Source organism: Mirounga angustirostris, unplaced genomic scaffold (genome assembly GCF_029215605.1).
Source record: "Mirounga angustirostris isolate CCGP_5_RB_7025 unplaced genomic scaffold, mMirAng1.0.hap1 SCAF_17, whole genome shotgun sequence".
Classification (NCBI taxonomy): domain Eukaryota; kingdom Metazoa; phylum Chordata; class Mammalia; order Carnivora; family Phocidae; genus Mirounga; species Mirounga angustirostris.
Genome location: NW_026991725.1, coordinates 10,107,558 through 10,178,296, shown reverse-complemented (window position 1 = coordinate 10,178,296; position 70,739 = coordinate 10,107,558). Strand labels below are relative to the sequence as shown.

Here is a 70,739-nt window from a genome sequence, read left to right as displayed (position 1 = left end):
TTGCAGAGTAGAAGCCTGGGTAAGACAGTGCTCCCCCTGGGCTGGCTCTCTGGGCTTGCCTCAGGATTTCACTGCCTTCCAAAGCAGGTTTAAGGCCTTTCAGGCATGGGCCACAGGGAATGAGACAAGAGACCAAGCATTATTATTCAACCAGTTCCATATCCCATATGACATTCGCCATGAACAGCTTCCCCCTCCCCCTGCCTCTCTCCTCACTCCTGTTCTCCCTCCCTTCTGAACTCCTCTATCTGCTCCACCCAAATGTGCACACTTCTGCCAGATTCTCCCCCCCCACAGTGCCCCTCTCCAGTCTGTCCCTGCCTACCTGCCCCCCTGCCCTCCCCCCAATGTCGCGACTGAGAAAGAGCCTGTTGACAATAAGACCTGGAAATCTGGAGTTATAAATCCTTCTAGCACAGCCGTCCTATCTCCATGCTGAAGCTTGTGGCGCCACAGGAAGGCTCACCTGCTTGTGACCCATCCCCTTCGTCCCCCGAGTTCTCTGCTCCTCCCCTGCAAACAGGGGACAATGGGCACATGGGAGGTACCTGTCTCAACAGGTGTTAGCCTGGCCTCACTTTCCTACAGGGTGATGGGGAGGTCACCCTCCGGCCCGCCCACTCTGGGCATTCCTGTGATTGTGGAAGGCCCCCTTCGACGCCATCCTCCTTTTGGTTCCCCCCTGATTTCAGCTGTGGGAGGCCAAGCCCACTTCAATGGCTTTAGAAGTTTCCACGTCAGCCACCGGGTCCACTGGCCAGAGAGCAGGCGGCGCTTGTACTCTCCGGGAGGGGAGCTTTCCCTGCTAAACCACAAGCCCCTTGAGGGAAGAGACTGTTTCTTGTCACTGAATCCCTATGCCCAACAGACTGCGCAGAACACAATTACTGGGTAAACGACTCATAACTATCTGGTAAATTGCTGTCATGCTCATCACCAGGATATTTATTGAGGGCATCTCAGGTGCAGAGACCCCACTAAGCAGTAAGGGGGCACAAAGGTTAATTAGACATCATTCCCACTTTCGGGGGCTTACACCAGAATCAGGGAGACCCAGAGGAGCTTCACTTGCCAAGCGGTCAGAGGAGGGAGCGAGGGAGCTGGAGCTGGGGGCCCCGGGGAATCTGCTTTGGTAGCCAAAGTTTGACGAAGAGTAAACTAACAGCAGATAACCCCAGACCCAGATCCTGGTCACTGGGGATCTCTGCATATTCAGAGCAGGGCTGTTAACTCACTGGCTATCTGCCTGTCTAGCTTTTTCCTATGTCATGTCAGTGTCCTCGTCTCAAAAATGTGAATAAAAGTAAAAAAGTAGTGTCTCTGTTTGGAACGAATTTCTTAAGCCCTTAGCCTGGGCGCAGAGGAAGTAAAACTTGCCCCCACCGTGCTGTGAGCTGTATCCATGCTGTTTGGTTTGGGCTCCCCGTCAGGAGGAAGGAAGGAGGAGGTGCAGGTGTCTGTCTGGAGTTCAGCTCATCCTAACTCACCTTGATGGAGTGGCTCATTGGAGCTGAGAGCCGTGCTGGCCACCAGAAAGAGAGCAAATGATAATGGGAATGTAACCCCTCTTCTCGGACAGGGGACTTATGTCTCTGAGAACCTGGGAGAAGGACAGCAAGCTGATCTCATGGAATCCGAGGGTCAGCCCAGATGGTGGGAGAGACTATTGCTGTCCCAATGCCACTGTCCCATCAAGGGCACTTTCTCTGCATGGAGTGGGGGTCTAGCATTATGCACGGGTGGTGGGGGTGTTGTCAATGGGTGGCATTTTCTGCACGGCTCTTTTAGGCCAGTGTTGCTACTGAAGTACCATTCATGGCAGAGAAGAGCAAAGTCACGCTTCTGAAGGGACCTGGGGTTTTAGATCACAGCAAACAGGAGCTTTCTTTGAAGCCCCATATTTTAGCTCAAAAATGTGTGCAAATTTGGTATCATGATCATGCATTTGCTCTTGTATAAAAAATGCAGTTAAAATTACTTATTTCTGAATAAAATTGATGCCCTGGGAAGATAAGCTATTTTTCCTGTGGCCTCTTGTACTCCCTATGGCTCACTGCCCTACGCCCGTTTGAGAAGCATCCCTTTTAGGACATCAGACCCATACACAGCACCACATTCAGCGGTACCATCCTGAAGTGGGTCCCTAACATGCTTGCATGGCCATGCCCTTGATACCAAAACATTCCTCTGAGTCTGTCCTATGTTGACCTGGCCACACACTCCTCCGGCTTGACCCACAGGATCATCCCTTCCCCTCTGGGCTTATCCTGGTTCCTCTAGCAGGATTTGGAGGTCAGGTGGCCTGTAACGCTGCTCCCCAAATGTCCAGAGACAGTGGCCCTAAACCTTTTTGCAGTCTCCTTCACAGGGAACGGGCAGGGCAGGCAACAGGCGCGTGAGAGCCTGAGGGGCTTGAAAACAACTCCTAAAGTGGATACTGAAGGAACTAACTACCTAAAGGCCTAGGAATTGTCCTTGTGGCTGCCGGGGCGGGCTTTAGCACCGAACCCCACCTTGCTTTCCCTGACATAATTGTTCCATCTGTACAAGGGAACTAGGAATCAAGGCTGCTGCTTATCTGATGAGGCAGAAGCTAGGTGGCCAGAAGTCCACTGTAGGTTTGCTATGGATTCAGGGTATCAGTGGTTTTCAGATTTAAAAAAAAAAAAAAAAAGCAACCCATTGAATTATTCATTCATGCATTCACACATGTGTTTATTCATTCCTATGAGGTACTGGAGATAGAATGGTGACCAAGAGGGACATGGTCTGGGCCCCTTTAGAACTTGCAAATGGGAAGCCCTCAAGTGCCACCTTCCCCCCTCTTCCCCGGCACCGCCTGCAGAGGGGGCATCCATTTCCCACTTGGCAACATGGCCGCCCTCAGACCTCTGGGGAAGCCCAAGAAGTTCATCCGGCACCAGTCAGACCGATATGTCAAAATTAAGCACAACTGGTAGAAACCCAGAGGCACTGACAACAGGGTGCACAGAAGATTCAAGGGCTAGATCTTGATGCCCAACATTGGTTACGGGAGCAACAGGAAAACAAAGCACATGCTTCCCAGTGTCTTCTGAAGTTCCTAGTCCACAATGTCAAGTGCAACAAATCTTACTGTGCAGAGATTGCTCACAACGTCTCCTCCAAGAACTGCAAAGCCACCATGGAAAGAGCAGCCCAGCTGGCCATCAGAGTCACCAAGCCCAATGCCAGGCTGCACAGCCCAGAAAATGAACAGATAGACAGCTTATGTGCACGTCGTATTTATGTTAATAAAACCATAAAACTACAAAAGAAGAACTTACAAATGGCAGACAGAATTAAACAAATAATCTCCAAGGAAGTGAAAAAACCTCAGACAGGGCCGGCCCAGGGCCTTCTGCCACCCCAGCTGCCCTGGAATGTTCTGCCCAGAAGTGTAAGTACATAAAGAGCAGGTTCTGGACTAAGTCAGAGGTAATGGTGGATTTACCATCTGCAACTTCTTGTTTGAAGGTCAAAAACATAAAACAAGATTCCCCTCCAAGTCTGCCCGCCTGCCCAACTGTGCCAGGACAACGCACCAAACCCTGCATGTGCGAACACGCTTGAGGGTGAGGAAGTTCAGAGTCTCACTGGATCCTCAGTTTGGAGCTGTGACACAAAGTGGCCCCATTTCACAGATACACAACCTGAGGCCTCAGAGAAGTAAAGCAGCCCCTTGACACTCACTTGATGAGACCGAGATGGTCACCAAGGGGGTGGGAAGGAGTAGGGCTGAGGGTGTGACTCTTGGTTCTAATGAGCAGTGCTGGGTTGGAGGCCTCCAGCAACTTGCCAGACAGACCCCCATGGTTCTGGAGACGCTGGCCCCTGCCTCTTATCTTTCTTCCCCATGATGTGTGTAGATCTAATGGCTCTCGTGCAGAAAAACTCTGGACTCCAAACCTCAGCTCTGAGCTGGTGGGACAATGGACACATGGGCTTTGGAATGTATGCAAACAACCCAGAGCCCTGTCCCCCTCCTCCCCAAAGACTGACCAATGACCCCGACGCCCGTGCCTGGATTGTTCCTAAGAAACCTAGTGTGGCTTTGGCCACTGCCTGACAAAAGATCGTCACACTTTTCTACCCTTCACTTTTGGAGTATCTTCATCTGAACCTGCGCTTCAACCACATTTGGACTAAGTTTGGGCGTAGAGCTAATCCTGTTTAGAGTCACCTTCCTATGACATTGAGGCCTCCAGGAGAGTCACTGAAAAGTCTGTGAGGTCTGCTAATTCCACCGAGAGTGAGGAATGTGTTTATTCTTCCATGGGGCAAAGATCCCCCACTCGAACTGACGCTGCCACATTGTGTAACCAGGAACATGGGCTGTTGCTGATGTAAACACATGGCCAGGGGCAGACCTGCCAGGAGCTCTGTCTCCTTTTCCCAGAGGTGTTTCTTATGAATGGTTGTGCCCAGTGAAGCAATTTCCTGCCTTGTAAACTTCTGCCCAGCAAACCACATCTCCTAGCTATCGCTGCCTGGCTCTGGGTCATAAAGCAATTCCCCAGAGACCAATCTGAGCCCGATCAAGAGTCCTTGAGTAACAAGAAAATTACCCTCCACCTGCAGACGTAATGACACTTTGCAAGCTGGTGGCTTTGCAGTTACTGAACGTAAACATCACATGCCTTCCCCCATGCCTTCCCTCTGCTCATCTGAGATGTGGGGCCCACATATTTGATTCTCAGACTCTGGTCCACTCCTTGGAGGCACTGGCTGGCTAGTGACCCATTACCTTGACCTGAGGACCTTGCAGCCTGGAGAACATATTTCACTGTGTCAGATCATGATTTACAGAACCAGGGCAAGAGAAGTTCAGGCAGGGGTCCCAGGCATACAGAAGACAGAAGGTCTGGGCCAGACAACACTGGGAACTCATTGATTTGGACATTCATTTTGCATGTTGTGGTCCCTCGATGTGGAAAGTCTCCCCCACCCTGCTTCTGCCTGGTGAACTGTCACTCATTCTTTATGACGTAGTTCAAGTGTCTTTCAAAGAAACTTCTCTGATTTCTATCTAAACAGAATTGTTTCTATTGTCCTACCACTCTGCCTTCTCACACCTACACACTGCAGTGCAATCACCTGCTAATTTGTCTGTCTCCCCAGCCAGGTTGGGAACTCCCTCAGGGCATCTTGGAACCCCCAGTATCAACCACACTAAACCGGCTCAAAGTCAGTGTGCAAAAGAGGTTTGTTGAATGAATGGGTAAATGGGAATCTATTATGTCCCTCTCCACCATACTTTGATGCTTTGCATAATGAAAACATGCAAAGAACACAGTTAAAGGAACGAAGACCTGGGCTGGGCTGGTGAAGAAAGGCATTGCCTAGGGGTTCTGTCCTTGAGAAGGTTGCAATCTGGTCACCTTCCTGTGGATGATAGGAATATTTGCAGATGGGGTACAGAGAGTGGGCCCATGGGTAGATAGAAGTGGTTTGTTGTTGTTGGTTTTCCTTCTTGAGTGTCAGCTCAGGAGCCACAATGGGTTCCAAGCTGGCCTAACTAGCCCTAGTTAGCTACTACACTAGCCATAAGACATTACCTAGGACCTCCATTTTTATCTATTTCCTCTCTTATCCCCATTTATAAAAGTGATAACAATGAGGGGCGCCTGGGTGGCTCAGTCAGTTGGGTGTCCAACTCTTGATTTTGGCTCAGGTCATGATCTCAGGGTCCTGGGATTGAGCCCCATGTCGGGCTCCTCACCCAGCAAGAAGTCTGCTAGAGATTCTCTCTCTTTCTCAAATAAATAAATAAAATCTTAAAAAAACAGTAATAACGACTTGCTCCTTCCTTTGAAGTTTGAGGAGTTTGAGATGGTGGTGGTAGGTAGACAGTGGATCATTTTTCAGACATTTGACTAGTAAACTCCATGGCATACATACACACATTCATTCATTCAAACAGTATTTACTGAGCACTTAATTTGTGCCAGGTACTGAAGGATGGGGTCCAACCAGTGAACAAAACACCAAGTCCCTGTTCTCATAGAACTTACATCCTAGTCAGGGGAAGACAGACCGTGACAGTGGGGTTGGGGTCCGTCATGTCTTCTCATGTAGTCCTGGAAGGACTGGAGGCTAGTAATGAACACTTATTGAGCACTTTCTATATACCAGGCAAAGGGCTTGATGCACCTTGCATCTCCGTTAATCCTTATGACAACCTTATTTGCAGATATGGAAACAGAGAGGCTAAGTACATTTCCCAAGATCGCACATCTAGTAAGTGGCAGAGCCTGGATTTGAACCTAGATTTTTACTGCCCTCCAGCCTGAGCTCTTCACTACAGCTCTGTACAGCAGCAGCAAATACTTACTAGACGAACAAAGAAGTGGATGAATGGTTAACCCTAACTACAGTGGTAGCCGGTTTTGCTTCCATGATACAAACGTGAGCAACATGTTTAAGTTTTTCATTTACTTATTAATTCAAGCTTCTCCAAAGTATGGCTCCTGTTGAAAATAGGTTTCCTAAAGATTGAGAAACAAGCACCTTTCTCCTTACCACTCATGTTTCCTGGGCAAGGCAATCTGTTTTACGAATAAGATTTTTTTTTCTGCCAGGTTTATTGAAAAATAATTGACATATAAAACTGTATAACCTTAAGGCCTGCAGCATGATAATTTGATTTATATATATTGTGAAGTAATTATGAATTTTTAAAAAAGATTTTATTTATTTGAGAGAGAAAGAGAGAGAGCAGAGAGGGGCAGAGAGAGAAGGAGAGAGAGAATCTTAAACAGGCGCCACACTCAGTGCAGAGCCTGATGTGGGGCTCGATCTCATGACCCTGAGATCATGACTTGAGCCAAAATCAAGAGTTGGACGTCCAACTGACTGAGCCACCCAGATGCCCCAAAAGTGACCTTTTTTTTCAACGGTTTTTCTCCCCGAGCCTAGAAGAGTATGTAGCACATAGTAAGTACTCAATAAACATGGGTTGGATGAATGACTGAATGTCATGTTATTGCCCCTGGAGAGCTCCAACATCACGTCTCTGATAATAGCAGGCACAATCCCACGACCTACTACCAAGTTGCTTCCTTAAGTGTCACTTTAAAAAATATCTGAGGTAGAGTCCATGATCCGACAGCCCTGTTTTTCATTTTCTACAACATCAGTTGCTATTTCCTCCTTTGTTCAGGCCCCCAGACCTCGCAACCACCTTCAGCGCCTCTCTTTCTCAGACTCTGCGTGCAAACCACTGGGAAATCTTGGTGCCTCCAAATCCTCTCCCTTCAAGAGGACATCCACAATCAGACCCCCTCTCTTCACCTCCACCACCAGCCCCAGTCTCAGGCCGATGACAGCAATGGCTTCTGATGGTTTTCCGCTGTCACTCTTGGCCCCTCCCTACAACTCAGCGGCCAGAGTGAAAACAGAAGTTCCGTCCCTGCTCTGTTCATAACTGATGGCTTTCAGCTCCTTCAGAGTAAAAGCTGGGTCCTCGCGGCAGCTTACAGCAGTCCCTTCAGATGGTGACAAGGCCCTCTGTCATTTGTCGTCATGCCTCACACCCTGCTCTCCTCCCTGACCCACCATTCTCCCTGTCACTCAGCTCCAGCTCCTCTAGCCTCCCTGCTGGATCTCTCATAGGTGGGTGTTTTGGTTTTGTTTTTTTTTTTAATATTTTATTTCTTTGTCAGAGAGAGAGAGTACAAGCAGGGGGAGCGGCAGGCGGAGGGAGAATCAGGCTTCCCGCTGAGCAGGGAGCCCCATGCAGGGCTCGATCCCAGGACCCTGGGATCATGACCTGAGCTGAAGGCAGACGCTTAACGACTGAGCCACCCGGGCGCCCCCTCGTAGATGGTTTTGTCATCACATACCATTCACAGTTACTGCTTGTCTCCCCGACCAGAATGAACTTCAGGAGGGGAAGGATTTTTTTTTAAGTAATCTCTACACCCCAAGCAGGGCTCGAACTCATGATGCCGAGCTCAAGAGTCACATGCTCCACCGACTGAGCCAGCCAGGCGCCCCAAGAGGGGGACGGATTTTTATGTATTTGGTTCACTGATGTATCCGCAGTGTCCAGAACAATGGTGCCTGGCACACAATGGGTGTCAGTAAATATTTCTTGGATAAATAAATGAGACATTATTTTGGACTAGATGATGTTTCCAAAGCAAAGGGATACGCAGAAGGCCTTCCAATATCAGGAAATGAGACACATTTTCCTTATACTGGGATTTTTTGGTCTTTTAAAAAAAATTAGCTTTCTCTTTTTATCCCATTTGTAATTGAGAATAATTTAATATAATTGGCTTATTAAGGCTGTCTGGACAATAGGGCACAGAAGAGAAACCTGCCTTTTGGGAACGTAACAGTATGTAGGAAAATTAAGTAGGTGGAGACTGCAAACAAATATCTCGTGTTTGTGTTGCGTGATCTGTTGGCATAAACATACATATGCAGACTGTGTGAAAACTGCTTTGATGATTCCTGCTTTTGATGTTACCCCCTCCCCCCTCGTTTGCTCTGCTCTGCTCTCCCTTAGAACGTGTTTCCTCTCTCTCTGTGCGCAGAGCGCTGTACATACACCCAGGAAAAAATGGTCATTCAGGCGTGTGTGAAGTCCTGCATACCCCAAAGATTCATTTAAAATATACGGTCATGTTATAAATCTTGGCTGACAACCTAGTATTTGCCTAGCCAGAATGACCTCTGCACCATAACTGGGGGCAGAGGGTGGGGGAGAGAGGGAGAGGGAGGAAGATAGAGTGGGAGGGACAGGCTTTATAGGTGTTCGGTTTAGCGGATTGCGGCTTCTCATGAATATTCAGCCTGTTTGATGCAACTGGGGTGTGTCTGAAGCATTAAATCATGAATATGTCATAGTCACTGCACTGGCAATCTTACATTCCGGAGCAGATTTTGATGGCGTGTGTTTGAATTAATTCCTAATTCAAACGGGGCACATCAGCCCTGATTTTCCTTGGGAAAATTTTTTTGCTCCTATTTCTTCCTGACCCACACCATTCCTTGCTCCGGGCAGTCCTCCTCCACGGCCCCCACCCACCTTTAGTCTGGGCCCCCTGGCTCTCACCCTTCCTGCAAAGTCACCGCATTTTACCTCCTTCTTTTCCTTAGGAGACAAATACTCTCCTCAGTCAAGCCTTTCCTCTCTCACCAGACCCTCCCTGATTCATCCTTCGTTCCCTGCTGGATTTGCCATACATCATAGAAATGAACAACATCAGTTTACCGGTAATTGGCAAGTTTTCTTTACCAAGTATCAAATTTGTGATGAGGTGATCTGGAAATAGCAACAAAGCCCAGAAGGCTACATGAGAAGTCACTGTGGGATGACAGGATACTAACACAACGTAGCAGGTACACTTCCCACGTGCTTGACACGTATCAACTCATTTACTCCTCAAACAGTCTTATACAGTAGGTCCTATTATCATCACTCAATTTTATGCAGGAAGACAACGAGGATGGGGTTAAGTGCTGGAGTTGGAGATTCTAATCAAGGCATTCTGGCTCCAAAAGGCATATCAAAGACTTGCCCCCCCACCCCCCAGCTGTGGGCCAAGAGCTGAGATTCCCTGGGTGTCTGCATTGTGTTCTTATCCACCTGAATCTAGCAGCTAACCATCCAGTTATCTCTGCCTTTGGTGGGGAATAGTCCACTGTTTGGCGTGGAAAAAGTTAAGGCAGGTCTTCGTTACCAATTTCATTTCTTACCCATGGGTGTTAAAATGAAATCTGCTTCCCCAGGGCTCACCCTAGAAAATGACAGTAGAAAAAACAAAAACAAAACAGGTCCATCTGTCTGTTAGTCTAGGCTCCAGGTGTAAAGAGAGAGCCTGGAAATGTCAGTCCATGAGGTTCTGGAGGAAGAATGGAGGTTTTTAGTTGCAAGTGAATCTTCAGTGTGGATAATTCCGCCTGAAACCTCCATGGTGACCCCCTTGCCCCCCTTAGAGCCAGTGTAGGAGGTCCCTGCTTGATGCAGAAGGGAGATGCTAAACTTGCCAGCGTTGTTTTCTATGTGTCTTGGTTTCTATAGGGTTTGGTTAGGAAAAGTCCCTAGAGACTAGCCCCACCCATCCATCCTCGCTCCCCTCAGCCTCCAGCTCTGTCCACACGACCTCTTGGATGAATAAGACCTTCTGGGTTCTCAGGGTTATTGCAACAATGCAAGATCTAAATCTGTCAAATGCAGATACTTGCTGTCCCAGAAACAACATGAGTCCGGATATAGGGTTCCAACTGAGACTGGGGCTTGAGGCCTATATTCCCTTCCTCTTCCTAGAACTCACAGGAGCCATCAGCTAGTGACAGTGGATCTTGGCCTCTCTTAGCACGTGGTGCTTGGCTTTGGCCCCCACTCCTCTCAACCCAACCATGAGTTTTCTCTTGACCCCTTCGGCTCCAATTACATCGTCTGGGGGGGGGGCCAGGAACCAGAGGAGGTCGGCATTTCCATATCTAGCCATCCCTGTCCTGGGCACACAGTAGAACATGTTCTCCATAAATCTGCACAGCTCACTATGAAGTGCATCTTCCACTGCACTGGGATTTGGAAAAACCTGTTTCTTGGGGCCTGCTCAGCAGAATTCCCTTGCTCACACCTTCCTGGGAAAGAACCACATGCTGGTAGGGTCTATGCTGTACAAGAGGATACAGCAAAGCGGACAGATACATCCTCCTTCTTCCTGGAGTCAACGCTGGATTTGTGGCAAAGCCCCTGCGGGTGGAGGGTCCAGACCTTTGGCTTTTCACCTTTTGGATGAGTTGTGTTCATTAGCGTCCTTGCCAGAGTGGGAAACCCGGGCAAGAGGCAACACTCACGGGAGCCTGTTCTCCTAGTGACTAATGGCTCTAGGGAAGGAAGGAAAGGCTGGGGTTAATGCTTAAAATGAGGCTGAAAAAGGTACCCACAGGGTTTCTATTCTTCCCACTTTTTATCTGTTCCTATGACCAAGAGTCACCAAGGGCTGGCTCTATCCTTCACTCCTGTGAGCTGTGGGGAAGGCAAAGGTGTTGCCTCCTGCTCTGGCCGGAGCCCCTCGGAGGGGCTTGCGCAGTCTGGCTGGGGGTATCGACTCTTCTGACCTTAGCAGTGCGGCCGACACGGAGACACCGGGCCACGCAGCCACGAGCCCGGTGGAATGTGTGGAACATTCCAAGGGGAGTCGGGCCGGGGCTGAGGGGGTGGGGCGTTCTTGGCGGAACCTTGGCAGACAAATCGTCAGAGACAGAAATAGGAGACTCTGGGCAGTGATAAAATAAACTGTTTTAATGGGAGGCTTTTGGAGAGAGTCATGCTTTCTTGTGCTGTCAAGCAGCCAGTTGTCCTGCCTTGCGGCATCTTGGTGGTGGATTGGCTGAACCCCCAGCCCCGCCGGAAGCTAGGGTATCAGTCTGCCGCCATGTGCGGCCCCTCCAGGATCCAGAGGTGTGTCTTCACAACAGGAGGCCGGCGTTAGCTGGTGGTCAGTCCCACAGACACGGTCCTGATGTGTGGGTGTGTGTCCAGGCCGGAGGGAAAGGGGGAGGAGCTTTCACTCCCGACTCAGGCTATTTCTCCATGGAGGGGGCAAGGGGGCCAATCACTTGGAAGATTCAACTCCGACCTTTACAAAGAGAACTAATAGACACTTTAGTATTATATACAGGGTGGGGGGGGGAGGAAGCGGAGGGGCAATTGCACTTAATTACATTAGGTTATAGTTTACACCCATTGGAGAAATTTACTTCTTCAAAAGAAATCTCAAGATCAGCTGGGATGGGGTAGGGGGCGGGAGGCTGCTCATATTTACAGTGTGTTTGGCTCAGTTCAATAGCACGTGTCCTCCTCATTTCAGTAACAGATTCAAGTTTTTCACATCAGTTTGTTCGACGAGGGAGCGCAACGTAGACACGACAGCTTTCTCTCTTCCTCCTCCGTGGTTTCTCGGCTCCCACCCGTGGGCCGGATGGGAGTCCTGGACATCTTGGGAGAGACATGGCGACAATACTGCGTAGAAGGGGAGGGAAGCCGCACTCTGGGCTGTGCCTCCCAGCGGGCTGTCCTTGTCTGTCCGGGACACCAGCGGGATGTCAGGTAGGCAGGGACCTCTCTCGAAGGTGCCTGTCAGGCCACTGGCCTTTTCCGTGACAGCTGCCTGGAGGCGGACGGTGTGGCAAATAGGGTCCTTGTTGCTGTGCACAAAGTAAGTGATGGGTGGGCATCACCAGGCTTGGAGGGGGCACTGCAGAGAGAGGAGAGAGAGCTCAGCGGCGTGCATTCAGCAGGGATGAGGCCATTCATTTGGCTTCTCCAGGGGAGCCTGGACCCCACTCAGCCAGCCGTGGGCTGAGGACCCCCAGTGCCCGCTCAGTGCCCCCGCGTTGGTGCTATGCTCCCTTTAGGGAAACTCGCGAGCCAGGTTTCCCGGCCACTTCAGAAGACAGCAGTATATTGCTGCAGACCTTGAAATAGTCATAACTCGCTGACCTTTATCCTGAAGTCAAGCTCCTCTTTCTGTGAGCGTGGGGTTTACAGCGTGCTCGGTGTGGTTGCTCAACGGCAGCTGGACGGCAGCTCTTGCCTCTCGTGGAAGTAAGGGTCCTCTTCCTAACACCTCTAAGGGCAGGGGTCCCCTAGACCACTGATCCCCAAATTTTAATGGACCCATGAATACCAGAGAGCCTGTGAAAAGGTGGATTCCGATCGAGCGGGCTTGAGGTGGGGCCTAAGCACCTGCATTTCTAATCAGCTCCCAGATTGGCCAGAACTGATGACCTACTTGAGCAACAGGCCATAAAGCACATAAGAAAATCACCACTTGCTCACGGGAAGGCGTGAGGGGAATTGCAAAGTGCTTTCTACAGGCTTGTTCCTATTAAGACAAGAACTCTGGGCTGAAGGCCTCTGATGCCAGACTTCCAGGTGGGCGGCGGGGGGGGGGGTGGTGGGTGGGCAGGAGACCCCAGAATGGATGGAGAAACCCCCCGAGAGGAGCCACGGCCCACATCCTGGGGTGGCCTCCCCTTCCAGGGCCCTGGGCCTCATTCATTTTGGCGGTCGTGGAACATCATTCCCGTCCTTTTTCTCCAGGGAGGCCCTTTTTGCTTCCCTCTGTCTCTTCCTTCCCTTTCATTTGTTTTGGCATCTAAGGGGAAAATTCTGCCTTTTGGCTTAATGGCTCCTTCTCTAAGGATCTTCCTTCAACACTCAAGAGCTTATATGTGCATACACACACACACACACACACACACACACCTATCATTACTACTAAAGGCCTATTATTGCGTTATTATCTCATCAGTGCTCCCAGCCATAATCCTGTACAAGGTTGCCATTATGCCCATTTTAGAGATTAGGAAGACAAGCTCAAAGAGAGCCAATTACCCGGTTTCAGAACTAGGACAGCATAGAGACAGAGATTCAAACTGGTTCTGGGTGCCCTCGGGCACGTGTTCTTTCTAATATGCTCTGAGGTTAAGAATCTTCTCCTAGCTTTGTGCTCTTAGTCCGGCACTCTCTCTGTGCCTCAGTTTTCTCACTTGTGAAATGGAGGTTGTTGAGGAGTCAGGCAAACTGATACATGGGAAAGGCTCAGAATTAACACTGGGGCTGCACAGGGTGCCTGGGCCTGCGAGCCCTCTTCAGAGTGTGATTGCATTCGAGGGGACAGGTTTTGACCCTTTTAAATTCTTGAGGCCCTGGTCAGGGTCCTCTGATACCCTTTGCCTCCTCTTCCTCTCGCCACCCACCCCCATTTTCGAGTCTCTTTACTTCCCACTATCAGCCTTTTTCCAATTTTCAGATTTCAGGTGAGGAGAGAGAAAATGGCTCGTGACCTTGCAGGTTTCAATAGGAGAGCAAACAAGAAGGGCAGATAAGGAGACGCCAGCGAGATTCTATGACCTGTCATTAGGGATGGGCTTCCCAGCTATCAAATGTTTGCTCACATAATAAAATGGTGGCAGAGCCCTAAATGTTGTCAGAGGTACTAGAGTTATTTGTCCCTTTCAGAGTCTAAACACAAACAGCTGATAAGGGGTGCACTGGGGTCCCTCAGAACCAAGGCCTGGCACACCCAGCCCTGCGGGGGCCCTGCCCAGAGGATCTGGAAGGGGTGGTAGTAGCTGTGGTAACAGTTAAGGACGTCCTCGCTCTAAGGGGGCTGATTACATATGGCAGGAGCTAATGTTTACTGAGGTCCTACTATGTGAGGCACTGCGCTAAGTAAGGGCTTTACATGCATCCTTGTATTGGATTCACACATCAGCCCTTATCATTCATTCATTCAACACGTTTTTGAATGCTTTCTACAGGCTTAGGGCTTTTTTAGGCACTGGGCATATGCAGCCATGAACAAGACCCTGTCCATATCATCACAGAGTTTATATTCTAGAGAGAGTTTTGAATAATAAATAAGTAAATGAATATACATATGTGTGTGTGTGTGTGTGTGTGTGTATAGTACACGTGTATATAAAATAAAATTTCAGGTAGAGATGAATGCTCTGTAGAAAAAAATATGCATGATAACAGGTTAGACTGATTTGAAGGAAAAGGGAATAATTTACAGAGGGCAATCAGGAGGGGCCTCCTTGAAGTGGTCACATTTGAGCTGAATGAGATGAGGGAGCAAGCATGCAAAGATGTGCATTATGGAGCCCACAAATGCAGAAGTCCTTAAGTGGGATCACCTCAATTATGGCTCAGCTGAAGCCGAGGGGAAGAGGGAGGTGGGGAGGGAGGTGAGAAGGGCAGGGTCAGCAGGGGGCTGATCACACTGGGCGCTAGGAAGCCTTCATTTTGGCTTGGTTGCAATGGGAAGCTATTGGAGTTTTGATGGGGCAGGGGTGACATGATTGGTTTCCCCTTTTGAGAGATAATTCTGGCTGCTACGTAGTGAGCAGACCATAACCACCATTGTGGGGCAGGAGTGAGAGTGGGAGTCGGAAGTTGGGGCCACTGTAGGGAATCAGTGAGGGAAGGGGGTAGACTGGTAGGGAGGTGAGAAGCACTCAGATGTGGGATGCATTTTGCAGGATCCCTAGCAGAACTTATCCAGGGACTGGTTGTGGGATGTGCAGAGGAGAATCAAGGAGACTCTCAGGTATCTCCCCTGAACAACTGGTACCATTTTTGGAAATGGAGAAGCCCAAGGAAGAAGCAGTTTGAGTAGGGAGAAACAGGGGCAAAATGAAGAGTTCCTATTTTAGCGAGGCTTGTCATGCCAAAGATGCATTGGATTTATGAATGGGCATTCAAGGGAGAGGTCTGTACTGGAGACAGAACTACTGGATCCATCAGTGTGGACACTTGATCCAAAGCCATGGGAGTGGAGGAGATCATCCAGGAGTGACCACAGCAGAGAATGAACCCCAGGGCCCTCCAACAACTAAATGTTGGGAAGACAAGCTGCCAGCAATGGAAATGAGGCGTGCCACAGTGGAGAGAACCAGGAATGGGTACTGTCCTAAAATCCAAGGGAGAAAAGGAGGGAGTGATCGGCTATGTCAGAGGCAGAGATGGAAAAGTACCCACTGGTTTGACAACATGGTGGTACCAGTGAGCTGGACAGGAGAGGTTTCAGTGCAGTGTGAGGCTGTCAGGAATGGCCTCAAGACAGAACTGGAGCTGAGGAAGTAGAGACAATGAGTACAGATAACTCACCGCTCTTATTACTAAATTAGACTAATTATGGCTCTATTAATTAAAAGTAATGATGGAGCACCTGGGTGGCTCAGTTGGTTAAGCGTCTGACTCTTGATTTTGGCTCAGGTCATGATCTCAGGGTCATGAGATCGAGCCCCTATGTTTCGACCTGTGCTGGGTGTGGACCCTGCTTACACTTCTCTCCCTCTCCCACTGCCCCTCCCCTGCCTTTCTCGCCCTCTCAAATTAATAAATAAATGTCATGATTGTACTTCCAGTTTTACCAATGAGGGAATTGAGGCCTAGAGAGATTGTAGGTAACTTGCCCAGAGTCTCTCAAGAGAAAAGTTTGTGCTCCTCAACACAAGGAAGATGACTTCCTTCTACCTTCTGAGTGTGATGGTCACGGGAGAATAAGTGCCCTTTGCCATTTACAATCTTCCTTCCTAAGTTTGAGAGACACTCAGGGTTGCCAAGTGGGGGGAGCCCAGTTTGCCCCAGCTGCCATGGGCGGGGTGTTTTGAGCCAAGTACCGAGCTACGTATGTTACAAGACTTACTGCGTTTAGTCCTTTTAATGATCCCACGGAAGAGGAATCATCATTTTCACACTATAAGGGAGGAACCTGACGCTCAGAGAGGCTAGGACTTTTCCCTGAGGTCACACAGGTAGAAAGTGGTAAGATCTTAGGCCTGGGTTGGCCTAACTGCCCAGTCGGTGCTCCTAATCATCACACCGTCCTGCCTGACCACCAGTGGAGAAGGCTGGGACATGAGCAGCTGCCGGAGATTTCTGAGAGGCCGTCCACCTCCTTCTTAGCACCCCTGAGCAGTGACTGCTGATGGGTGGGTGGGTGGGAGGGGCCTCTCCTGACCTCTCTGTAAACTAGGAAGCAGAGTAGTGGGTTCAGAGGTTGTGGAAACAGGATTCGGTGTGCAGCCTGCCCACACTTGTTCTAACCCATGTCAGTGCCTTGCTGAGGTCTTGTTCCAGACTGCCGGGCATTGTTTTCAGGAGCTCGGGCACAGACCCACTCAGATGGTAACTCACCAGCACCCACGGTTGAGGAGGAGGGGGAGGGAGGCACACAGAGCTGTAGGAGCTGCAGGTGAGAAAGACCCAGCCCGGAGGTTCCTGAAATGTGATCCACCCGGCCCTGGGGCAGGTCTGTCCTGACAACGAAAACACTGGGATCGGACATAAGTTCAAATCCTGGCTTGAACCTTATGCCTACATAACCTTGGGTCATTTTTTCTGAGTGCTGAAAAAGGGACAGGAGAAGGTGAGCGTGGTAGAATGAATCTGGAGCGAGTCCAGCTCCAGATTTATCATCTGTGTGAATTTGGCCGGATCCCTCCCCACTTCTGAACCTCAGTGTTTTGCTCTGTAAGTTGGGCATTAAAAATATCTACCTTGCAGAATGGGAAGGAGGGTTAGCGGGGAAAAGTAAGAATGGCAAAGCACCTGGAGTGTTGTTATGCAAACGGGAAGCACTCAAAAATGCTAGTCTGAATGCATTCATTCATTCATTCATTCATTCATTCATTCATATTTACTGAACGTCTACTATAGGCCAGGCATTTGGCTAAGCACAAAGGGTCCTGGTGCTCTGAGAGGCCCCTGCATGATTTGCTTTTTTTTCTGGGAGTCCGGGAGTCCTGGGAGTCCAGGGAGGAGAGCACATGTGTGAGTCAGCATAAAAATGGGAAGCAGGTCTCCGGAGCCCAGGCCCAAGAGGGGGGATGTGCTTGAGAGATAGTCCTAATCCTGAGAAATTTTATTGACAGAACCTCCTCTGACCCCATGTGGACCAAGCAATGAGTTAAATTTTGAAGGAGTCAACAGAAGGTATCTCCCAAAGGATCACAGATGGAAAGCAGTGAGAGGCAGGGAGTTAGCACATGGAGTACCTCACCATGTCCCAGCCACTCTCTCAGGCCCTGGGAATAACCTGTGAGATGGGGGTAGGATTTTCCCCAGGAGAAATGCAGAAATGGTCCCGCAGGGTGAATTAACCGCCCAAGGTCACATGGGGCAAGGCTGCTGGGAATAACCTGTGAGATGGGGGTAGGATTTTCCCCAGGAGAAATGCAGAAATGGTCCCTCAGGGTGAATTAACCGCCCAAGGTCACATGGGGCAAGGCTGCCGGCTTTTCCTAGCACTCCGTGCTGCCTCTCAAGGAGTGATGTCCAGGACGCTTGGCTTGGAGCCTCTGTGCACACTAATGGCCCCATTCCATGCACACAACAGCCTACGGAAGAGTCGGAGAAGCCCCCCCTTGGGGTGTTCAGCTGTTGAGCCCAGCCATTCCCCCAACATGTATGACCGAAGAATCCTCCTTTCCTCACACCATGCGCCCCCGGTTCCCAGCAACAGTCTTGCAACTCATTTTGGAAAACAATACTTTAGAACAAAGAGAAAACAGAATTGCCACCAGATCTCTTTCAGAATTCATTTCTGACCCTTTGCCTGGGGAACAAAGTTGGTACAAATTTTCTCCACCTTGGATCTTTCTGTCGGGAGGCAGCACCTTTACCCTGGACTTCATTGTGCTTTCCCATTCCTCTTCTCCTTCAGTCTGGAGGAAGAAAGTTGCCTGATGGGGACACCTACGTGGGCTGAATTTTATGCTTGTTCCTGACCGCTGAGACCTCAAAAGCAGCAAACGCTGTGGGTGTTTTAGAGATGGAGATCGGAAGGCAAGTACTGTTGAAGTGGAAGGAGGGCAGGATTTAGAGTCAAAGCCCAGAGTCTGAAGGTCCAGCTCTAGAACTGACCACCTGTGAGAACTTGGGCAGGTCACTCTCCCTCTCTGAGCCTCAGTTCATTCCTTTGTACCAAGGAATACTTGGTACATTCCTTATACCAGGCAGTAAAAAGAAAATGATGAGATCATGTTCACGAGAAGTAGAAACCTGAAGGGCTCCGTGAATAGTTTGATCCTAAATGTAATCATCCTTCTCATCATCCCAGAAATGAGTGTACCACGAGACTCCTGAACCGCCCAGGGACTTAGGGACAACTTCACGGTGGTTCTGGAAGGCTGTTCATGCAGCTTCAAGGTCGGCTGGCCACTCTGTCCAGCGGAGGGGAGAAGCCATTTGGGGGCCAGTGCCGTGTCTCAGAGAGCACCTCGGAGTATTTTGATTAAGAGACCATTTCCTGAATTCAGAGGGCTTGTTTCAACAAGCAAGCATCAAAGTCAACTTGGGAAAGACAGGAATAATTAATCAGAGCCCTGTCTAGGGCTGACCAAGCGGCAGATGGATTGATAAACCTTTCAAAGGGGAAGGTATTCCCAAGCAGGGCCGCTGCGCCTGGCTGCCCCCCTGATTGAGATTTGTGAGCACAGATAAATGTTTTCCCTGCTCACTACAAAGAGTGGGAAATCGCACGGGAGTCGAAGGGCAGGGCAACGGGGGGGGGGTGTCCTTTCATCTTCCATTGGGTGAGAGAAGAGTGGCAGAGCAGGTCCCACACACCTTTTCCTCTCCCCCCAACTCCAGAGCCCAGCTGCCTACGCCATGTGCGTGCGTGCGTGCGTGCGTGTGTTCATGAGCGCACATGCACACACCCAAGACGTGCCAGGCACTTAATCTCCATGACCTCATCGAATCCCCAGAACAAGTCCATGCTATGACTCTCATTTTAAAGGTGAAGAAATGAGGGCTCGGAGAGGTCAAGGTCACCAAACAAGGGGCAAAACCAGGAGTAGAACCCACCTGCTCTATAATATGGCAGGACCAGGAGGAGATGTGGGCAAAGGGAAGAGCAGAGAACCCAAGCCCATGAAAGAACCTGCTTGGTAGCACATGGCAGTGAAAGAGGTGTGAGTTGCAGGACTCGGATGGAAAAAAGACCATCAACAAGACCAAACCCCGCTGAGAGCCTCTGACACGAAGTTCAAGGTTGTCGCCTACTTATCTAGTAATCAATAGAGGCCGGACAGTTCCCACACCGCACAGACCCCAGCTCCTAAAAGGTCCTATTGTATTATTCTGGAAGTGTCCTGCGTGTTCAGACTCTTGTCCCGTTTCCTAACTCTTTGTGTCCCGTGACAGTCCAGCTGTCCAAGCTGTAGTGACAAGCCTTGTCTTTGGTTGGCTTTACTGCTCCATCAGCTCTACCTGGAGGTGGGAACTAGCCATCCACTGAGAGAGTGACAAAGCCTCTGGATTTCCCGCTTGTAGTGCACTGGGAAGTCAATTCTGAGTTTCTTGATAAAACAACAAGTAGACGCAGGCCCCGGTAAGGCCCGACTGTCTACTGGGGAATCTCCATGGGTTGGGAGAATTGGGTCATTCTCTGGAATTTACAGTGTTCTGGGTCCCGCATGGGTCCTGGACGGGGGAGTCAGCCTCAGGACCCTGACTCTCTACTCTTTTTCCATTGATTGATTTGTGGAGAACCCTCAGGGATCCCTCTTGCAAAGCGTGAAATGCTACAGAGGGTGTGACTTTTCCGAGTCGCCCTTGGAAACACCTTTTCCATGCACCACTGTTCAATCCACTGGGAAATACTCAGTCTCAATACCTAAAGACTCTGTGTAATGCAGGCTCCAGTGGTTTATCAAGCCCTGGTCATCTAGTGCTTCTGTTGGGATAGCTGGGGGAGCAGGACGTCCTTTTGGCCTGTGGCCCATCTTCCTTGCCCTCTGACCTTGGGGATTCATTTAGCAAGTAACCAGGGGCCTGGGAAGGACCAGGCTCAGTCCGCAGGGCACTGTCATGTCACCCTTTCTGCGCATCAACAGCCTGGGTCGTTGCCCCCGCCCCCCCTCGTTGCCCCCGCCCCCCCTCCTGCTGGCATTACCTGTTTACTGGAAGACATGTGGGTAAGCGTACTGATGCTGCTTGTATCTGTGACCACCATCGCAGATGGAAACCGGGAGGTGTGGGAATACTGGGGGGGTTCCTGCTTGTGTGTGTACACTGGAGAGACAGAGTGGAGACACGGTCAAGGCGCAGATCACACAGGCGTCAGCACAGCTACAGACCCCCCATCCCACACCATAGCTCCCGCGTCCCCAGGCAGAGAAAAGCGGGGCAGCGCTGGCGATGTTTTGGAAGGCGGTGTGACACGGTAAAAAGAACGGCCACGTGTTCGAATTCTGGCTCCTCGATTAAGTTACGTAACCTCAATTTCCTCATCTGTAAAATGGGGATGATAGCTGTTGTAGGATCAGAAAACATCATGTGTAAAGTACTTTGTATCAAATAGACAAACAGCTTTGCACAGTGTCTTGTCGATAGGAATGGACAGCACTTCTGTTCTCCTGACTTTCAATTAAATGTTAGATGCCTACGCATCAACAAATGGCCCTTACGCATACGTGGTGCATCGGATATTTTAAGTCCAAAAAAGTTCTAAGTAGCTGGCAAACACAAACAAGCTGGCCAGCACAAGCTTATCATATCTGCCATGACTCAAGAGCCAGGTCTTAGGCAGGCAATTATAAACTGATTAATAATTATAATTAGACATGGGTATAATTCATTGTGTAATTCTGGGTTGTTCCAATTTGTGCTAAAATGACGTCATAGGTCATACTATGCCATCACAGAAAGTTGAAGGATGATAGACAAGGGGAGACTAGATGCAAATAAAACCTTCAGGGACATGTGACTCATTTTCCAGTTTTTCCAGTACTTGTTCGCTAAGTCTAGAACCTTTTGACTCATGTGATTTATCCATTAGATTCATATAAATTCGACCAACTAACAGAAGCATGTGGATATTTGGCCACGAGGGAAGGAGCAGCCAATTCTATCTACCACAGCATCCCCTAGTAGGGGACGGGGTCATGGTCACTGCCTGCCACCCCAGCTTGTCCCTCCTGTGGAGGGAGGCTGGTTGTTGTCTGGTCCTGGGGCCCCCAGCTGGGGCTCAGCAGTCCACAGGTCATCACTGGGGACCACTCTCTGACAATCCCACCTGGGCCTGGCGAGGGGCAGGGACAAGTGGGGGCATATTATCGGGTCCAGAATGGAAGGAAAGTGCGTACATGTGGTCCCAGACTCTGCTACAGGTTATGGCAGATTTTTCCAGAAGCCACAAAAAAATGTGATTGGAATGTGAGATGGTGCTTAGAAACCAGCTCTGCAGGCCTGAGGTGGGGAGAGCGCCCCGAGGAGAGAAGAAGGCTGAACTTGGCTGCTTTTCCTCAGACGCACAGCTCTGTCAGGCAGCCAGGGGAGAAACAAAAATCCTCTTCCCCATTCCTGCCTCCTATTAAACAGTCCCTTAATAAATCATCACCTGCATTTCTGTAACTCTTATGTTTACCAAACACAGTTCATACCTATTCTTATTTCATCTCCATAATCACTCTACACTATTTATCTCATCTCCATAATCATTCTACATTCCATTTTATGGATGAGGAAATTGAGGCTCAGAGTGGCTAAGTAACTTTACCAATGGCTACACAGCTGGTAAGCCTCAGAGCCAGGATTTAAATCCTAGGTTTGTCTGACTCCAAGATGAACACTATTCCAGAGACTTCTCTGGTGTTCCTGTGGGACCCTGCCTGCTGTGATTTCTCCCCAAACTTGTAGGCCAGGGGCTGTATCCTGATCTGGCCAGAGGGCTGGCTGGGGGCCTGGGGCTCAGGATGTAGGGCAGAGATACAGTGGCTGGAGTGGGTGGGAACTAACTGGTTGAAAGACAGGCCTTAAGAGTAGGTGGAGAAATAGGATATGAGAAATAGCCTGGGTGCGGGGGGAGCGCAGAAGCACTACTGTTCCTTATCCAAGACGGCACGCAAGTGGTATTTTCCACCTCTGTCCGTGGTTCTCGATTAGAGATGTTTGGGGTGTGTCAATTGGACAGCATGGGGATTCTAGAAGATTCTTCAACTTCAGGGAATGCAAATTGCATGCCCACTCTTGTCGTTTGGTAACGGTGGCTTGGAATTTTAGATTGAAAGGGCTAAGTTGAGGCTCATGGGGAAAAGGCGCTGTGGCCGCCTGGTGGGATTGTCCATGGGTGCCACCCCTGCACTCTATCTCCAGCCCCCCTTTGCGCGTAGGCCTCCACTGTCCTCTTCAAACCTTCCCCCAGGAGTCACGGAGGTAGAGGGTAGGTCTAGGAAAGGCAGAGACCACACAGCACAGACCACACAAGGGTTATGCTGAGAAATTGTCTGGGTTGATAACAGGTAGGCAAAAGTGACCCGATCAGTACACTTCCTAGCAAGTACAGATCCAGAGAGGGCAATGCGGGCTACTTAGGGCCCTTGGTGGCGCCCATCCCCACTCCCACCCCCCACACTCCTACCCCCGACGCCTGCGTCCTTACTGTGCGAGTTCTGCAGCTGAGTCACGGCTGCCATGAAGGGCTGCTGGGGCATGTGGCTGCCGGGGCTCTGCTGCATGAGGGGCTGCTGGTGAGGGCTGTGCAGCTGCTGGGAGAACTGGACAGGCTGCAGGGCTGCCAGGCTGCCGGCCACACTGTTGATGACGGGGACACTCTGTGCTTGGGAAGTGTTGAGGCCTGTGGGAGCAAGAGGGAAAGATCAGAGGTGGCTGCGGGGATAGGGAGAGGTGAGTGCCCGGGAACAGTCACTAACTGAGCCCCTGCTATGTGCCAGGCACAGTGGGGCCTTGCATGAGAGATTGCATGGGAAATGGTTTTATGGATCCATTCTACAAAGAAACTGAGGCTTGGAGAGATGGACTTGCTCACATTCCACAGTGGGTTGTGGTTGGAAAAGGGCTTACACAGATCCGAGGCCTGAGAACCATCCTCCCAAACTTGGCTCCCCTGAGGTTGCCAGGACCCTGGGAAGGTGGCCTCTAACGAGCCTACTCCCTCCAGACCTGACTCCAAGAGAGGCCTGCCTGGGTGCCCTGAGGGCAGCTAAAGACCCTCACTCTAAGGCACAGATTATGGCCCAGACCTGTCTGTCCAGCAGAGGGCAGGAGTGTTCAGGAACTCACATTTTGATACAAAAACAAACCCCCCCCCCCCAAACCCCAAACAAACAAAACACAACAACAACCTGCACCATCCCAGGAGTACAAAGACCCTCATTTAGCGAACTGGTGCAAAGACCCTGGGGAGGTCAGATGCTTATTCTCTTGACCGTAGCAGAGAGGGGAGAAAAACACCAGACCTCAACCAGTCTCTGAAGAAGACAGGTCTTATCTGGCGGCACAGGGCTTGTGGCACAAAAGGTCCAGGTACTGGGAAGAGGAAGTCGTAAGTAAAAGGTTGGCAGTTTATAGGGGCTCTTGCCATCTTTCTGTTCTGGAGGTGTGAGGCCTCTGGGGTCCTGTTCTGCATCCACATCCTGAGGCCTCTTCAGAACAGGGGCCAGCACTGCAGAGACTGGGTTCCCCTCCCCAACTCCATGTGCTCCCTGGGTGGGAATCTGGGGGAGACAGCCAAGCCAGGGTGGGAGTGGGGGTGAGAGGATCAGGGGCAAGACACCCCGACCTCTTTCCTGGAGCTGCCAATGTTCCTTTGACCCTGCCTTCTGTGAAACTGGGGGCAGGATGGAATGAAGAAGAAATCCAGAAAAAGGTCTCTTTCAGGCAAGCATGGAAGGGACACCCAGAGAGACTTCCCTGAAATGGAGAAGGTTCCAGAAGCAGGTTTGTGGGCAGTCCTCCGTGGAGATAGTACGAAGACCTCAGCTGTTGCTTACTCAGGGCTTTAGCTGATATGGTTATCAGAAACCTAAAAGGTGAGACCCCTGAGCCGAAGTGAAGGGAGAATAAGCCCCCTCCTGGCTCTTCTGGGGCAGGGGAATGGGGCCGGGTCCTCTGATGCCATTCAGACCAGCACTATCTCCCATTCCCCAGGGGCTCAGCTCCCCAAGCCCGAGTCTCACCTGATACCCTGATATCCCATTTCCCTCTCCCACCTTCCACTGGGGTCTCCTGGGAGGCCCCATGGACTTGCTGTTTTCCCAGGAGCCTATTACTCTGCTCTTTTGGGAAATCTCTTCCCAGAAGAGCCAATTACCCTGTTGAGAGTGGATGACATTTGAGGGCACAATTCTGAAACCTGCCTGGGCTTTAGAATCATCTGGGGGAGCTCTTCAAGAAATATACATTCCTCCGCCTCACCCAAGACTTAATGAGTCGGAACCTTCAGAGGTGAGGCCCAGGAATCTTATTTTCAACACAGTCTGTGATCCTGCTGTGCCTCAATTCCAGGACCGAGAGCCACTGATGTCATTCTAGCTCCCACGGAGTGTGACTCGTGGCCTTTTCCCCTGTTTTCTGGGCACTGGCTACTGCCCGAGAAGCATGCTGTCCATCCAGCGGACGAATAGGGAATGAGGGCTTGGCAGGGCCAAGTGCTTTGCTATCACGGTCTGCCTGAGGCAGGACCCTCAGACTCAACGGGACAGGAGTTGGCCACACAGGAGGATGCCTGCAAGCAACTCTGTAGCCTGACACTCCACCGGCTAGGACCGCGCGTCTCGGCCAAGTTTTCTGGTGATCCTCACCATTCTTCATGCCCTGCCCACCCCACTCCAAGCACACACATGCACATGCACCATGAACACCCTTCCAAGGGCAATGTACACTCTGGTGCTGCCCACCTGCAGTAGGAGGTTAAGGATATAGCAAGAAGCTGGAGAAGTATGGGAGGAAGAAATCAGGAGGAGCAAAACTGAAAAAAATATGGAACAGCTTCCGGGAAAATTTTAGTTGAGAGAGTGCCTAAGAAAATATAAGAATTGTGTGTGTGTCGGCCAAAGCTTGATGTGGGAAGAAAGAAGGTTAGGTGGGATGGTTTGTGTATCTTTTTGGTTGTGGAAATGAAGAGGTGACATAGTTTACCCATGGGTCTTTTAACCAAATCTTCTAGAAGGCAAGCAAGCTGGTTTTAGGTATCCTATCTCAATCTCAAACCCTGGTGTTAGTATGGTTACCATATTCCTGTGAAAAGGCAGTACGTTTGAAATAATTTTTTATTTCGTGAGTCCTCTAAAAGCTTCTCTAGTCCCGTTTCTCTCTGCAAAAAAACAAAACAACTGCAGAGTACATCAATTTCCGAGCAGTTCAAGATATGCTCAGTAAAGCTGTGTGCTCTCATGGGCCTAGCCCTGTTTTGCCCTCCAAGAGCGCATAAGGCATTCTCCTCAGAAGTGATCTGAGTTGCCACCTTGGCTAGAGCTGACTTAGAGAGAAGAGAGAAAGAGGAAAAGGCAGGAACAAAATAAAGAGGTGGTCGGTGTGGGCACTCGATACAGGGAGGCCACAAGGACAAGGGGGCGATATTAGGTGGAGAGAAAGATGAGCAATGTGCCATCCTCAGATCTCTCCCGAGCCTTCTCGGGAAGTCTTCCCAGTGTCACACAGTGATGACTTGGCCTGAGCTGTCATGAGGAAGCTGAAAACACACTGAATACTCATCAACATGAGAATTCTGAGAGCGGCCTCCACAGATGCGGTCCCCGTCAGCCTTCCCGTGGCCTGAACTGGCCCATCTGTGAGGGGCTACAGGCTCGCCGTGGAACAAGAGCCTCCTAGAGCTGGAAGGATGGGGTCCATCCCCCGTCTTCAGGCATGTTTCTCCTTAAAGACTCAGAGATGCTACAACAGTTTCCCTCGGAGTTCTCACTGTACTTTCACCACTGGCCAAAGAGGTGTCCTATGACCACACCAAATTCCCTGTTTAGAAGGAAGCCCATCACTGCTCCATCTTGGCCAACACAAAGAAACATCAGCACAACTTCCTGGAACATCTACCACATCCTTAGGGGTAGAAATGAACACGAGACAAAAGTGTAAGCTATGATATTACACATACTCACGCTTTATAGATTTACAAGCATGTCTCTCTGCACTGTCATTTGATCACCTCAGCAACCCATTTTACAGATGAGGAAACTGAACCTCATTAAGGTTAATGATTTGCCCCAGGATGCTCGGCTGGTGAGCCATGACCAAGATTCGACGTGACTCCATTGTCTTCTCTTTCTTTAGGCTAAACAGTCCAAATATTGTTGAGGAGAGAGATAAGGAACTAAACATAAGTGGAATCAAATCTACAAGAGGCGGGTGAGTTTGAAGGGGGCCTTCTATAAACCTTTTTTAAAATCAGGTTGACTTACTGCCCACCCTTCTTCTCCCTGCCCCCCTAGGTTTTGTGACCAAGAACGGAGCTTACTTTGTGCAATGGCCATAACTCCAGAGAGGGGGGTCATGATGAGGTTTTGAGATTGCTGGGGATTATGGTGGGACAGGCTGTGGATATTCGTCAGGGTGCTGACAGGGGGCAAACCACCTCCGGAGACGGAGATCTGCTGGAGAGAAAAAACAAGAGCAACGTGAGTGCAACCGGGACTGCAATGAGCAGTGTCCAAAATGACACGGCTCAGCAATTCCTCTGCACAGCTAATTCACTCATCCATCCATCCATCCATCCATTCGCTCAACAATAATTATGAAGCATCCACTGAGGCGCAGGCACTGTTCTAGGTGCTGAAGATTGAGAAGCAAAATATACAACAATCCCTTCCCTTATGGTGCTTCCATCTGTTGACCGTCTTTGAGTTACCTGCCTGCCTTAGGGATTCTTCTGCTCCTGGGTATTGTGGGACTGTCCCTTGCTCAGTTTGGAAATATCCTCTGTTCTGCTCCATGCCTTCTCTCTTCCTGGTGCTAAAGATATGTGATTGCTAAAAATAATGACTGAAGTCTAACCTAGTGAGAGCAGATTAGGGACTAGGCAGAAGGGCAGGAAAGCTCTCACCGATACAGGCCCCACTAAGTACCACTCATACGTTAACCAACAAACCTCACTGTGGTTCCGTGAGGCAGACGCTTCATGGTAGATCTGTATCAGGTAGATATGGTATCAGCTAGATACATCCACCGTTTCACTGATGGAAAAACCGAGGCTCAGAGTAGATATGTATATTGCCTAAGATCCAATAACCCAGCAAGTGGTATATCTGGTATTTAAACCCAGGTCTGCCTGACTCTGGAAGTCAAATTCTTACCTTTTATAGAGGACCTTTCCCCACCCCTGCAATTATTACTAAGGGTTGGGGGGGAGATCCGCCATCATTGGGCTTCTCTACCTTTTCCCAATCTCCACTATGCATTAAAGATGTTTGTTGTTTTGGTCAAGGAGCTGATATCATAATGACAAAGATACTAAATGATAAGCCCTGGACCCCAAGGCTTGTCTTTTACAAGCATGTCTCTCTGCACTGTCATTTGATCACCTCAGCCACCCATTTTACAGATGAGGAAACTTGCACCATTATATTTTAATGGCAGATGAGTAAGAGAAAGCTACTGGTTTTAATGAGTTTATTACACACAGGGCCACTTTGCATCTTTTCATTGGGGGAATCAAATCCTTTTATTTATTCCTAATAGTGTCTTTTCCTTATTGATTTTCTTCAGCACACATGCTGACAGGGTCTCTTCCCTGCTAGCACTAACATGTGCGTACGTCTCACTGCCTTGCTTAGACCTTTCGAAACAGTATTGAACAATAACAGCTGTCACAGATGTGCTTGCTTTGATTCTGATGTTTTCAGAACTGCTTCCAATGGTTCCCCATTAATTATAAGGAGCTATCAGTTTTACACATACACACACGCACGTGCTTTTTTTGGTGACAAAGTAGTTTACTATTTATAGTGTTAAAATCATTTCTAAAATTATTATTAAGAAAACATGTCTCGGGCGCCTGGCTGGCTCAGTCAGTGGAGCATGTGACTCTTGATCTTGGGGTTCTAAGTTCGAGCCCCACATCGGGTATAGAGTTTACTTAAAAATAAAATCTTAGAAAGAAAGAGAGAGAGAGAGGTGGGGGAGGAAGAAGGAAGAGAGATGTCTCCTGTCATTCTGAACTACTCCAGACATTCTTGATGGTATCAGGACCACTCAGAGGTACTTTAGGATTAGGATACATACATTATGTCTGAGTAGGCCAGGTGCCTTCTTCTAGAGCTTGTCAAATGATGGGCCTCACACTAGCACCCAGGTAAGACACTATCTCCTGCCCTGACCTTCTGGTCAACCCCATAGCTTCCAAGGTTAATTTGAAAAAGAAAGAAAGAAAAAAACCAAACAGGTTTGTTTGTGTTTTTAAAATGGGCATCAAGAAATCAGTTGGGGGGTGTGTCACATGACCAAGAAGGAATTCTGACCACATCAAACAAGAGAGAACCAGCCTGTTCGCTGGACTTGTTTTTCAAAATGTCAGAGTCATTAAAAAAAAAAAGAAAGAAAGAAAGAAAAGAAATCAGTAACCTGCCTTCAGACTTCCTTTGGGTAATGTAGTCCCTTTGGAGAAAGTCAATGAAGTGACGGCAATCTCTGCCGTTTCAGTGCTTGATTTTCATGGTGAAAGAGAAATGCAGATGCCAACCATAAAAACAACTTCAAGGTACACGGCTTTAGAGTTTGTGAAGTGCTTCCACTGACTGTCCTCAACAGATACTGACACAAGTGGGGAGGGCGTTCTCACCACTGCCCCTACGGTAGTTACCAGTTAAGAGACTGATCCTCCCGAGAGTGGACAGACCAGCCCTATGTCACTTGACTAGTGAGTGAGGAAGCCAGAATTCACACTCGGTTTTGCTGAGAGTTCAAATCCCTTCCACCTGCTACTTTTGCGTAACCTTGGTCAAGTTCCTTCCACTCTAAAATGCAACCAGTATTTTCTACTTGCCTCCAGGACTGAAGGAAGCCAGGGGCTGCCAAGGACACCAGTCATGACTCTTACATGGTAACTCACTGCGTTTGCATTACGTGAATGGGGCCATTTGCAGTACTTTCCCTCATGCTAAGTGCTTCATGCCTACAGCCTACGAGGTTGGTGTTACTATCCCCACACTGTGGGCATGGAGATGGAAGTTGAGAGAAGTTAAGAAATGTGCTCAAGAAGTAGTGTTGGTGTTCAAAGCAGGCCATCTGCCTCTAAGGCCTGAGCTCTTCCCTGTTAGGCCATACTGCTTTGATACTGTGAAAGTATCCAGGATGTGCTTTTTAATTTTTATTGTTATTATTTTTTATTAAGTAAACTCTATATGCCCAATGTGGGGTTTGAACTCATGACCCCGAGATTAAGAGCCACATGCTCTACTGACTGAGCCAGCCAGGAGCCCCAGTATGTATTTTTTTTTTTTTTAAGATTTTATTTATTTCCTTGAGAGCAAGCGAGCATGAGCGGAGTGGGGGGAAGAAGCGGAGGGAGAGGGGTAAGCAGACTCTGCGCTGAGCACAGAGCCCGACACGGGGCTTGATCCCACGATCCCAAGATCATGACTTGAGCCAAAACCAAGAATCGGACACTCAACCAACTGAGCCCCCCAGGAGCCCCCCAGTATGTGTAACCCTAAAGCTGGCCAGCTTTTTGTCTATGCACTCAGGTACGGGAGGGGGACAGACAGTGCAAAGGAAAACTCACATGGATCAGCAATATTTCCAAAACTAATCCCTGGGGGAAGATTTTGAATTCACATCCTACTGAACACATCACTCCTTGCCCAGGGCTTACCCAAAGAACTGCAGCGCTACAAGTCATCCTCATACCAACCCCACGACGCAGGCATTATTCTCCCCCATTTTACAGATGAGGAAGCTGAAGTTAAGCAACATCGATCCTATTGCTGATAAACAACAGAGTCCAAGACATGGACACATGGGCTTTCTTGCCTGCATTATTTTTAACCATATTCCACTCTTGCCTTGGTAGACCACAATCTGTGATGGACCTGTTATATATTAACAGAAAACAGATTCTTGCATGTGGGCAACCAGTAATAGTGACATAACATACGAGCCAAGGTGTTGGAGACTAGTAAAAAGCCGGTCCCTGCAAACAAGCTTCCAGGTGTTTGCTAACGTTGAGGTGTGCTCTCTTGGTCAATCATCAATCCAATAATATACTACCCAAAAGGGCACTGCTGAGCGGAACAGGAAGCAAAAAGTGAGTCTGCAGACTGCCTTTGGAGGAGCTGTGGCTTGGGGTGAGGCTGCCTGCCTCTTAGGAGAAAGAGCAGGAGGGTCCAAACCCCAAGGACCTTCAAGTGAGAGGAGCAGAGACTTGGAGGGTTTCGTGGACTAAATCAAGACCTCTTCCATGAGACCCCCTTCTCCAGAGCAGCGCGGGCGATCCTTACCCCTAACCTATTTGGGTCTCAAAGTGACTCATAAGGACTTGCCTATGCCTCTCACAAGGTAGCCGCACAAACTGTTCTTCATGAAGAAGCAGCTTACGGGATGAGGGGAGGGCAAGGGGGCTACCAAATGCCTCCCCCAGGAGTGCCTTTTCATTTTCCTTTGCACAGACGGCTACCTCTGTTAGCAGTCTGCACAGACCATGACCCGGGCTAGCACTCCCCTTGGAAACTACACGCTGTTTTCTCCTCCAGGGAGCTGGGGACTCAATCACCTGTGACTTACCATTCCTGTGTTGCCTACACAGCGGGCACACGTCAAGGTCTGAGATGGCATCTGCTCCCTGTCCCCGTCCCCCGCTCGGGCCCCCATCTGCCTCTGGGTCAGACACCTCGAGGGAATGTGTGCAGCTCCACCTTGAGCGTCAAGCCAGGAACCTGCGGCTCCTCCCCCACTGAAACCCAGAGCAGGACCCAAAGAATCGGGTTTTCCATTTCCTACCCTTAATGGTGTTGTAATGCCTGTCTCTCACCGGCGGCGCTCCCCTGCCCTTGTGTGGCTAGAGAATTAGAGCCTTGAAAATTCAATGAGTCTATCCCTCACCAAGTGTGCTAAACTTACATCTGGGTGTGGGCTGTGGGTATGACCACGGAAAACGTCACTCAAAGAGAGGAACACGGATATTCTTGACCATCTGACGCTGTGCTGAGCACATCTATTCCCCCAACAACCGTATTGTTATTACCCGCATTTTATAGTTGAGAGAAGGAGACCTAGAGTAGTTCAGTAACCGGCCCAAGGCTACACAGCTATTAAGTGCTGGAGCTGGGATCTGAACCCTGGTCCCTGGAACTTCAAAGTCGGTGTCTCTCACTCGTGGGGCAAGCATCGCCCCGCCCCACCTGCCCTTTTGTGCGGTGCTCTTCCCTGACGTGCCATCGGATGTCCCAGCTCAAGAAGCCTCTCTCCACCCCCCTGCTACCCCTAAATCCTGTTTCTCTCCTGGCTGGCAGCACCAGGGGGTGGTGAAGAGAAAGAGGGGGTTTGTTTCAAAGTGAAGCCCTCTCTGAGGTGAAAAGACTGGCTTTGGAGGCCTTGGTGGTGGGGGGGGGGGTATGAATGAACATTTTATCAACACACATGTCATTGGCGGCCCCAAAACAAACAGTGTCCCACCCGGCTTGCTCCTTTATGAGGCATTCAATCAATAAAACGAGAGCAGAACTCTGTCAGATTTATTGGCCAGGTTCAAACCGAACACCTCTTCCACCCGCCAAAGGCTGGGTCACTGGTCCTACCTTTCCGTTCCAACTCTGGACAGCCCCCATTTTCCCCGACGACCGGGCTACAATGGCTCATTGTTTGAGGCAGGCCTTGTGAGAAGTTGTGTTTGTTTTGCCTCTTATCTTATCAGCTCCAGAGCTACAATGGCCCAGGTGTACTCACCATTTTACCATCAGGTGAGAGGAGACTGTGGCCAGGGTCCAGACTGGCTGGAGAGACTTGCTGTAAAACAGATTGGCTGGTTGCCATGGCATTGTTGCTATGGTGGCTGATTGTTGAGGCGGAAGTGACCTCACTGTTCCCCGGCTGGCTGTAGCGGACGCCTGCAAAACAAGACAGACCCAACAGCAGCCGTGAGGGACCCCAGGGCCTTGGAACACTGAGTCGGCTGCCCTGGTTTGCAAGGGTGGCCGCCAAGAATGTCCAGTTGGTGCCTTCTCCTCCCCTGTCCGCCCACAGGAAACGCTGGCCTAGGGGAAAGGTGGTGCGGGCTCGACTTCAAATTCCAGAACGTAAGCTCCTTGAGGGCAGGGCATTTTTGTCCGTTTTGTTTTGTTCATGGCGGTATCCCTAGTGTCTTGGCACTTGGTAACCACTCAATATGTATCTGTCAGAGGAAAGAAGGAAAGAATGAATGGAAGGAAGGAAGAAGGAAGGAAGGAAGGAAGGAAGGAAGGAAGGAAGGAAGGAAGGAAGGAAGGAAGGAAGGAAGGAAGGAAGGAAGGAACTCCAACGAACAAGAGGATTCCCCTTGTTGCTTTAGCATAGTTCTTTCAGGCTTTAGGTGCTGAGATTGGCCTTCTCCTCCCGGCAAGGGTATTTGTTTTACTATTCGAAATGCCTTCTAGAAATCTCTCCCTGATATCTCTTGGCAATGCGGGGCTGCAAAGTATGAGTAGACCCTTTCTACAAAGAGGCACTTACCCAGGGACCCCTGTAAGAGCTATAGCGAAAGGCATCCGTCTCTGCGCACCATGGTTTTGGCTGAGCCTGAGAGGCCCTGGCGGGTGGGGGGGGGGGGGGGCGGGGCAGGGGCACGGGCAGAGCAGGACAGAGATGGGGCTGCAGCTGAGAGTCTTTGGCTCTGGAACTCACAGTCCTCTGATGGGGTCCCATCTGGCTGACTTCCAGGGCCCAGGGGGAGGCGTGTCTGCCAGGACGTGGGGCAGGCAGCGCATACTGGCAGGATGTGGATGCCTTAGTAAACCACTGCAGTTTGGTCTGCAAGGGAGGGGAGAACCAAGCATGTTTACAGCCTCACTGCTCTGACCCTCCCTCTTGCTCAGGAACCAAAACAGAGGTCTGCGCTCGGGAAGGGCAGAAGGAAGCTGAAGGGGAGAGCAGGGTGTGGGGGGGGGGAGTGGAGGGGGGCAAAGAACCAGGGCTCAGTTTGCAGGGTCAAAGTCCTGCTGGATGGGCCCATGAGACAGCCAAAGACAAAGCTGGGGGTCGCTGGGACATCTCACTCTTAAGTTCAAAGCTGACAAAGACCCTGTTCTCGTTTTTCACTTTGGATTCAACAAAAAGGTTTGAGGGACCCTGGGTCTACCTGCAGGGGAGGGAGACGAATGCTCTCGGCATGCAATCGTTTGGAGAGGTGGGCCAACTGTCTGCCTACAATTCTCCATTTACCAGCTTTCCCCACATTAACTCTCACTGTATCAAGGATACGAATTCTGCTGGTCTGTCTCCCCCTGCCCTGCCTCCTGCTCCCCCTGGAGCCCCACCCTCCTGAGGAGGCTGCAAAGTCCCCCCAGGAGCCTCCAAATCACTAAGCAGCCTCCAAATCGCTAAGCCGCAGCTTGCCAAGAGGATCCTCAAGCCAGTTTTCCTGGCATGGTCCAAAGGACGTTACCCAAGGCTGATATGACCTAGAGCCTCAGAGGGCTGGGAAGAAAACAAACAAATGCTAAGGCAGGGTTCTAACCTTCAAGAGCAACCTGCTTGACTCTGAGTGGCTTGATGAGTGCTCTATGGGCTTCTTCTATTGCTGGTTGTCCCCACCCTTTGATGCATGGGGCTGCCGGTGGGGGTGGCGGTGGCAGTGGGACAGCATTGGAATTTGGCGGTTACTGGTCTAGGGCACCACATTTTGGGGGGAACAGGCGCCATGGAGTTAAAAGGAAGAAAGGCTTCCCTGCCTCCAAACCAGCACCCCCTGCCCAGTCCTGCCCGTGATCCTCCGCAGCTATCTGTGGCCCTGAGGTCTCCTATTTACCCCCGTCTATCCGTCCCACTGGATCACATTAGGTTCTTTTTTTCTCCACTCACATTTGCCCCTGGGCTCCTGGAAGGATGCGTCCAACAGCTCACAGTGTTGTCATGTAGAGAAGAGAGATGTGTGCCTCGTGAGCTCAGGAGCCAGAGCAGCTCCAGCAATAAATAGTGGAGGCAGGTTTCAAATCAGTAACAGGTAACGTCTTCTGACAAGGAGGGACAGGGAGAAGACTGTGGGCTCGAGAGCTTGCCAAACTCAGGCTCGAATCCTGACTTTGCTCTTTGGAGACGTGTGATCTTGAGAAAATAACTTCTCTATCTGTGCTGTAGCTTCCTCTCATACAATGGAGGGAATGCTTCCTCAACAGGGCCATTTGGGGATAAGAGAAAGTATCTATAATTCTCCTAGCATAATGCTAAATAAATGGTAACTATAGGTGGGGAGGGAGCTGGTATGGAGATGGACCCCAAGGTACTTGCCCTAAGACTCTAGAATTCTAGACAACTTAGGGCAGATTCTAAGTACCGAATGGAATGACCTGTCCCTAGAGAAGGGCTCCCAAAGGAGTCTACCCTGTAGAAGCCCCGATGTTTTGCTCTGGAAGCAACCTGGGAGGCAGGCCTGGCCCCTGCCCCTCTCATTCTTTCCTTTTGGAGGGACTGGACTTCACCCTGTTTTCTCCTGCTTTCTCTGACTCCCTGGCCAGCTATTTACCTCCCCAAGATGCTCTGCTCTTGAGAGAGTGGTGATAACGCTGGGAGTCAGGCGTGTGTTCACCTCCCAGCCTGTCCCCATCATCGATTCAGCCTCAAGTCAAACAGACTCTGGTTTTAGCCTATTTAATTTGGCCGAAGGAAGAGGGCCAGTCGTCTGATGATCAAATATGGGTCACGGGGAGGCTTCTCCCCTACCGCAGGCTACATAATTATTTATTTAAAAATAATTAACCAAGGATATCCGCAGGAAACAAAAGCCTTCTTTAGGACGGAGCCTGGCAGAAGAGTGTCAAGAGCCATTTGTTAGAACCCAGGCAGTGTAGCCCAAGGCTGCTGTGGTGTTTAAACCTTGTTTGCTCCCCCCAGCAGAACTTCATTCTAGGAGAAATGTAAGGGTGGGGCTGTTCTGTTAAAAGACCGGTGGGCTTAGACCTCTGGCGAAGGGGGAGCATCGGGCTGGGAGCTTAGGGGATCCCTGGTTGATCTCAGCTCTGCCTTCAGTGTATTGGGTGAACTCCAGCTTCCTCATCTCCGAGCCAGAGGACTGCCCGCTGTGGGAGGGGGCTGTTATCACTGCCGAGTGTGGTGGGAGCGAGGCGGGGGGCTGTTCACCCAGATTCACCTGTAACCTTTCCCACCGGTGCTCCTCTCACCAGCAGTTGGGCAATCACTCTGGGCCCAGAGAAGGTGGCTGTAATCAGGCAGCCGCCTTAACGGGGGTGTGAAGGTGGAAGGTGTATCACAAGACAGTGGCTGGCAATCCACCGGGAATAGGTGTTCTTGTTAGAGGAAGGAGCGGCCGGGTCCTTGGGTATTTCACAAACCCAGGAGAGCTCTTCAAGGGAGAAGGAAAGCGGAGGAGGCTCTGGAGCCAGGCAACCCCGGTTTAAATCCTGGCTCAACCACACATTAGCTGTGTGGCCTTGGGGAGGTGACTGAACCTCCCCGAGCTTCAGCTTCTTTGCTGTTAACAATCTCTGACCCTTAGCTCATTGGGAAGAAGATGAATGACTTAAGGGATGTGGAAGTCCCCAGAACGTGCTTGGCACATAACAGTGGCTCAAGATACCTCAGCTCCTTCTACTTTGGGACTGTCTCGGTCCAAAAGATGTTTTCAGGAAGGCTGAGTTCACACAAACTTGACTGAGCACCTCTCACGTGCTGGGTACTGTGCTAGGGAAGTGGAATGGCATCTTCCCTTCTTCCTTCACCCCTGCAAGCTCTGAACATAAATACTACCACAAGGGCTCTGGTTTACTACTGACTGGCCAAAGCTGCTGGGTTAATAGCCCCAGAGGTCCCCAGAGGAGATATGACAATGCCAGAAGGTGGCCCTGTACCTTGCACTCCCTTCCTGGCTCAAGGCACTCATCGGCCATGTCCCCACCGCTGGTCCTAGGAACCACGGTACGTGTGTCCAGCAGCAAAAGTCATCCCAGCTAGAATCTAGAGACATCCCTGAGATCCTGGTGAGGAGCTGACCTCCTTCACCTGTTCCTAGGCCTCAGTATCATGGGTGTTGGGCTCTTCCTGAATTCCTGATGGCATGTGGGACAGAGACAACTCATCCGGTTTCTATGCAATATGACTAGTCAGAAGTATCAACACATGAACGGAGTTCATGGTTCAGGAAGCCGGCATCTCCACACTCTGCTTCCTGTGCCAACACCCTCCTCCAGGGCACTCTTCACACTGCTGCAGCTTGGGATTTCTTTCTTAAACAAACTCGCACCATGTCACTGCCCTCTTTGGAAACCTAGGACGGCCCCTCACTGCCTTCTGGAAAAGCCCCAACAGCAAAGACTAGCAGAATCGGGCCTCTGTGACTCCAGCGCCTTAGCTGCATCATCTCGCATGACATCCCACACAGCTGTGTCAGAGCACCTGCTGTCCGTCATGTTGGCCCGGCCATCTCCTGCCTCTGTGCCTTTGCTTCTGCTGTTCCCTCTGCCGGGAAAGCTCTTCCCTTCTTTTCCATGTCGCATCTTTTTAAGAGGGCTAAATGTCACCTCCTCTGTGAAGCTCTCCTTGATTCATCTTGGTAGTTATCTGCTTTGCCTTTTGCATTTCACATGCAGTTGAGACGCTTACAGCGGGAGTCAGTCGCCCAGCACCATAATGTTCCTATGATAGGGTACTTCTCTTTCCCTCTTAAAGGAAGGGATGGCTTTTTACTCAACATTGCATCCTCAGAGCCTAACAGAGGGCCTGGGACTATGAACATTTCCTGAAAGAAGGAATGAGCACTCAGCTGCTTTGAGCATGCATTCTCTAGAACAAGGGAGCATCCCTTCTGACCGAAGGAGAAAATGCCATCAGTCCCACAGCAATGTTGGTATTGAAAGCATGCATCTGGTCCAATTCTATTGATACACTATGGAATAATCTGAGTGCAACGTGAATTTCCCATTAGGAATTCAGAAACCTGCACCCAGCTGAGCGGAGCCACATGGGAAAACACTAAACACATTAGTGTGTGTTCGCATGTGCGCGCACACACACACACACATGCACACACACACACACCCTTCAAGCGTCTACCAGCTACCTGCAGTTTCCTGCATGTGCTATAGGCCACCTCCATCCACATCTGGAGTTAGAACCTTCCCTCCGATTTCCGACAACCCTCCACCCACCACTTCACACCAACTCACAAGCTGAGACCCTTCTGACGCCTACCTCCACACGCAAACTTCAGGGCTGCTTCAGGTAAAATGCCGTATTTATTGCTGCACTGATGCATTTCCTAACCAGTTAACGGGGGTAAAACTCTGCTCATCTTTTTATTAGAGTCTTATCTTCTTAAAGGGTGTCACTGAAGAAGTTTTGAGTAGTGTGCCCTTAACCCCATTTTTTCCCCCATAAGCCCCGGGGTTTTTATTGCATGACTTTACAGAGCATGGCGGTTTTTATGATGTAAATGTCGGCTTCTACAGAACTGACCATGCACCTGTGTTCGAGGACAGACACAACTGCCCCATAGGAGGACCCCGGAGAGGACCTGCTCAGGGTGTAATTAACCGCAAGTACTTTTCAGAAACCTGTGCTTCAGGGGCTGAGAACTTACAGCTCTCTTAGAGCTTCTCAAAACAACTGGAATTCCACAATTCCAGAAATCAACAGGCCATCAGCGTCTAGATGCTTGAAACGAATTCTCTCTCTCTGTCTCTCTGCCTTCTCTGCCTTGATGATTCTGGGCCAGTCAACTGTGGGGTCTTGGCATTTTTTTCTACAAGATGGGCATATGGATCTTCCTTCCTCAGAGGCCAGAATGATGAGTGAGTAAAATAAGGTGAGAGAAGCACCAGGTTTTCCGGGGAGAGAAAAAGCTGCGCAAACAGCAGAGCAATGTCAGCCAGGGAAACATGACCAGAACCGCTCTTTTATAGGAAGCGGGGGGAGAGGGAGGTGGGGCCTCCTGGGCAACGTGAGGCTCGGCTTGCCCCCATGTGGCCTTTGGCACTGAAGCCAGGGGGCCCATTTTCCTGGGGTCTGGGAGCTGCACCCAGAATCTGGTGGGATGCCTTTCACCCTTGACATTTCAAAGCCAATCTCCCATCCCTGATAATGCAGGAATGTTCCTCCGGCTGATGGACCTCTGCCAGGGAGAACGAGCGTCCCAGCCACCAACAGAGTAAACATTACTCAACTGGCCAGAGTCTGTCACACACATTCTTCCCGTGTGTTTTTAACCTCATGCAGAGCACAGTCCAACCCTGTTGGGTCTAGAAACTGGGAACTTAAGCCCAGGCAAGAGGGAGTGTGTGAAGGAGAAAAGGAAACAACCCTGTCCATCAATTATGGGTAGACAGGGCTGTCTTTCCAATGACGCCAAAACTCTGGGCCGGGGAGGGGGCCAGGAGGAATTAGGCCAGTCCTGATGGGCCTGGTCACGCATCCTCAGAAATCCACTCCCCCTTTTCCCATAGAGGTGTCACTTTCTTGAGGAAAGAGGCAGAGACACAAATGATTCCATCTAGGGAACTTCTGAGACGCTCATCTGGGATGAAAGAATGCGCACGGTTCCCCGTTTGTAACTGGGAACTCCAGAAATGAAAGCTTTCCATGGTGGAGCTCGCCTTGCTGCCTCAGTGTCCTCATCGGCGACATGGGCCTCCTGCCAGTTCTTGGTCATATTTCCTCCTCTCTGGGCATCAAGATTAATGTTTGCAGAGAGTTTAGGAGATTAAAAATCTGAAAGCCTGGGAGGAAAAAGCTGATGTAAGATGAAAGCAGTTTAAACACTAGGCTGGTTTCAATTCCACATCGCCTTCTACCTGAGGTGGCTCAGTGAGGAGGCCGGTTCGTAAGAGGAGAAACACAGACAGGCCTGCGGGGACGGTAAACACTCTTGAACTCAAGGAGTAAAAGTGGAGTGATACTTAAGGGAAGCCCACAAACTGGTTTTCTTATAAAAATCAAAGCAAAGGGAGCCAAGAAAAGAAAAGAAAAGAAAAAAAAAGTCGTCTTCCATCAAAAGCATCTTGGCTGAGAACAGACGCTAATGAGCACAGTGCGCCTGAGAAAATCACACATGTGGGGAGGTAGAAGGGCAACAGAGACTCGGCCTGTCCTCCCCCATGAGGCCACCCCGCCGGGTCCTCACCACAGAGCCAGTCTCTGCAAGCAAACATCAGACGATTTGCAGTGAAGTGCTCGCTATAAGTGAAAGAGGCCAGGCCAGCCCTTGAGAGCTTGAGAAGCCCTCACCTCTGTGAGTGATCTACACACGCTGCTCTCCATGTGTCACAGCTGCCCATTTGACAGAATGGAAAACTGAGGTTCGAAGAGGAAGAGGTTATTTTCACTACCTCTTGCTAAAGGGTCTCCCCCAGCAGGTCAGCGGTATTCCAAAGCTGACCCTTCTTCCTCTTCCCCGTAAGCCCCGAATCGATTCCAGGTATGCTGAGCCTTCGTTGTGAGCCACCAACAGTTTGAAATGATTTTGTTTACTTGTTGCTTGGCTTATCTCTCACTGGAAGGAAGGAAGGTAAGCCCAGTGAGGGCAGGACCTTGCCTGCCTTCTCCACTGTGTCCTCAGTGCCTCGCACAAGGGCCTGGCCCATTTATTTTTATTTTCATTTATTTATTTAAAGATTTCATTTTTATTTGAGAGAGAGAGCACAAGCAGGGGGAACAGCAGAGGGAGAGGGAGAAGCAGACTCCCCGCTGAGCTGGGAGCCCGACGCGGGACTCAGACGCTTAATGACTGAGCCACCCAGGCGCCCCGAGCCTAGCCCATGTAGGCACTCAGTACATATTGCTGGAATGAGCAGCTGATGATTGAATGACCTGCACTTTAGTTCTAACCAGGCTCCACACTGTCAGTCTGCTGAGCTGAGCGGTGGAGAAGTGGGAGCGGGATACACTTCTCCTCTTCATCTCCTGGTTTTGCTGAGGTTAGTGGGAGGCATACCTCTTAAAGAAGGGAGAAGGGGGGAGCGAGAGAGAAGGAGAAAGAGAGAGTAAAATGTGATCGAGGTAGAAATAGCACTGACACGTTGAGGCGACTTGGTGTTTGGAGGCCGGAGGTGGGTGCACGGCGGAGGAAGGGTTTCGTACGAAGCAGCAGAGATCTCGGGCAGTGCTTGACCTGGTGTAAAAAAGGGCCAGCGGGGTGCCTGTGGGGAGCCTACCCCTTCCTGACTTCTTGAGGCCTAAGCATGACACTCATTACCTAGGTGCTTCAAGGGGGACGGCAATGGGTGCTCCCGTGAGCACAGGCTGACCATTTCTAAAAGTTTGGGGCTGTGGGAACCCCAAGTTTGGACTCACCCTCTTGGAACCCAGTTTGGGGCCCCATCGGGTTGACTCTGAGGAAGGATCAATTAACGGGGAGTTTGCTCTGGCAACATGAGTCACTTAAATGCCTTTTTCTCCAAAGGAAGTTGGAGTAAAACTAAGAAGCGTTAATGGTGGACATCGTTAGGCCTAAAGGCCGTGAGGACAGACAGAGCCCGGCCACAGTCTGGCTCCTGGGGTCTCTTTTCCCAGAGGCAGCCTTTGCGGGGAGGGGTAATGTGCTACAACAAAGGCCCTGGGCTTGGCTGGCGAGGAGAATGATGGCGCTTCTAGTGGGTCTGGGCAACGGGGGAAGGCTATAAAGCCATCAGCAGACTGAGCCACTGGGTGTCTATACAAAAGTAAGGTCCTAAAAACAGACATCTGTATTGTGACTGAAGGGCTCATAAAATTGCCTCAGAAAAGAGAGGTTTTCCACTGCGACCTATTCATAAGCAGGGCCCTGCTGGGAAGTGACACCCAGGGAGAAGATCCTTGGAGGCGTTCGCCTGGCCAGACCCCAGCCTCTTCATCACCACCGCCAGACCATCGCCATCATCATGACAGACAGCTACTGGTCACCAGCTCATGGGTGCTGGTCCCAGGCAGCACCAGGTGTCGGGCGGGCACCGAGCCTTCGGAGCTGGATGGTCACCGGCTTCCACTGAACAGGAGCACCAGCGGAGCGCTCAGGGAGCACTCACCGAGGATGGTGGCAGCTTAGAGCCATCTCGCCAAATGACGCTGATCTGCAAAACGTCCAGGTCCCTTTTCCAGACCTCAGTTCACTCAACAAAAACTCAGGAAGAGCCATTCTAGCTCTTTTCTTGCCCAAGGGATGCTGATGAGAGATTATAAGAACTAATCTAGTAGAACATGAACCTAACTAGTAGAACAAAATCAAACGAGTAGACTAAACTAAGCTAGTAAACTAAACTAGTAGAAACTAAACCAGGAGAACATTAAGGGAGAATGAATACTAATATGCTCTTTGAAAACTTCCTGGTGGTAGTTAATGTTGGAGGGTGTGTTTGTGTGTGTGTGTGTGTGTGACTATATTTTGGTTAAGCAGCATCAATGGAGGTAGAACTGGATGATACTGTTTCTAGAAAAGGAATACATGCTTTAAATAATAACATATACTGGGGCGCTTGGGTGGCTCAGTCGTTGGGCGTCTGCCTTCGGCTCAGGACATGATCCCAGCGTCCTGGAATCGAGCCCCGCATCGGGCTCCCTGCTCAGCGGGAACCCTGCTTCTCCCTCTCCCTCTCCCCCTGCTTGTGTTCCCTGTCTCTCTATCAAATAAATAAATAAAATCTTAAAAAATAATAATAATAAAATAAATAAATAAATAATAATACATACTGTGCTATGTAAAATGAAACAAAGTCCATGCTCAGTTTAAAGCTGAGTAACCGATTATACAACAGGGGATTTATGCATTCGGCTTCTTGGACGAGAAGCCCTCTCTAATAGATCCCATCGGTGCAAGATACATGGAACGTCTGCCATATGCCAGGCACCAGCTATGGACTGGAGACCCACTGGTGAAGAAAGCCCGCTCGGGCTCAGACACTGGTACAGCCCAGCGTTCTACCATTCAGAATACATACACAGTTCTAGAGACTTTCAGAACGACTTTCTTTGCAGAGAGAACAGACTTACTTGGTTTGTTTCTTTTTCTTTGACACGTTGAGATGCAAACCCTCTACTTCACCTGGCAGGAGGATTCTCAAGGAGGAGGAGGCGGCCCATTCTATTTCCATTTGTAAACTTGAATGTTTCCATTCGCAAAACATCTTGAGATAAATTAAGCAGCTATTTTGTGCCCACCATGCAAATCGATGTTACACAGATGGGGGATGTTATTTAGAGGTTTCCCACCCTCGCCGAGCAAGAACTCACTGGGCTTTGCTGCCAACCCAGTCCAACAGGTGCTGAGCAGGAAGAGGCTCCCTGCGGCGGGCAGGGCCAGAAGGTCTGGGCATGCAGGCTGCCACTCAAAGGCCCTGAAAGTGTTAACCTCCAACAGTGATAGGTGTCTCGTTTACACCCATTATAAATCTGTTTATTGTGACTGGCCCCACCCAATCTGCTGGTGCGGTAAAACTCTAATGGTCCCTAATAAAGGTGGAAGGATTGTAACAGCACACAGTTCCTGAAATGGGGAAGGAGCGAGGGAGAGAGACAGATGATGAGCTTAACAATAAGATATCACAATGGCCAACCTCCCTCTGTTGCTCCAAGCAACAGAGTCCCGGGCCCCAAGACTCGATACGACACCCAGTCTCCAAATAATAACCTGTCAGAGCTGAGAGGGCCAACACACTCATTTGCCAGAATCCCTGAGAAGTTAAGTGATCGGCCCAAGGTCACCCCTGCTCATTCATGGCTCTGGTTTCCTGGATCCGAGTCCAGGGCCCTTCCCTTGGCTGCCTCACCTCTCCTAGTTCAGCAAAGGGCCATCAGGATAATCATCAACCCCTTCAGGACCCTCCTGTTCCATCTAGCCTGATGATATCCAGCCCTCCACACCTCTTCGGGACTTTGTTGAAACTTCCCGTGCCTGACCCCCCACGCCAGGTTTTGATTCTAAAAGGTGTGGGTAGGGGAGACCTGGGTGTTTTTAATGAGCGCCCCAGATGCCTTCTGTGTGGCCTGGGAAGGAGATGTGAAAAGCCCAGGTCCTGCCAATACTCGGACTTCATGGTTTCTGATGTCTCAAATGAGAAGCAGGGCTCCTGCACAGAGAAACTTCCAGGGTGAAATTGCAAGCCACACCCCTGTCAGGAACCCAGGGAAACCCAAAGCTTTTCCTCTCTCTCAAGGCCCTGAGGGCTCCTGAGCCAACGCCCCAAGACCCTTCTGGTCAGTCACTGTACTTGGCTCCTGGCCGTGGATCATCCTTAAGCCTCTCAACAGCCCTCAGGAGATAGGTATCATGATCCCTAGTTCATAGATGAAGAAACCGAGGATCAGAGAGACTTAAGTAACCACCAGATGGTGAAAGAACCATAGATCAAGCCCAAACCTGTTTAAGTGTGGTCCAGGCAAGGGACTGCCTGTAGCCAGCTTGCTTCAGGAGCTGTAGACATCCCTCGGGAGAGTCATTAAACACTTAAGGTATCTGCATGGAGGTGTTCCTCCGACCTGGAAAGGGCGTGAGTATGGGTCCTAAGAAAGCTGGTTCTTGACTTCCTGAAAGCATTAGAGACTGAGCTTCATTGGCTCAACCTTTGCCGGGCTGCTGTAGCCGGAGCAGAGGGAAGGGGTCTGAAGCTGATGCAGCCTCACAGGTGGAGGGAAGTAGCTTCCAGAAGATGGGCCCTCTGGAGCTTCTGAGGTTTCCCACATTCACCGCAGGGGATGTGCCCACCCTCCCCTTCCTGCCGCTCTTTTCACCTGAAGTTTGGGGGAGCCTCCTTCCTAAGAACAAAGGCCATTAAGCTTCACAGATTGGGCTTCCACCAAGAAAGGACCACACCCCCTCTAATTGGCAGGTTCCCGGGGCTAATTACTAACAAGCAGGGTGCTCACGCCTCCTTAAATTAAAGGAGAAAAATGCCCTCCAGGAAATTCAGGGTCATCTTATGAACCTGACCTCCTGCTACATGGTCAGGAGCCTCCGCCCCTCCCCACAATCCTTGGTGCTTCCCCACTTTCCCTCCCTATCTAGGGCATTTGCACTACATGCCTATAGTGGTGGATACGGCCCTGGAGATACGCTACAGATGTCACAGAGTGGTCCTCCTTGGAAGAATGAGAAACTGCCTTACACTCCGTATGCTACCAGCGGCCGGCCTCAGTCTGCCGCAAACACCAAGATGAGGATCTAGTTGGACACACTCAAATTCTCTAAAAGTCATGGGGGGGCGCCTGGGGGGCTCAGTCAGTTAAGCGGCTGCCTTCTGCTCAGGTCACGATCCCAGGGTCCTGGGATTGAGCCCAGCGTCGGGCTCCCTGCTCAGCCGGGAGTCTGCTTCTCCCCTCCCTGCCACTCCCCCTGCTTGTGCTCTCTCTCTCCCTATGTCAAATAAATAAAATCTTTAAAAAAAAAATTCTCTAAAAGTCAGGATTGGAAGAAACCTCCAAGAGGAATAGAGGGAAAGAGAGGGGGAAAACCCCCAAACAAGGCTCTGCAAGGAATGGTATTAGCTACCATTTATGAGCACCTGCTATCTCCTGGGTGCTTTACGTGCATTATCTCATTTAATCCTTGTAGCATCTGCAGAAGTTAGTGTCCCCATTGTACAAATTGAGAAACCGGGGCTTAGTGATCCCAGAGATTTGCCCAGGGTCACACAGCTAATGAGTGGCCAAGTTGAAGCTAGAATTCAGGTCTTCCTACATAGCCTATGATTTTGTTGCTATGCCCACTGGATTTATGAAAGCATTTCCCCAGATTATCTTCAGTGTGTATTCCATGTCTGGGTCATTACACATCAGGTGTCTATGGCACAGCCTGGGCATTGGGATTTTTAGAAGCTCCCTAGTTGATTCTAAAGTGTGGCAAAGTTTGGGAACCATTATCCTAGAGTGGGGGTCAGCAAACTGTGGTCCCCACGCCAAGGCAGCCTGTTTTTGTAAGACCCATTAGCTCAGCTTGGTTTTTACATTTTTAAATGGTTGGGAAAAAAATTAAAAGGAGACTATTTTGTGATGTTTGAAAATTATAGGAAATTTGAATTTCAGTCCCATAAATAAGGTTTTATTGGAAGACAGCCACAGTCACTCATTTCCATATGGTCCAGGGCTGCTTTTATTCTGCAGAGGCAGAGTGAAGTCATTGTGAAAGGAGACTATGTGGCCTGAAAAGCCTAAAATACTTATATCTAGCTCTTCACAGGAGTTTTGCCAACCCCTATACCAGAGATCCCATGATCACTAGGATGATAACCACAACTGAATACTTCATCTGACCTTATTTTGGGGGTATGTTTCATTCATTCATTCATCTGTATATCTATATTTATACAATCTCTATCTCTCTGTCTGTAATCTTCCCCATTTGCACTTGTACTTCTCCTTGAGAAGTGGGTAGAGGCAAAATGCCAGATCTTGGGCCTTCCCATCAAGGAAGTTTGCTTCCAAGATCCTTGCACAGATTTTGGCCGCTCTCCGCACCTCTGGTGCTTAATTCCCCCCAAGCTCCTGTCAGTTCCCATCAAGGCTTCAACAAACAGGGATGCCTGGGTGGCTCAGTCAGTTAAGTGTCTGCCTTCAGCTCAGGTCGCGATCTCAGGGTCCTGGGATCGAGCCCCACGGAAGTCTGCTTCTCTCCCTCTCCCTCTGCCCCTCCCCACCACTCGTATGCGAGTGCACCCTCTCTCTCTTTCTCTCTCGCTCAAATAAAATCTTAAAAAAAACCCAAAACACTTCAACAAACAGATTCCAAGGGCACTTCTCCAGGAACCGGCTGGCCAGGGCTCTGTCCTTGCAAGCAGCTTCCTTCCTCCTTCGAGCTGATTGGAGACAACAAGGAGTCCTTGAATCATCTAAGGGTCCTTCAGGGGGATTAGGCATGGCCAACGGGGCTGCCTACAGCGATAGCACTCCAGTATCTCCTGGCCCCTTTGTGCAGAGCCTCTGAGCCCCACCAGCCCAGCAGTCAGGTTTCTTTGTATGCAGACCAGGGTTGGTCCACTATCTGGAGGAGGTTGCCAGCAGAATCTCTGAAGGCTGGGCCTCTTAATCTCATTAATATCCTGATTGTCTTCCTCAATCTAGTGGCAGCCGATGGGGTGGTACCGCAAGATAAAACGACCTTCAAATTTAGCAGATAAAATGGCCGTCAGATAAGCTCCTGATGAAGGAGAACCCTGGAGCCGGGTCTACCACTCAACTCCAAGTCAGTCCCAAAGTGTTTCCTCAAATACCACGTTTCAAGGCAGGATTTGTTTCTTTTCTGAACTGAAATAATCTGCTACTTAGGGACAATAGGGCTTATTTACCATGGGGACCTTTGCTGTGGAGATGAATATTTTTACAGCCGCCCTCATAAAACACCCCCCTTGTCTGCTGCCTGGGGAGGGGGCGGAGCTCCAGAGGTGCGCTGAGGTGCCTGCACGGTCTCTGAAGCCCCATTAAGTTGTTAAGGCATTTAGTGCCCAGACAGTGTGGGCCTGCAAGGGCAGTTCAAATCCCTGCCCAGATGGGGATGGGGTCGTGAAAGAGGGGGCTTGAATTTCTTCCCCGGGCAGGGTGCAAAATCCTCCTTGGTCAGGGGCAACAGTTGGTGCTGGTGGGGGGGTGGGAGGGGTAACTGAGCCAGAATGGGAGACACCGCCCCCACTCCCCATCCTCGGCCACACTCTCCTAAAGCCTTTTAGTCATTCAGAGGGGAGCAGTAAGAATGTGGAAGAAGGGAGTGTGTGTGTGTGTGTGTGTGTGTGTTTCCATGCCTGCCAAGTTCTTAGCATCTGCATAAAGCAGAGAGATGGTCAGCGTGACAGTTCAAAACCTGCCTGCCACTTACTAACTATATGAACTTGGGCAAATTATCTACATTCTAAACCTCTCCCCTTCCTTGACTGTAGAATGGGGGCACGGGGACAGAATGTTTCTACCCTTACAAGGTTGCTGTGAGGCTTAAATAAGATGATGCATGTAGGTGCTCAGCCCAAGGCCTGGGACCCAGGAGATATTTAATCAACACTAGACCTTATGATTATTCACGTGTAGCCATAACCCTTCCATAGGGCACTTTGGAGATTTCCTTGGGTCCTACCGATTTCAGCATCAGGGAAAACAGCAGTAATCACACAGATATCCTGGCCCAGAGTCTAGTTTGTCTAAGTCCCAGGCTTAGATTCTTGTGGGTGACTTGTGAGGACGGGTGAAAGGGCCAAGAGGGATGCGGGCAGCAGGATTCTTTGGGTTTTAAGCTCTGATCTGACCGTTGGGGCAATCAAGTCCACTGGGCTTAGAGAGGGGGCAACAGAGTTTGAAGGGAGACAGGAGGAAGCAGCCACAGAAATAAAGGCCCCCACTTAAAGAAGCTGTCGGTCAGGGTATCCGAAGAGTCTTCTGGAAGGGCTCCCTCTGGCCTCTGTGCCTCACTTTCTTTCCAAGAGGATGAGCCTCAATCTCCTTCTTGAAAGATGAGTGAAGGATACAAGAGTGAGGATATGACGCGTGGGGCGAATGAAGGCTGACGAGGACCGTCTGCCCCTCCCTGGCTGTGGCAAGCGGGCCCGGGTGAGTGAATTTGCTGCAGGCTGGAGCAGAGGACACAGGGAGCACGACAGCTCACGCAGCTGGATCCCAAGGCTTGGGCCAAGGCTAGCCCCGATTCCAGTCCACGCCAACTTCCTCCTCCCTCCTCCTCCTCGAGCCAATCAATACAAGCACCTGTCTCCAACCAGTCCCTTTCCTCACCACAGCCCTGCTCTCTGACCTTTTGGGGGCCTTTCTCTTGATTCCGCTCCAGAATGGAGGTAGGGGCCATCACTCCAGGCCTCCTCAATGGCCTCAGAATGGGCTGTCATGGGGCCTATAACGAGGGACAGCTCCTGCTGACGAGAGCTGGAATGGGGGGCTGCAGATAAAGGCCTTCCAGGCTGAAGATAAATGGCTGCCTGCAGCCTGCTACAGTAACTTCAGGCCCCCAAGAAGAGCAAACAAAGGGTGCCCCTGTGACTCTCACTGGAAAGATGAAGGCCCATCAGCGGCAGCCAGGCTGGTTCAAAGCCCCAACTTAATTGTCAATTAAGCATGCATAAGGGAGACAAAGCCATGACAACCCCCGGCTGCATGCTGGTGTGTGATTGTAAAGGCGGGAGGGGACAGCACCGAAAACAGCTGATTCTGCGGACAGGGTGTTTGTAGGGCACCTTGTAACCAATCAGCCGCTGACAGAGGCAAAGTGCTCCCCCTGCCATTCCTATTGTGCTGGACATTCCAGCAGCCGGGTCACACTGTGGTCACCTTGGGCAAGTGGGCCGCAACCCACCGAGAGTGGCTGCGAGACCAGGGGCTCCTTAGAGATGGGATGCTCTCCTCTCCAGGAAGAAGGTTCAAGGGAAAGATGTGTCTCTAAGATGCCTCCGGGCCTCCTGGCTCAGAGGCTGGCGTGCGGAGGGGAGGGGGTGTGGGGGAGGGGGCCTGGGGCCTTGTCCCTCCCCGCCCCCGCCACCCCTCGCTTAGCCTTAGAGGGTGCTAGTGCTGATGCTGACTATGGGTCTTGGTTTCTCCTTGGCCCCCCATGGAGCTCTTTTTGTATTCTGCATCCAGGTACATTCTGGGCTTGGCTAGAGGCCGGACCTTGGTGGTGGGGCCCATGATAGGAAGCACACCGAGAGGCTCTGCAGACCGTAGGCCACCCTGAGCGCCAGGCTCCAGCCTGCTATCTGCCTAGCCTGGGGTGCATCCCCTGGGCGCCCCAGCACAGCTCACGTGCCACCCTGGCAGCCGGAGAGGGGGCCATAGTCACGCCTCCCAGCATCCTGCACCCCAGGCCCCAGCCCAGTCCCAGGGCCAGGGTGCATGTCACCTCTTAGGAGATAATGCCCCGGGGTGTGAAAGTTAGGAGGAAAGGGATTGCTGCTGCCTTTCTTTCCTCTGTTGCTCGCCAGAACGAGAGCAATGGTGACAGTCGTCACCGCTTATTGGGAAAGATGGTGTTTACACACACTCTCATTTACTTCTCACGTGGGCCCGATGAGGTAGGTAGGTCCTACTTCTTTGTTCTACAGACGGGAAAGTCAGACTTGGAGAAGTGATGTTGACTGGGTCACGCTGCAGTTGTGGGGATCAACCTGGCTGGCTAGGTACAGGATTCAAAACCGAGTCCGAGAATCCCCTCTCTGGGCATGGACAAGGACTACGCGATGAGCCCCGAGTGAAAATTCAGGCAGAGGGGACAGCAGCCACTGAACACAGACAGTGGCCCGTAATTATTGCTCCATAAATAGGAGTCTCCTCCCTAGAAGGACACAAAGCCCCGGAAGACAGCCTTGGGCCCTAAATGGTTCTGGGCACTCCATGCCAGCACGATGCCTTCCCGAGGAGACGAGAAGCTTCTGTGGGCAGGACGCGCCCACACCTATGCGGCTCCGAGTGGGAATCAGCAGGCCTGAGTTCTAGCCGCCTCTGCCACCCTCGCTCTGTGAACATTGGCAAGTCACTGCTTCTTTGGGGCCTCAGTTTCCTTCTTTGAAGCTCCTCCCAGTTCTAGCATTCCATGATTTTTTAAAAGGCCGAGATCTGGGGGTGGGGGGGGGCCTCCGATCAGAGGGCCCTCGGGCTGTATTTGGCACCCACCCTGCTCAGCTTCCAGTACCTGCCCGGCCCCCCCACCCCCCCAGCCCCGCTCTGTGTCTCCTGTCAGTATACAGAAGGCCTACACAAACGACCCCGTGGTGACCTCACCACAACCCCAGCTTGTCAGAAAGCTGCCCGGCCTTTGTTCGGCTTGCAGGCTCCCTGACTTTGGTGTGGAGATCACAGGTCCCAGCACAATAGCCATTGTCTTCTCAATAATGCCCCTTGCCCCAACCACGCCCCCCCCCTCCCCAGCTCCAGCTCCGTGGATCACCGCGGGCGGGCGGCAAGTGCCCCAGTTGCGCTCCATGCTGGCCACATGCCGTTTGCCTCTGCCCTCTGAACCCTGCTTTGAATTTCCATTAAGGGACGGAGTTACTCTGCCATCAGGCTAGCGCTCTCCGGGCCCCCCATGGAGCTCTCTGCCTCTCAAGAATAACCTGAACTTTCTCCCATGGGGGGAGAAGTGCTCACCCTCAGACCGCACCACTCAGCACATAGGGGCGCCTTCCCACAGTGAAGATGTCGGCTTCCATCCTGACGAGCCCACAGCCCACAGCAGAGGCGCCTAAGGCAGGCCGGGGGCCCAGCACACAGTGACACACAGTAGGTACCCGACCAGTTTTGGCCAACTCAGCACCACCAAGATTTGAGGTGACTGATTCCATGCTAATTCTGGCAACAAGCAGAGACGGCCAGTGGAGTGGCCCTTCCCCACAGGCCCTGGGGCTCCTCCTGCCATGGCCGGACGGAGCCCTGTGGTGGGATCCAGACGGCGAGGAGGTGACCCCTGCAGTCTGGACCTGGAGCGCCAATAAGACAGCCTCTCTGTCTAATCAGACAGTCGCACCATCTTGCTGAGTCAGCAGCCACCCAGGGAGAAGAAAGGGGACCCAGAAAAGGCTGGGGAGAGGGGCTCCCTGGAGGCTGAGCAAGGACTCAGAGGAAACCTGACCACAGCCACACACTGTTTTCACCAGATTTTGGCCATGGGAGGAGGCCAGCCCTAGCACCATCCCACCATTTCCTCCTCCGAAAAATCTTGAGCCAGCTGAGACCGGTGGGGAGAAGCAGGATGGCTGGGCTGCCGAGGCATCAGGGCCTGGGCCGGGCTTACCTGACAGCTTATTTGGAGGAGAGGCGCTGGACTGGTGGTGGGGAGAGCCATGGGAGAGCAGGGGGTTCAGATTGTGCGTCTGGTTGGAGCTGTAGGCGTCCATGGCCAGCTTCTGCCGGAACGCCTCCTCCTTCCTGCGGTTTGCAAACCAGTTGTAGACACGGACCTCAGTGACCAGGTTGGAGCCCAGGCCGTGGGCTTTGGAGGGGGAGACGCCTCGCTGCAGACATTCTGCCCTGAGGATGGACAGGGAAGGGGAAAGATGGTGAGTGAGGGCAGCCGGGGGGAGGCCTGCTGGTCCTTGGCCCCAGACACACAATCTCAGTGGACTTGCTTAGGAATATGAAGAGGCCAAGGACAGAGTTGGGGCCTGGGGAAGAGCCTGTCCTGAGAAAAGTTCAGCCCACGTAGTTCTCTGATGACATGGTTGGAGTGGGGCCGAACACAGGGGCCACATGAGGGGCTTAGGCCTCTGGTGTGGCTCCCGGCATGAAGAGAGCAGCCAACAGGCAGGTAATACAGGGAGAAGGTCCAGACTGGGCCTCTTGACATCTTATGTTGCTATTCTTCCCAACCTACAAAAGGGCAAGTCCTTCACTAGCTCTATCTGAGCCCCTTCGAAGGGACTTCTGGTCGTTTGGGGTTTGGATAGCCCCAAAAGGGTGCTAGGGAAGCCATAGTCCTTATTTGTGCCCCAGGAATCCTTTTCGAAGGGCAGGCTGGGTGGGGTGACAGGAGGACTCACAGAGGAGGCTGGTCTCTAGCTTTATCACTGCTGGTGAAACCCCAGTGGCCAGGTCGGAGAGGGGCTCTCAGACCCCACTGGGTGCTGGGGGGCTTCTCATTTAGCAGGAGGACAGAGCACAGCCTAGGGACCCTGGGGACCCTGTGACACTGGGACATGTCCCTTCCTGGCTTCACCTCCCTAACCAGAGCCAGCCCAACCCAGAGATGGATAGAGAGCCCACAGGTCTTGGCCAGAGCAAAGACCAGACTTTTTATTTTTTATTTTATTTATTTTTATTTTATTTATTTGTTTATTTACTTATTTATTTATTTAGAGAGCATGTGTACAAGCTCTCATACAAGCAAGGGAGAGGGACAGAGAGAACCTCAAGCACACTCCACACCCAGTGAAGAGCTGAGCCAAAATCAAGAGTCTGAAGCTTAACCGACTAAGTCACCACGGCGCCGCCCCCCGGCCCCCACCCCCCGGCCCCTGCCTTTTTAAGACCAGACTTTTTAGAAAGTCAAAGTCAATGGTGGAGTCATGGAGGATGGCAGGAATAAAGAAAGAAAGAAAAAAAAGATATCCCAAGGATTTCTAATAGTTTTCTTTAAAATTACATGTGGTTGTTAAGATACAAAAAGAACTCTAATCAATGTGGGCAGAGTGGATTGGACAGATCTGATCAGTTCTTTTCTGCCAAGTTTCCTCTTGGACCAGTGGTTGTACAAAAATTTGGTCAAAGCGAGAGCCAGGCTCTGGCTAAGGGACGGTTTTTCCCTGGTCTGCATGGAGGTCAAACACATGGTTCTCATTCCACTGGCATATTTTTAGACCAGCATCCTCCAAAGTATCTTCCCTGCAATAACAGTTCATGGTGTAAGTATCCCCCAGAGAAAAAGATCCCATGCCTCGTAATCAACTCAACAAAGCAAAGTAAGTTTCTCACTCTAAGCCTTCTCCGAGTCTTTAATATGTTAATATATGTCACGACTCCCCAGGAGGAAGAATGCACCTGAGGTTTCTCAAACTTATTTGTTAACAACTTGAAATCAGGGTTCCATGGAACATGCTTTGGGAAACCCTGCTGTAGCCACACTTAGCTGGACAACCAGTACTTCAATATCCCGGGACTGAAGGGATGGGTCTCAGGTCCATGTGCTTGCCCGCCTGCTCGAGTGAGTTTCTGGTGGTGTTACCTGTTGCACTCCTCCACTAAGGCCTCCCTCTCTTCCTTGCTGGGGTTCTTTTGCCGGTCGTAGGCCTGGTACAAGATTTGCTGGGATGCGGGCCCCCATTTGAACCGGTTGCGACGCATCTTCTTGTTGGCGGGCTCAGAGCAGGCGTCATCGGACTGCCCAGGCCCCTGGCTCTGTTGACTGAACTCTGGAAAGAGAAATAGCAGCTGATCCTGACTGCTTTTGTCTGTCATATTTCCAGAACTCTGGACTGTCTGGTTGAATTCTGAAAAGAGAAAGGAGTAGATTTGATAGGGTCTGTAGCCTTCACTTGGCAAACAGACAGACAGATAGACAGACAGACAAAAACACCTTTATTCCTCTCCCCTAAGCTTTGCCATCTGCCATTATTATGTGTGGGGCAGTGGGGGCCAGAGAGGAAGCCCACAACAGGCCCCTCACTGCCCACCTCGGTGCACTCCACCAAAGCCACCTCTTTCCTTTCTTTGAAGGAGCTCACATGTGGCCCAGCCACTGTTTTAGTGGCTATGTCTTCTCATTGGCTCATGGGCCCTCGGACATGAAGCAACCCTCTGAATCCTGAACTCTTGTACTTTGGTGTCCAAGAGGATGAGCTCAACCAAGTCTCAGGTCTAGAGGTAAAGGGCTCAAAGGTACAATACACACTTAGACAAAATATTCAGAAACTAAAAATAGCTCTCCCCATCTCTCCTCTCTTCTCATGTATCCTAGGCATCTACATTATGATGTTATGCTCTTAGAAAAACCCAAGACCCAAAACCTGTTCACTATTACTTGGAAATAAATGTAACTGGAGTTTTAGAACAGAAAGAGAAGAAGCTCTCTGATTTCAGATAATTTCAAAGGCAATGGTATGTGTGTGTGTGTGTGTGTGTGTGTGTGTGTGTGTGTGTGTCCAGGGGTCCATTTTTGAAGGCAACAGCCCAAGAGGGAAAGGTCTTATGGATCTGCCTACACTTTTGAAAGATGGCAAATGCAGAAGACTGCGAACACAGGACCTTTCTAGCAATGGCATTTAATGAGTTGGACAAAGATAAATGTAGATGAAGTGATGCTCCCTGTCCTTCCAATTCCCAGGGTCCGGATACATAGGGACCCTCAATACACTTTTTTGTTGAATGCATGAATGAAAGGTGGCAGCTCACCCAGTGGGGACAACCTAGCCCATAGGCTTTAAATGAGATTTGCTATTTACTTGTGGGAGAAGAGAACTTTGCTGTTGTCTTCCTCACATCTACATGAAGCAGGGTTTGCAGTCATTAGTTCCATTTTACAGATGAATAAGCATAGAGGCCAGCCACCCTGCTGAGCAAGGACACATGACAGATTCACTTCCTAACCCCGGCTCCCCAGGTTCTGGACCTTGATGTTTTTCTTTCTTGGTTCCTGGAGTCACTCCTGCAGGTCTCAGAGGCAATTCGATCCAAAAGTCTCCAAGGTTCAAAGTCGGGCCACTATTTAATGCTTGAATCCCCTCTACGACACCCTACCACATGGTCTTCTAGTCTATAACCCTCCAGCGATGGGGAACTTACTACCAATCTAAGGATCTATTTCCATTTTGGTCCATCCTCAGGAACAGTGGGCCTCTAACCAGCCTGTACTCAGGACTCAGCTATAGGTGGTGCCGGGCTTTGTTTGAACCCGCTGCCGAATGGCCAAATTATAAGCAGTGTCTGAAGGTGTTGCTGGGGCCTTTGATTTGGGCCCTAGCCGCTTTAGAGGATTCTCAGGCCACTTGCAGCTCTGTGTGCATGGATTCTGAACAATTGCTTCAGATACCTCGAGAGAGTCTCTGCCAAATCTCCTGGCAGGAAGCCACTGCCTCAGTTTTGGATAATGGAGTGCCCCAGCCATTCACCTAACTCCACCCTCTACCCCCAGCTTCCCTGCCTGTGGAATGGGACCAGGTAAAAACCTAAGAGGGCACTCAACAGTCTTTCAGAACATCTACCGCTAGTCAGGATGATGATGGGGACCTAAATTCTTAGGGAGGCCATGTTTTTCAAAGTGCTTTCACAGCCACCAGCTAGTATAGCTACGTGAGGGACAGTAAGAGGGGGAGAAAGAAGGTCCCTGCTCAGAGAAGGTCTCCTCTCCTCCCTGTGGCATCACCATGAGTCCGAGGCAAAGCCCATATGGATAATCCCAAGGACCCAGGATCCACCCGAGGCTTTTCACATGTGATGAACAGATGTCATGACAATGAACGTGTATTGAGCTACCGGTGTGGTGGGGTATCCTACAAGGTCCATCTAATTCTCACAACCTCTCTATGCAAGAAATATCGTCTTCTCCATTTTGTACCTGAAGAAATTGAAGTTCGGAATGGTTACATGACTTGCCCAAAGTCACATGGATGTGGGGCGCGAGCTAGGATGGGAGCCCAGCCTACAGACACTCAGGCTCCTTAGCAGCCTCTGCATCACCTCTTGCTAAAAACCAAACCCAAACAATACACCCACAAAACCTTCGCATCTGACTTGAGCGGAGGTAATAGGATGGACTCCAGTTTTGTCTGTGGTGGGTGTGAGGCTCACTCACAGCTGCCCGGAGCTCGGGGCTGCCTGTCTGCCCTCTGGGGAGGCAGCCCCGCATCATGTCCAGAACCCAGCATGCGCCGGGATCGGCCAGGCTGCCTCAACTACAGATGCCTGGAAACATCTGGGTTCTGCCCACCTCAGGGCCCTAGCCTCTTGAGTCTTGAAGAACTAGACTTCAGCCCATCCTCCAGCCACCACCACCTCTCCTCCACTTCCTTCTAGATCAATGGGGGAAAGTGGGGAGACAGAAAAATGTTTGCTGTCCATAAAAACTAACTTGGAGAAGCTGGTTTCAGCAGCCTGTTTATAGGCTCAGGAGCCAGCTTGGACAAGCAGATTCTCTACATGTAGATGGGCCCATGAATACTATCGCTGATATTATCATTTTTAGCTTTTCAAGAAAATTTATGTCCTCTTTTTAAATGCTCCCCCCTCTTTCTCCTTCCACACATTCCATCTCACTTGCTAATTTTTATCCCATGCTTGTGTGTCTTGTATTCATCCTTCAAGAATTGGTTCCAATGCCACCTCCTCTAGGAAGCCCTCTGTGATGTCTCCAGGCAATTTAGCAACTCCTCTGCTGCCCCTTGTGTACACCCGTGTAACAGCTCTTAGAAAGCAGCTGTCATTATTTACTCAAACATGTCATCTCCCCCATTAGGTGGTAAGTCCCTGGAGAATAGGGCCCGTGCATCTCACTGCCCAGGACAGTGTTTGGCGCCTAATAGATGTTCAAATAATATTTACAGAATGAAGGAATGTTTCCTAAGGTTTAGGTCTCATGCGGCTTTAAAATAATAACAATAATTTTTAAAATCCCCTGCAAGGGACAGTCATCCGTTTTTGTCTCTTCTCGAGCATCTTGAGAAACTTTCCGGGATGTGTGTCTTTTTCATAGCTTCTAACTGGCCTTTCCTGAATCTCTCTGATTTCTGAGAAAACATCCACTGAACACAGGGAGGCAGCTCAAACCGGAGATGCCACATGAGGCTTGGATTGGAGTGAGGGCAGGCCCAAGGGTTCTCCGGCCTTCAGAGACTGTGGCTCCTGAGAATGTTCTCAGACTTTCCAGGAATAACAGAGAGTTGCTTCATGTCAGAAACACAAATTCTTAAAGCCCTGGCCACCGTGGGTGGTGAATCAACCCAGAGTTTAAAGGGGACCTGTTCTCCTATGCAGCAAAGAACTCTGGCTTCACTTCTTATCATCTATCCATTTAATGCTTCCACCAAACAGCCACCATGTGAGATGGATGTCTAAAACCCTTCCTTCCGCCATGAAGGCCTTTCCGGCCCACAGACACTAAGACGATAAATACTGAAACAATCCCTCCAGAGCAGTGCATGGCAGAAAACAAGAATGATTTTTTAAAGTGGCCATCCAGGGCGCCTGGGTGGCTCAGTCGTTGAGCGTCTGCCTTCGGCTCAGGTCATGATCCCAGGGTCCTGGGATCGAGTCCCACATCGGGCTCCCTGCTCAGCGGGAAGCCTGCTTCTCCCTCTCCCACTCCCCCTGCTTGTGTTCCTGCTCTCACTCTCTCTCTCTCTGTCAAATACATAAATAAAATCTTTAATAAATAAATAAATAAATAAATAAAGTGGCCATCCAGTGAGAGGGGAGAAAAAAAAAAATTCAACCCAGAAAGTGGTAGAAACTAGCATCTTGACAAAGAGAGAGGAGCCCACAGCCCCGAAGACAGTGTGTGGGGAAGAGTGGAAAGCTCATACAAAATTTTCCTGGGAAAAGGGCCAGATCAAAATAATTAAAGGATAATGTAAAAGTATACTTTCCTAAAAATAAAAGTCATCATTCAAATGCAGTTCAAACTTCCCTATGCTTGAAAACAAAAAATCTCTTGGTATTACTGAGTGGAAGAACTCTTGGGACAGAAAGGAAATTTGGGGGTGGAAGTGGGAATGACAATTATTGATTGGTCAGCATCCCAAATGCAGACACTGTTGCTGTGTCCGGACTTAGCCAGAGCGGCTTCCTCATCAAACAGGGTCATCAGCTGAAGTCTCAAAACTGTGCGGATTTTGATACATGTGAGGAATCACCTTAAACTGCTTCGGGATGCAAGTGCGCCCCCCTCCCAGAAACAGGGTCGAGTTCTGAATATATCTATATATACAAATATCTTCTCTTTTGTACAGTCTGTCCAGAGGGGAGGAAAAGAACAGTAATAGTGATCAACAGGTATTGATGGTTACAGAATGTCTTCCTTGGGAACTCCGATCTGAGGTCATGTATCAAGGGGAGCTGCTTGGCTTACTTTGGGGACAACAGTCCACTGTTACCTACTTGGTTTCAAAGAGAGGGATGTTGGAAGCGGGGACCAGAAAATGTGTGGAGGTACATTGCCCACAGTAACAGACCTGTCAAGGCAGCTGGCTGGGTAGCAAGGGACCATGGGAGAAGAAAATGATGGAAGCCGATCCACTGTGCAGTAACTATGAAAACCAAATCCACCTGCCAGCTTCCTTATATTTGCCAAGTACTATGCAGGCAAAACTGAGGCATCCCACAGGGGTCAGAGTTAGGGCAAAGGTCATTCCAGGTTGAGGTCCAGGGGGGATTAGAGCACTTACGTCGGAGGATCTCTCGTTGCTTTCGGACGTACCAGGTGTAGAGGGCTGCGCGCTTCTGGGTCTTCATGGGGGTGCCTTTGTTAAGATGCTGAGAGAGGTGGGACTGGTTGAGACCTGTGACATCGACCACTTCCCTCTGAGGGATGTTGTGTTGCTGCATGTAGCCCTTGATCATTTTCGCAGCCCTCCAGGGGTCCTCGCTGGACAGATAAGCAGATGGTTAGGATTTGGGCAGAAGATGTCTAGGGGAGAAATTTTCTCTTTTTAGGGCTTTTACCTACACTCTGTGCACAGCTCTGATCTTCACCTACTTCTCCATCTGCCCAAGCTACATCCTTGGGAGAGAGGGGAGGCCAAAACAGAACTTAAATGAAAGGGAGATGAAAGCTCCTATACAGTACACTCGGTCCCTGTCATCTGAGATCAGGAGGGTAAAGGTGACAATGACTTCCCACCTTCAGGGATGGGAAGGCACTACCAGCGCTCACTTTCTTAGGCAGAAAGAAAAGTTCCTGTTTTATTTTTGCTCTCCTTCATTTCCCTGGAAGGTGAGGGACGTGAAGGCAAGAGGCCTTCTGGAAAGTGGAGATGTCATTAACTTGGGGCTGCGCTGGCTGATCCTACAAGGACAGGGGGGCAGCGTCAGTTTTGAATCCTAGACCTTTTCCACATTATTTCCCTTCTGAGTGGATGTCTCAGTTTCTTGTCTTTTAAAATCAGAGCGAAACATTTGTGTCATCTCCTGAGAAGCAGGGAGGACTTCTCAACCAAATGTTAAAGTTTTCAGAGTTTCAGGAAAGTTTTAAGAAATACAATGAAATTCCTCCCAGAGTGAAGAATCGCTCCAGTGAGGTGAGGCAAGTTTAAAAAACAAACAAACAACCAACAACCCTCCAGAGCCCCCACCTCCCAGATGAAACCTAATGGGGATGAATAATTTCAAATCAATTTCTGAATAAGATATTAACCATCCCAAATGCCACTGTTTCCTGTCAGGGAAGAAATGTATCTGGAAGGCAATGTTTCTCATAAATTTCAAGCGTGGGATTAAGAACTCGCTTATACTTTTCATTTCTCAGAAATACAGATATGCAAAAAGTTTCTTTACAGCAATGTACTAGGGCCTTTGAATTTTATTTAAAATATTTTCAACTTTGCCAATATCTTTTCTTGCTTATTGAGCAGGTGACTTAAAAGTAAGAGATATAACTTACAACAAGAAATTTAAAAAATGAGGCACAGTACAGAACAAAAGTATTCATACAATACATCCACATATACTATTTAATACAGCTATATATTTAACTTAAAAAAAAAAAAAAAGACCCAGCACTCCTTTACTATATGCTGATGTGTATAACAGCCTGATAGAACATGAAAAAAAATGAAGGGAAAAATTGGTTTCATATGAAACAATAAAGAACGTGTAAAGCAGAGGACAAAACTGACATACTGTTGCAAATGAAATTGTTATTTCTAAATGGTGCCTATCATAGAGCAAATAAAATTAATTTTTGTTTAACGAATTTAAAAATTCAGTAAGCAAACATTTTGTAAGCATCTGAATAACTTTTTTTTTTTTTAACAAGTCTTTGATATTAAATTCGTGAGATCACAGGCTTTGGCAGAGATGTTTTGAAAGCCAAACTTTTAAGATTATGTATATTAATTATATATATAAAAATACATTTCTCAAGTATTTATAAAGGTACATCCAAGTAATGAAACATAATGAAGTAACAAGGACAAAAAAATGAGAAAACGTAATCCAGTTTCACACGTGGAAAATATCCACGTAATGCACATTCCTGTAGAAACATCAGCGATCATTTTAAAGCTTACTTCTGGCGAATATTTCCACAGATATTTTGAGGGTGGAAAAACACTTTCAACAGATACAAACAATCGCTTCGGAAGTTAGAAAAAGTGTTTGGGTTTTCAAAGTTAATACCGCTTTAACAGATTCTTGGACTCTTTTTGTTTTGTTTAAATTTCTTTACCTGTGTTCATTTCGTGCGTCTAAGAAACCTAGCAAAATAATTTACTGTTCTAAGACGGAAAGGTTCTGTGGAAAGAATAATTAGCTTAACAATTGGGAAGGTTAAGAAATAACAACAACAACAACAACAACAACAAAAGGGAAACCCTACAAACTCTAGCAAACCTTTCAGCCCGCATTTAATGACAAGAGTCAGGGGTAAGATGGCGTAGTTGTACCTTTATAGCTCTCTGACCACAGAATTCACCTGTATTCACCGGGAGGCCCCCGGAGAGCTGGTTACGTTTGTTCATTTGAAAATACTGCTTAGATTGAGAGGTTCCAAACCCCGACAAATACCCGGAGCCGGAGAAACACGAGCGGCCACTGTGCTCAGAGCGCAGGTGTCAAAGGCGCGACCCCGGCGCCCGGAGCGGGCCCAGCAGGCTCCTTTCCAGTGACTTTGCTGCCCGGGAGCAGGAGAGCCCTGGACCCCAGCACAGTGCGCCCCGCGTTTCTTCAGAAGCCTCAGCTCTGGCTTCCTTCCTTTCCAAAGGCCCTGGGCGCACCAGCCTAGAGGCCGGCGAGCGAGGCGGCCCCAACCCGGAGCCCCGGGCCTAGCAGCGCGCAGTCCCCGACCTTCCCTTCCCGACCTTCCCTTCTCGCCTTTCCCTTCTAGGAGGTAGAAAGAGCGTCCAGGCAGTCCAAAAGAGACTTCTGTTCTTTTCTTTCCACTTTACGGGAACAGGGTGTGCAAAAAAAGGGAGTGCTCAGGAGTCCCGGCGCTCGGGAGCCGACCGTGCAGTGACCTGGGACCCGCTAGCAATTTCTTGAAAAATTACTTTAATAAAGTCTGAGCACTCCCGGAGGTGGGGGAGGGAAGGCGGCACCTGCCTGGGAAGGGGGAAAGCGTGGGTCTGTCCTGCATCTCTACGTCTCCACCCCGGTGAGGGGCTCGGCCCCTCGCCTCCCTCCCCGCCCCGCTGGAGCCCCGCGCTGCGCCGAGGGCCCGCGGCCGCGGCCGGGGTAGGGGCGGCTCGGGCTGCCCAGGTTAGGCGCCGGGGGGCTGGCGGGCAGCGCCCCGCAGCGCCGAGCGTGCGCGCGGGCAGCGGCCGGCAACCCCGCGTCGGCTTTCCGACTTCCTTCCCCCTCCAAGCCGCGTTTACAACTTCACCAATGAATAACCCGCCTCTCGTTTCAACCTAATCACGACTCTTTGTGTATCTTTCTGTTGATGATTTATAGAAATAAATTAATAACACCCTAACTCCACGTGCTGCCGTTTATGTTACATCTCTGCTGCGTCCAGCCCAGCGCGGGGCTGGGTGCGGAGGGGGCCCTGGGTCGCCTCGGGCTTCGCAGAACCTCCCAGAACCCCGTCAGAAGACGGGCGCTTGCGGCCAGGTGGATGGACCTGGGCCCCGCGGGCTTCCCGTGGCAGGCAGCCGGGAGCTCGGTTAGACTGCCCGGCCCTGCTCAGCCTCCAGGCCGCCCTGGAGCCCCAGCCGCTCCTCTTCCGACCCCTCACTTTCCTGTGCTCGAACCCCCGCGGGGAAGAAACCGCCGCCGCTCGGGGGAACGGCGAGGGAAGAACCTCAAACCTACGAATAGCAAAAATACTTGGGGCGGAAAAAAAACCCATCTAGAAATCCCCGATTTACTTTGCTAGAGAGTAAGCCGCTGGGTCCCCAGACGGCAAATTCAAATGCAAGGTCACAACCCACCCCTAACTGCTGCTGCGGCCGTGCGGCCGAGGCTGCCTGAGTCGGGGCGAGACTTTGGTCCCGGCCCCTGCCCTGAAATCTCGGCGCTTAAGTGTCCGAGGCCACGCACGGAACTCGGTCCTAAAGCCGAGCGGCCGGGAGCGACGTGCGGTCTAAGGGAACCGCTCGGCTCTTTGGATAATTAGTAACTAGCTGTCAAAGCCCAAGCCCTAGGCCGGTCGGGGAGGCCCAGCAAGGGATCCCAGACCCGCCAGCCGGCCCGAATTCCCCGAGGACGCCGGCATGTCGGCGGCCAGATCTGGAAACGCCCTTCGTTCTCAGAACGCGACCAAATCCGCCGCGAAAGGCGGTCTTAACCGCACTTGCCCCTGGCTTGCGTAGATCCTTTTGCCCGGTGCGGGTCCACCCCGGCCCTACAACACGCACACATTTCCTTTTGCAAATCTAACCCGGCCCTGGGGATTCCGGATCATCCTAGGGCCTTGCAGGGGCGCTGCATATGGGAGTGCCCGCGAGAGAGCTCGCGCCCCGGGATCCCGGCCCCGGGTGCCGCCAGTCCGTCTGCAAAGAGCAGCAGGAGGCTGCGCCCGAGGTCGGCCCGTGTTTCCCGGGACCCGAGAGGCGGCGCGCAGGAGAAACGCTTGGCCTGGGACCGGTGCGGGCCGGAGCCTCTGCTCCCGGGAAGTGGCCCCTGATTCACTGCACCCACTCGCACCCTCAGTCGCGCGCGCACACCTCCCGCCAAGGGCTCCGCCGCTCGGGTTCTCCCAGGCCCGGAGGGGCCCTCGGGTCCCGGGCGCTGGCCTGGGCAGGGGGAGATGGAACCTCGGGGGCCCTCCGACTGCGGCATTGGGAGGGGTCCAGGTGTTGGGAGAGAAGCGGAGCGCTCCCCGGGTGACTTCTCTGGTGGGAAACAGGGTCGCGCGCAGCGTCGCTCAGGCACAAGGCCCGGGCGCAAGGGGACTGGGGCGCGTACTCCCCACCTCGGTCCGCGCCTACCTGAGCATCCGGTCCACCTCCGCCCGCTGCTCCGCCGCCTCCTCGGTGTTGAGCGCCTGCAGCTCCTTGAGGATGGGAGGGGTGTCATAGTCGTCCCCGTCCTCGGAGCCCTCGTCCCCAGACAAGCGGCCCTTGGCGTGGCCGTTGGTGAGCGTATGGAAGACTGGCTTGGTGTCGGGGTCGGCCCCGTTCCCGGGGGACAGGGGCAGCGTCTCCAGCTTCACCCCGAAATTCGGGGATGGCAGCAACTCCTCTAAGGCCTGGACCAGCACCTCCTTGGTGACCCCGGAGCTCAGCAGGGCGCTCAGGAGTTCTTGCTGGAGCGACGTGAGCTTGGACACCATTTTCCAAGGACAGAAAAAGAAGGGGGTGAGGGGGTGGGTGAGTGCGAGAGAGGAGGGTGGAGGGGAGTTTCACAAGCGAACCCCAAGTCCAGGAACCCCCCCCACCCTTCAGCCTCCAGACACCTGTTACTCCCCGGGGTCCCGGAGTCTCCTCCGAGAGGAGTCAGAAAACTTCTAACTTGCCATGATCGCCACCATTAGGCCATATAAGATATGCAAATTAGCGGGGAGGGCCGGCTTTCGGCAAGATGCAAATGGTCGTGGGGAGGGGGGGAAAAGCGAGAGAGGGAGAGCATGAGGGGCAGACGTGGAGAGCTGGAGACCCTGGCCGGGAGCAGGGCTTGCCAGGGTCCATTGTACTCACGCTGGGGGGCTGAAGACCTTCTTGTACTGGTTCTGTTTATCAGCCAAACTTTAGCTGACCTTTGGACTTGGTAAGCAAGTAGCTTGCAGCCTAGTGTGGGAGGCTCTGGGGCTTTTCCAGCCGCCGGGTCCAGTTTTAGTGTGGAGAGAAGAAACTGCACTTCGGCGGAGGGGGGGTGTGCAGGTGAGAGCTGGGGGAAGTTGGGGTGCCCTCGGAAGAAGGAGATGGAGGAGGATGCGAGAGTAGAGAGGCCTTCCAACGCATCCCAAACGACGCAGGTGGTGGGCAGGGAGGGCCTGCCGGGCGAGGAGAAACTGACCCCTGGGGAACGCGGAGACTCGGGGGAAACGGGGGTTCAGGCGGGGTGAGTGCGGATCGCAGCGACCCCATTTAGTTCTACCCGGGCTACTTGTTCTGCAGACCCCAGGCCCTCACCAGACGAGTCTGGAGGTTTGGATTCGCAGAACTGCTGGCCCGGAGAGCGAGCGTAGGCGAGCGGGAAGGAGGCCCAGAGAACCCTTGGGAGGAGGCGTCGGCTAGTTTATGGTCAGGGAGTAGCCAAAGTTGAGCTCCCCCAGCAGCCGGGCTGCACCAGCACCTGGGCTGGCCAAGCCGCGGGGGAGCTGGCCGCCTGGGCCACGCTGTCCTGTTTAAACCCAGAATATCAGAGCGCCTCCGCTTTCCCGGCAAAACTAGGATTGCCGGGCCTCGTTTCTAAACAGCGAGAGCAAAGCTTGGCGGGCAGCAAGCCGGACGGACAGTGGGAGCCGCGTGTTCCCCGGCCCACTACCTTCTGGTTTATTCGCAGCTCCAGGACACAGCGGTTCCCCGGGCCAAGAGCGGCGCTCCTCGGACAGACGCGAGGCCACCGCGGCAGTGGCGGGAGGGAGCCGACGCCCACGAAGCCGCTGAGGGAGTGGAGATTTTTACCACCTTGGCCTGGGTCAGGAAGGGAGCCCGAACCTTTCAGTTCTACGGGAGTTTCACCTGCATCTCCCCGGGTCACGAGAGGGAAGGAAGGAGGCCTGAGGCGCCCCTGGACCTGCAGGCTGGCTCAGACCTGCAGAAGAACAGGGCAAGGAGCTTTTTAGGATCCACCGTTCGTGGACCCATAGCTCCTGGGGCAGAGGACCCCCGACTCTCTCTAAGCCTCAGTTTCCTCATCGGTGAAATGCTGACGCCAACAGTGCAGGGGGAGGGGCGTTGTCTCCATTGAATGAGACCACCTGTGAAACCTTGGCTTAATAATTGGTGTTCACACTTTCCAGTCTGGGAAGGGGAGGAAGCCAGTTCCCAGTAGAAAAATCTAATCCCTGCAGGCCATAGCTTCTCAGAATCAGGCAGATCCAGAGCTGGGCTTGGAGGGACTGGGAGATTAGGGACAAAAATTCAGAATCAGCAGGGAATTTGCAAAGGAGCTTCTAACCAAATTCTCCTACCATTCCCACCTTTAAAAGACAATTAGGAGGAATTTGGGGCTAGTTCTGGGAAAAGAGGAATTTCAGCAAGGGGGAGGAAGGGTCAGCAGCTCTCATCTGCTTGGTTCTGGATCAAATCTAGGTGTGTGAGAGCTGAAGCTCCAGGTGAGACTGATCCAAGTTTGGCTGCTAAGGAGTGCCCCTTTTAAAGGCCGGGTCTGCTGTGATCCTGCCTGGGACATGTGCTGGAAACCAGAAGGAAGGGGGCGATTATGCTCATGGAGCCTTGAGGGAGGCTTACACTATCTCAGGCTCTTTCCTTAAGAAAGGGGAAAGAAGTTCATGGAAAGGAAGGCCCTTCATTTCACCCTATTGTCTTTTAGTTTGTTGTGACATATGGCAGGTCCTTGCCCCTCACAATTCAGCCCCATGGGAGAACATTCTCTGCCTACCAAGCTCCCCTCAACCAGGATAATGAAGTGTTCAGAGTAAATGTCCCTGGAGAACAAGCTCTTTTTCTGTCTCTCACTTTGCTATCATGATAGAAGCAGTCAAGTGTAATGATCAGTTTCTGGGCTTAGCTGGGAAAACCCATTAAAAAACCAGCAATCACTTCCCTTTCAACAGCAAAGCTTTGATTTGTAGTTCCAACTACTGAGTGCCAAGTCTGACTCAAGCTTCTTTATCTCTCAAAATTCAGGTGTTAGCAAACCCATTCTTACCCCCTTAACCCCAAGCCAATGATGTGAACATACAGGAAGTTTCACTTTGATAGGGAAATTTCCTATGAGTGTCCAGGTACATCTTTCAGTTAATCTGGCTATCTGTATCCAGCAACTTTCTGTACTCCTCCTGCTCAGACCTACCTTGAATATGTGATCTGGTGTAATATGGGTGCTTACTAAGTAACGGCAATTATAGATCTCTGAGCAGATACAATACCTACCTCTTCATACGGACATTTAAAAAGAAAAGTGTTAAGTATCTCAGCAGACAGTCTTTCAGGATGTGGGTCATAAATGCTAATTGAGTTATCTCCTAAAACCCTTTGGTTAAACATCCCCCAAACAGAAGAAACAAGGGTACAGTTGAAATCCTCTGTGTTTATGCTTCACTCAGGATAAAATGGTGATGAACTAATACCATAGCCCCCTGGTATATTCCAGGGGCTGGCAAACTTTTTCTATAAAGGGCCAGACAGTAAGCATGTTAGGCTTTGCGGCCATATGGTCCAGTGGGGAAATATAAGACACTTTGAGGCGGTGGCTCGCAGCCCCTGGAGTTAAGTGAAGGGCCAGGATTGGGGCTCAGGATTTGTGAGCAGGGCATTAGGATGAAAGAGAAAAGTCTCTAGCTTTTACTCCTTTGGGAGATGGGAAATTGAAATCAGGGATTCTACAAGGCAGAAGTGAAGGATCCACAGCAGAGAAATAGAGGGTAGATGCTGAAATCAAACACACCTAAATGTGGGTCTCAGATCTGCTTTACCAGCGCTGGGACTTGGACACATTACATAATCACTCTGACCCTCCGTTTCCTTCTGTGGAAAGTGATAATAATACACCCTGCCGGGTTTTGTGTGAGGATTAACTGAGTTAGTAACTGTGGGTTTCCCGAGGATGACCTGACCTGCTCTCCCACGTTTAGAAAGAAGAAGTAGCACATCATGAAAATAGGCAAAGAAGTCAGGCAGCTAATCTCTTTGAGCAATTCCATTCTCAGCCTTTTTTTTTTTTTAAGAGTTACCGAATTTGAAGAGATTATATTAGGTTCTTCTACTCAAATGATGCATCTGCAGGTCAAATCCTAAGATTTGCTGTGGCAAGTGCGGGCTCTGTTGTAAGATCAGTTAAAATCCAGTTGGCTCATCACTCTATGAAGGCCTTCTGAGCACCATCTTGGAAATTCCGCAGAATGGCAAATGTGGTTCCAGGGGATTCAGCTCTCCTGTAACTTCATAAGCATAAGTGATATTCCTTTCCCGCTTTTGGGTGCACAATGTTCCCCCGCCCCTCCTGCCCCCCCCAACTTACCTACCCTCTGCTTTGCTTACAGCAGGGAGAGCCTGGTCCTCTCCACCCTCTGCCACTCCACTCTCCAAGGCTCTCCCATTGATCTGCCAGTCTCTAGGAGGCCTCAAAATGAAATCATCTCGGAATTCTTAGTCTCAGCAAACAAACTGAGGATTGCTGGAGTGGTGGGGGGTGGGAGAGATGGAGCGGCTGGGTGATAGACATTGGGGAGGGTATGTGCTATGGTGAGCGCTGTGAAGTGTGCAAGACTGTTGAATCACAGATCTGTACCTCTGAAACAAATAATACAATATATGTTAAGAAAAAAAGAAGATAGCAGGAGGGGAAGAATGAAGGGGGGGAAATCGGAGGGGGAGACGAACCATGAGAGACGATGGACTCTGAAAAACAAACTGAGGGTTCTAGAGGGGAGGGGGGTGGGAGAATGGGTTAGCCTGGTGATGGGTATTAAAGAGGGCATGTTCTGCATGGAGCACTGGGTGTTATATGCAAATAATGAATCATGGAACACTACATCAAAAACTAATGATGGAATGTATGGTAATTAACATAACAATAATAAAAAAAGAATTATCTAAAGAACTAAAATAAAATGAAATAATCTCTAGAGTAAAACATAAGTCCTATTCTATCCTGGTGTGAAGGGGTGTGGGGGCCTTACTGTTAGTATTGTCACAGCCTAGAGAACATTCTAGACTGTAGGGTTAGAGCCTCAGGTCCTAGCTCTGGATACAATACTCCTTTCTGGAAGACTCTTCACCTTCCCAAGGGCTTTGGTGAGCACCCTTCTCTGGGCCTCTGATTCTGCTTTTGAAAAATGGCCAGTTAGCACCCTCACTCCATAAAATGTGAAGGGATAGATGAAACACGACTGGCAAACTATAATTTCTGAAGCGAATGATGACATCTATGGGGTCTTGTACTCTTCTATTTGGATGTTTCAAATTTTCCATAATTTTTTTCTAAGGTCTCAGAAAGTTCAGTGACAGTCTGAGCTTGGAAACACGGTGGTGTTCTCATGATGCCCCGCCGTGGTGAATGAAGGAGATTATCAGACTCCTCTGTGGGGGCTTCACGGCACCCAACCAGGAGGAAATAACATATTTCCCACTGGACCCCAGTAAATTTTATGCTAAAAAACGGACATTGAGATGCTAGTTAATTCAAAGAAAATAAAAGACCTCCCCCAAATGAGAAGATTTCTCTTCAATAATCTTTAATGAATTTCCTTACTCATAAAAGCATTTCTTGAAAGAAAAAAAGGCCAGTTAGTCCGTATGACCATTTGAACTCCCTAACTCTTCTATGATCTGACATTTCGAAATGGTTCCATAATCCCAGGGTGTCCATTTCCAGGCCTTTGGGCAGGTGGCTTATGAGCTCTGGCTGGGTCTCTGTGTAGTGCTGGCCATGGGACTTTTGAGCAGCCCTTGAAAAACCGCACCACAGACAGGAGGCCCCATGAGGGCAGGGACCATCTCATGTCTTCCTCTTCAATGCCCAGAGAGATGCCTGGTACATAGCACATGTTCAATAAAATACCTGTTAAGTAAGTGAACAAGTGATCATCTCTAGATGACAGCATTAAGGAGGATTTTCATTCCTGTATGTGTGCAGCTCGATTTTCCAAACTGTCAGCAATGAAGTTGTAGTTTAAAACGAAATACCATTCCTGGACAGAAAGGGGTATACACTGTGTGATTCCATCTATATGAAGTTAAAAAGCAAGAAGAAGTAATCCATGCTGATAGAGGCTCACACAGAGGTTGCTCCAGGGAAGGGGGGTGTGTTCACAGGGATGGGCCACGAGCGGGCTTTCCGAGCTGCCAGGAAAGTTCTCTGTGTTGACATGGGAATGGCAGCTACATCATCAGGCTACACATCTAGGACTTGTGCACATTGCCATAAGTTGCAACTTAGTGAAAAGTAAATAAATAATTGCAAAGTGTAACATGCAGAACAGTGGAAGTCTCCCAGCTCCCCAGCTGTTCACAATTGCTGTGTGGCCTTGGGGATTCTTTTTCATTCACCATGTATAGTTTCTCACTATTAAAACCTATATATTGGTATATTCCAGGGCCTGGCAACCTCTTCCTATAAAGGGCCAGACAGTAAGCATGTTAGACTTTGCGGCCATATGGTCTCTGTCTCACCTAGTCAGATCTGTGTGACAGCTGAGACATAAATGACTAGGTGTGGCCGTGTTCTGATGAAACTGTTTATAAAAACAACTGGCTGGCTGGATTTGGTCCACGGGCCACAGTTTGTCAACCCTTGGCTAAAGCACTTCTACAGGTAGAAATCCAAAGATCTGAAGAGACCTTGCGGTCGTCCTGCGTCATAGCCTTTATTTGCAGGTTGGGGAAACAGATTCAGGAAGGAGAAATGACTTTCCCAAGAGATCCAACACATCGCGCTGGAGAAATCCTCGGGTTGGAGCCAACCAGACCAGTGGCTCTCTGGGGGTGTGTATGGGTATGGCTTTGGGCAAGTTACTTAATTTCTTCGAGTCTATACATTATCAGCGTATACAGATGGTAATAATAATGGAATTTATACCTTTTAGGGTTAACAGGAGATTTAAATTAGATAACCCAGGAAAACACCTTGTGTGGAGGCTGGCACAAGCAGGGCTTACCTAAGAGTCAAGTGCTTCCTTAAGAGGACATGGCTCCTGGCCTCCCTGCCTCCCTCCCTCCCTGCCTCTCCTCTAAATGCACAACTTCTGCTGTGAGGTCACTGACAAATCCTACCAAGCATCTGCTATGTGTGAAGTCCTCTGGAGAGAGCTGTGAGCTAATAACAAATGGGTACGGCGAGATCTCAAATCCCATCAACCCCAGCCCTCGGCTTTCTTTCTAGAAATCCCTTCCAGCTCTGTGCTTTTATTTCCCAAACACACCGCTATCAGATGATCTTCGCCAGGGAAACTCCTAAGGGTAGAGGAGATTTCTCTCATTTCGATTCAACAACTCACATCCTTCTACAGGGTCATTTTTAGAAATAGGGTGTTCCCGGTAGCTTGTAAAAGATTAAATTAAAAACTAGCCATCTAGTACGACATTAAACTAATAAATACTACACCTAAGCATAGAGAGCCTTTACTCCAGAGCAATAATCTATTCCTTCTCCTCCCACAGCCATGAAAAGTGATTGGCAGTGGGCCCAGCGCCCAGCAGGTACTCCATAAATGTTTGTTGAATAAACGGTGTGGTCTAGGGTATGGTATTTAGGAAAAAAAAAAAAAAAAAAGCAATAATCTTTATGAAATTTCTTGGAATCTGTTTTCAGATTAGTATTCAAATGAGTGTTAGTGAGGTGCCCTTGCTACATTCTCCCCTTTACCTCTTCTCAGAAACCTGTGAGGTAGGCAGTATCATCCCTGCTTTAATGATGAGCAAATGGAAACTCTGAGAGGGAGAGTTTTTTGTGGCCCAGGGACCCACACGTAGTTAAGGAGCAAATGGGGCTTGAATGGTGGACCTCCTAATTCCACGTTAGGTGCCTCCTTCCTGGCTCTTTCCGGCAGCTTCCAAGTTCTCTACCCACCCAGACAGAGGAGGGAGTGCACAGAAGCATCCGGAACGGTCTGGGCACAGAGAGAAATCTTGTGATTATGTGTGTCAGAGAGAGACAGCAGCCTTTCCTGTCCAAGGAGATCTCTGCCCCATGAAGA

At 50.4% G+C, this 70,739-nt stretch overlaps 1 protein-coding gene across 4 annotated transcripts; it reads right to left on the bottom strand.

The window, feature by feature from the left end:
* Positions 1 to 11,828: 11,828 nt before the first annotated feature.
* On the bottom strand, positions 11,829 to 63,251 carry HNF1B (HNF1 homeobox B). Of its 4 annotated transcripts, none has more exons than XM_045888117.2 (9): positions 62,905 to 63,251; positions 58,204 to 58,403; positions 53,052 to 53,316; positions 51,126 to 51,361; positions 32,195 to 32,355; positions 26,775 to 26,907; positions 22,944 to 23,138; positions 20,457 to 20,575; positions 12,219 to 12,239 (listed from the first exon to the last, which is right to left on the bottom strand). In XM_045888117.2, exons 1-9 carry the CDS (start codon positions 63,246 to 63,248, stop codon positions 12,219 to 12,221), a joined length of 1,674 nt encoding a protein of 557 aa, XP_045744073.1. In that variant the 5' UTR covers positions 63,249 to 63,251. The 4 variants fall into 4 exon arrangements, with proteins under 4 accessions (XP_064438253.1, XP_064438254.1, XP_045744073.1 ...); XM_045888118.2 differs by having other exon boundaries at positions 53,052 to 53,238; positions 62,905 to 63,248; XM_064582183.1 differs by lacking the exon at positions 20,457 to 20,575 and having other exon boundaries at positions 11,829 to 12,239.
* Positions 63,252 to 70,739: the final 7,488 nt, after the last annotated feature.

Coding starts and splice junctions, on each gene's coding strand:
- HNF1B (XM_064582183.1), bottom strand. CDS start 63,248: ATGGTGTCCAAGCTCACGTCGCTCCAGCAAGAACTCCTGAGCGCCCTG. Junction 26,908..32,194: donor TCTCACCTGATGGTAAAATG/GTGAGTACACCT, acceptor TCTCTCCAGCAG/ATCTCCGTCTCCGGAGGTGG. Junction 23,139..26,774: donor AGTTATGGCCATTGCACAAA/GTAAGCTCCGTT, acceptor TTGCTCCCACAG/GCCTCAACACTTCCCAAGCA.